This window comes from Coregonus lavaretus, assembly GCF_964263955.1.
Source record: "Coregonus lavaretus genome assembly, chromosome: 20".
NCBI lineage: Eukaryota > Metazoa > Chordata > Actinopteri > Salmoniformes > Salmonidae > Coregonus > Coregonus lavaretus.
Window position 1 is genome coordinate 1014810 of NC_140007.1, and position 72089 is coordinate 1086898.

Here is a 72089-nt window from a genome sequence, read left to right on the forward strand (position 1 = left end):
AACTGGTCGCATTGTGGATTTTGGTTAAAACATGATTTTGGACAATGTTCATGGGACTCAGCTTAAAACGTACTTGCAGACTTGAAAACCCTTGCCTATTGTAGAGCGCGCCTCCTACTTCCACTGCTGTACGAAAACCCATGATTTTGGACCCTGTTTTCAAAAGAAAATGCTAAAATAATTGTTTCACGTTTGTTACACTCAAACAGTGTCTCCTCTCATATGCTGAACTGGTCGCATTGTGGATTTTGGTTAAAACATGATTTTGGACAATGTTCATGGAACTCAGCTTAAAACGTACTTGCAGACTTGAAAACCCTTGCCTATTGTAGAGCGCGCCTCCTACTTCCAGTGCTGAACGAAAACCCATGATGTTGGACCCTGTTTTCATGCGAAAAGGCTAAAAGAAATGTTTCACGTTTGTTACACTCAAACAGTGTCTCCTCTCATATGCTGAACTGGTCGCATTGTGGATTTTGGTTAAAACATGATTTTGGACAATGTTCATGGAACTCAGCTTAAAACGTACTTGCAGACTTGAAAACCCTTGCCTATTGTAGAGCGCGCCTCCTACTTCCACTGCTGAACGAAAACCCATGATTTTGGACCCTGTTTTCATAAGAAAAGGCTAAAAGAATTGTTTCACGTTTGTTACACTCAAACAGTGTCTCCTCTCATATGCTGAACTGGTCGCATTGTGGATTTTGGTTAAAACATGATTTTGGACAATGTTCATGGAACTCAGCTTAAAACGTACTTGCAGACTTGAAAACCCTTGCCTATTGTAGAGCGCGCCTCCTACTTCCACTGCTGAACGAAAACCCATGATTTTGGACCCTGTTTTCATGCAAAAAGGCTAAAAGAAATGTTTCACGTTTGTTACACTCAAACAGTGGCTCCTCTCATATGCTGAACTGGTCGCATTGTGGATTTTGGTTAAAACATGATTTTGGACAATGTTCATGGAACTCAGCTTAAAACGTACTTGCAGACTTGAAAACCCTTGCCTATTGTAGAGCGCGCCTCCTACTTCCACTGCTGAATGAAAACCCATGATTTTGGACCCTGTTTTCATGCAAAATGGCTAAAAGAAATGTTTCACGTTTGTTACACTCAAACAGTGTCTCCTCTCATATGCTGAACTGGTCGCATTGTGGATTTTGGTTAAAACATGATTTTGGACAATGTTCATGGAACTCAGCTTAAAACGTACTTGCAGACTTGAAAACCCTTGCCTATTGTAGAGCGCGCCTCCTACTTCCACTGCTGAACGAAAACCCATGATTTTGGACCCTGTTTTCATGCGAAAAGGCTAAAAGAGATGTTTCACGTTTGTTACACTCAAACAGTGTCTCCTCTCATATGCTGAACTGGTAGCATTGTGGATTTTGGTTAAAACATGATTTTGGACAATGTTCATGGAACTCAGCTTAAAACGTACTTGCAGACTTGGAAACCCTTGCCTATTGTAGAGCGCGCCTCCTACTTCCACTGCTGAACGAAAACCCATGATTTTGGACCCTGTTTTCATGCGAAAAGGCTAAAATAATTGTTTCACGTTTGTTACACTCAAACAGTGTCTCCTGTCATATGCTGAACTGGTCGCAATGTGGATTTGGCCTAAAACATGATTTTGGACAATGTTCATGGAACTCAGCTTAAAACGTACTTGCAGACTTGAAAACCCTTGCCTATTGTAGAGCGCGCCTCCTACTTCCACTGCTGAACGAAAACCCATGATTTTGGACCCTGTTTTCATGCAAAAAGGCTAAAAGAAATGTTTCACGTTTGTTACACTCAAACAGTGGCTCCTCTCATATGCTGAACTGGTCGCATTGTGGATTTTGGTTAAAACATGATTTTGGACAATGTTCATGGAACTCAGCTTAAAACGTACTTGCAGACTTGAAAACCCTTGCCTATTGTAGAGCGCGCCTCCTACTTCCACTGCTGAATGAAAACCCATGATTTTGGACCCTGTTTTCATGCAAAATGGCTAAAAGAAATGTTTCACGTTTGTTACACTCAAACAGTGTCTCTTCTCATATGCTGAACTGGTCGCATTGTGGATTTTGGTTAAAACATGATTTTGGACAATGTTCATGGAACTCAGCTTAAAACGTACTTGCAGACTTGAAAACCCTTGCCTATTGTAGAGCGCGCCTCCTACTTCCACTGCTGAACGAAAACCCATGATTTTGGACCCTGTTTTCATGCGAAAAGGCTAAAAGAAATGTTTCACGTTTGTTACACTCAAACAGTGTCTCCTCTCATATGCTGAACTGGTCGCATTGTGGATTTTGGTTAAAACATGATTTTGGACAATGTTCATGGAACTCAGCTTAAAACGTACTTGCAGACTTGAAAACCCTTGCCTATTGTAGAGCGCGCCTCCTACTTCCACTGCTGAACGAAAACCCATGATTTTGGACCCTGTTTTCATGCGAAAAGGCTAAAAGAATTGTTTCACGTTTGTTACACTCAAACAGTGTCTCCTGTCATATGCTGATCTGGTCGCAATGTGGATTTGGCCTAAAACATGATTTTGGACAATGTTCATGGAACTCAGCTTAAAACGTACTTGCAGACTTGAAAACCCTTGCCTATTGTAGAGCGCACCTCCTACTTCCACTACTGAACGAAAACCCATGATTTTGGACCCTGTTTTCATGCAAAAAGGCTAAAAGAAATGTTTCACGTTTGTTACACTCAAATAGTGGCTCCTCTCATATGCTGAACTGGTCGCATTGTGGATTTGGCCTAAAACATGATTTTGGACAATGTTCATGGAACTCAGCTTAAAATGTACTTGCAGACTTGAAAACCCTTGCCTATTGTAGAGCGCGCCTCCTACTTCCACTACTGAACGAAAACCCATGATTTTGGACCCTGTTTTCATGTGAAAAGGCTAAAAGAATTGTTTCACGTTTGTTACACTCAAACAGTGTCTCCTGTCATATGCTGATCTGGTCGCAATGTGGATTTGGCCTAAAACATGATTTTGGACAATGTTCATGGAACTCAGCTTAAAACGTACTTGCAGACTTGAAAACCCTTGCCTATTGTAGAGCGCGCCTCCTACTTCCAGTGCTGAACGAAAACCCATGATTTTGGACCCTGTTTTCATGCGAAAAGGCTAAAAGAAATGTTTCACGTTTGTTACACTCAAACAGTGTCTCCTCTCATATGCTGAACTGGTCGCATTGTGGATTTGGCCTAAAACATGATTTTGGACAATGTTCATGGAACTCAGCTTAAAACGTACTTGCAGACTTGAAAACCCTTGCCTATTGTAGAGCGCACCTCCTACTTCCACTGCTGAACGAAAACCCATGATTTTGGACCCTGTTTTCATGCGAAAAGGCTAAAAGAATTGTTTCACGTTTGTTACACTCAAACAGTGTCTCCTGTCATATGCTGATCTGGTCGCAATGTGGATTTGGCCTAAAACATGATTTTGGACAATGTTCATGGAACTCAGCTTAAAACGTACTTGCAGACTTGAAAACCCTTGCCTATTGTAGAGCGCGCCTCCTACTTCCACTGCTGAACGAAAACCCATGATTTTGGACCCTGTTTTCATGCGAAAAGGCTAAAAGAAATGTTTCACGCTTGTTACACTCAAACAGTGTCTCCTCTCATATGCTGAACTGGTCGCATTGTGGATTTTGGTTAAAACATGATTTTGGACAATGTTCATGGAACTCAGCTTAAAACGTACTTGCAGACTTGAAAACCCTTGCCTATTGTAGAGCGCGCCTCCTACTTCCACTACTGAACGAAAACCCATGATTTTGGACCCTGTTTTCATGCGAAAAGGCTAAAAGAATTGTTTCACGTTTGTTACACTCAAACAGTGTCTCCTGTCATATGCTGATCTGGTCGCAATGTGGATTTGGCCTAAAACATGATTTTGGACAATGTTCATGGAACTCAGCTTAAAACGTACTTGCAGACTTGAAAACCCTTGCCTATTGTAGAGCGCACCTCCTACTTCCACTGCTGAACGAAAACCCATGATTTTGGACCCTGTTTTCATGCAAAAAGGCTAAAAGAAATGTTTCACGTTTGTTACACTCAAACCGTGGCTCCTCTCATATGCTGAACTGGTCGCATTGTGGATTTGGCCTAAAACATGATTTTGGACAATGTTCATGGAACTCAGCTTAAAACGTACTTGCAGACTTGAAAACCCTTGCCTATTGTAGAGCGCGCCTCCTACTTCCAGTGCTGAACGAAAACCCATGATTTTGGACCCTGTTTTCATGCGAAAAGGCTAAAAGAATTGTTTCACGTTTGTTACACTCAAACAGTGTCTCCTGTCATATGCTGATCTGGTCGCAATGTGGATTTGGCCTAAAACATGATTTTGGACAATGTTCATGGAACTCAGCTTAAAACGTACTTGCAGACTTGAAAACCCTTGCCTATTGTAGAGCGCGCCTCCTACTTCCACTGCTGAACGAAAACCCATGATTTTGGACCCTGTTTTCATAAGAAAAGGCTAAAAGAATTGTTTCACGTTTGTTACACTCAAACAGTGTCTCCTGTCATATGCTGAACTGGTCGCAATGTGGATTTGGCCTAAAACATGATTTTGGACAATGTTCATGGAACTCAGCTTAAAACGTACTTGCAGACTTGAAAACCCTTGCCTATTGTAGAGCGCGCCTCCTACTTCCACTGCTGAACGAAAACCCATGATTTTGGACCCTTTTTCATGCAAAAAGGCTAAAAGAAATGTTTCACGTTTGTTACACTCAAACAGTGGCTCCTCTCATATGCTGAACTGGTCGCATTGTGGATTTTGGTTAAAACATGATTTTGGACAATGTTCATGGAACTCAGCTTAAAACGTACTTGCAGACTTGAAAACCCTTGCCTATTGTAGAGCGCGCCTCCTACTTCCACTACTGAACGAAAACCCATGATTTTGGACCCTGTTTTCATGCGAAAAGGCTAAAAGAATTGTTTCACGTTTGTTACACTCAAACAGTGTCTCCTGTCATATGCTGATCTGGTCGCAATGTGGATTTGGCCTAAAACATGATTTTGGACAATGTTCATGGAACTCAGCTTAAAACGTACTTGCAGACTTGAAAACCCTTGCCTATTGTAGAGCGCACCTCCTACTTCCACTGCTGAACGAAAACCCATGATTTTGGACCCTGTTTTCATGCAAAAAGGCTAAAAGAAATGTTTCACGTTTGTTACACTCAAACAGTGTCTCCTCTCATATGCTGAACTGGTCGCATTGTGGATTTTGGTTAAAACATGATTTTGGACAATGTTCATGGAACTCAGCTTAAAACGTACTTGCAGACTTGAAAACCCTTGCCTATTGTAGAGCGCGCCTCCTACTTCCACTGCTGAACGAAAACCCATGATTTTGGACCCTGTTTTCATAAGAAAAGGCTAAAAGAATTGTTTCACGTTTGTTACACTCAAACAGTGTCTCCTGTCATATGCTGAACTGGTCGCAATGTGGATTTGGCCTAAAACATGATTTTGGACAATGTTCATGGAACTCAGCTTAAAACGTACTTGCAGACTTGAAAACCCTTGCCTATTGTAGAGCGCGCCTCCTACTTCCACTGCTGAACGAAAACCCATGATTTTGGACCCTGTTTTCATGCAAAAAGGCTAAAAGAAATGTTTCACGTTTGTTACACTCAAACAGTGGCTCCTCTCATATGCTGAACTGGTCGCATTGTGGATTTTGGTTAAAACATGATTTTGGACAATGTTCATGGAACTCAGCTTAAAACGTACTTGCAGACTTGAAAACCCTTGCCTATTGTAGAGCGCGCCTCCTACTTCCACTACTGAACGAAAACCCATGATTTTGGACCCTGTTTTCATGCGAAAAGGCTAAAAGAATTGTTTCACGTTTGTTACACTCAAACAGTGTCTCCTGTCATATGCTGATCTGGTCGCAATGTGGATTTGGCCTAAAACATGATTTTGGACAATGTTCATGGAACTCAGCTTAAAACGTACTTGCAGACTTGAAAACCCTTGCCTATTGTAGAGCGCACCTCCTACTTCCACTGCTGAACGAAAACCCATGATTTTGGACCCTGTTTTCATGCAAAAAGGCTAAAAGAAATGTTTCACGTTTGTTACACTCAAACAGTGTCTCCTCTCATATGCTGAACTGGTCGCATTGTGGATTTTGGTTAAAACATGATTTTGGACAATGTTCATGGAACTCAGCTTAAAACGTACTTGCAGACTTGAAAACCCTTGCCTATTGTAGAGCGCGCCTCCTACTTCCACTGCTGAACGAAAAGCCATGATTTTGGACCCTGTTTTCATAAGAAAAGGCTAAAAGAATTGTTTCACGTTTGTTACACTCAAACAGTGTCTCCTGTCATATGCTGAACTGGTCGCAATGTGGATTTGGCCTAAAACATGATTTTGGACAATGTTCATGGAACTCAGCTTAAAACGTACTTGCAGACTTGAAAACCCTTGCCTATTGTAGAGCGCGCCTCCTACTTCCACTGCTGAACGAAAACCCATGATTTTGGACCCTGTTTTCATGCAAAAAGGCTAAAAGAAATGTTTCACGTTTGTTACACTCAAACAGTGGCTCCTCTCATATGCTGAACTGGTCGCATTGTGGATTTTGGTTAAAACATGATTTTGGACAATGTTCATGGAACTCAGCTTAAAACGTACTTGCAGACTTGAAAACCCTTGCCTATTGTAGAGCGCGCCTCCTACTTCCACTACTGAACGAAAACCCATGATTTTGGACCCTGTTTTCATGCTAAAAGGCTAAAAGAATTGTTTCACGTTTGTTACACTCAAACAGTGTCTCCTGTCATATGCTGATCTGGTCGCAATGTGGATTTGGCCTAAAACATGATTTTGGACAATGTTCATGGAACTCAGCTTAAAACGTACTTGCAGACTTGAAAACCCTTGCCTATTGTAGAGCGCACCTCCTACTTCCACTGCTGAACGAAAACCAATGATTTTGGACCCTGTTTTCATGCAAAAAGGCTAAAAGAAATGTTTCACGTTTGTTACACTCAAACAGTGGCTCCTCTCATATGCTGAACTGGTCGCATTGTGGATTTGGCCTAAAACATGATTTTGGACAATGTTCATGGAACTCAGCTTAAAACGTACTTGCAGACTTGAAAACCCTTGCCTATTGTAGAGCGCGCCTCCTACTTCCACTGCTGAACGAAAAGCCATGATTTTGGACCCTGTTTTCATAAGAAAAGGCTAAAAGAATTGTTTCACGTTTGTTACACTCAAACAGTGTCTCCTGTCATATGCTGAACTGGTCGCAATGTGGATTTGGCCTAAAACATGATTTTGGACAATGTTCATGGAACTCAGCTTAAAACGTACTTGCAGACTTGAAAACCCTTGCCTATTGTAGAGCGCGCCTCCTACTTCCACTGCTGAACGAAAACCCATGATTTTGGACCCTGTTTTCATGCAAAAAGGCTAAAAGAAATGTTTCACGTTTGTTACACTCAAACAGTGGCTCCTCTCATATGCTGAACTGGTCGCATTGTGGATTTTGGTTAAAACATGATTTTGGACAATGTTCATGGAACTCAGCTTAAAACGTACTTGCAGACTTGAAAACCCTTGCCTATTGTAGAGCGCGCCTCCTACTTCCACTACTGAACGAAAACCCATGATTTTGGACCCTGTTTTCATGCGAAAAGGCTAAAAGAATTGTTTCACGTTTGTTACACTCAAACAGTGTCTCCTGTCATATGCTGATCTGGTCGCAATGTGGATTTGGCCTAAAACATGATTTTGGACAATGTTCATGGAACTCAGCTTAAAACGTACTTGCAGACTTGAAAACCCTTGCCTATTGTAGAGCGCACCTCCTACTTCCACTGCTGAACGAAAACCCATGATTTTGGACCCTGTTTTCATGCAAAAAGGCTAAAAGAAATGTTTCACGTTTGTTACACTCAAACAGTGTCTCCTCTCATATGCTGAACTGGTCGCATTGTGGATTTTGGTTAAAACATGATTTTGGACAATGTTCATGGAACTCAGCTTAAAACGTACTTGCAGACTTGAAAACCCTTGCCTATTGTAGAGCGCGCCTCCTACTTCCACTGCTGAACGAAAAGCCATGATTTTGGACCCTGTTTTCATAAGAAAAGGCTAAAAGAATTGTTTCACGTTTGTTACACTCAAACAGTGTCTCCTGTCATATGCTGAACTGGTCGCAATGTGGATTTGGCCTAAAACATGATTTTGGACAATGTTCATGGAACTCAGCTTAAAACGTACTTGCAGACTTGAAAACCCTTGCCTATTGTAGAGCGCGCCTCCTACTTCCACTGCTGAACGAAAACCCATGATTTTGGACCCTGTTTTCATGCAAAAAGGCTAAAAGAAATGTTTCACGTTTGTTACACTCAAACAGTGGCTCCTCTCATATGCTGAACTGGTCGCATTGTGGATTTTGGTTAAAACATGATTTTGGACAATGTTCATGGAACTCAGCTTAAAACGTACTTGCAGACTTGAAAACCCTTGCCTATTGTAGAGCGCGCCTCCTACTTCCACTACTGAACGAAAACCCATGATTTTGGACCCTGTTTTCATGCGAAAAGGCTAAAAGAATTGTTTCACGTTTGTTACACTCAAACAGTGTCTCCTGTCATATGCTGATCTGGTCGCAATGTGGATTTGGCCTAAAACATGATTTTGGACAATGTTCATGGAACTCAGCTTAAAACGTACTTGCAGACTTGAAAACCCTTGCCTATTGTAGAGCGCACCTCCTACTTCCACTGCTGAACGAAAACCCATGATTTTGGACCCTGTTTTCATGCAAAAAGGCTAAAAGAAATGTTTCACGTTTGTTACACTCAAACAGTGGCTCCTCTCATATGCTGAACTGGTCGCATTGTGGATTTGGCCTAAAACATGATTTTGGACAATGTTCATGGAACTCAGCTTAAAACGTACTTGCAGACTTGAAAACCCTTGCCTATTGTAGAGCGCGCCTCCTACTTCCAGTGCTGAACGAAAACCCATGATTTTGGACCCTGTTTTCATGCGAAAAGGCTAAAAGAAATGTTTCACGTTTGTTACACTCAAACAGTGTCTCCTCTCATATGCTGAACTGGTCGCATTGTGGATTTTGGTTAAAACATGATTTTGGACAATGTTCATGGAACTCAGCTTAAAACGTACTTGCAGACTTGAAAACCCTTGCCTATTGTAGTGCGCCCATCCTACTTCCACTGCTGAACGAAAACCCATGATTTTGGACCCTGTTTTCATAAGAAAAGGCTAAAAGAATTGTTTCACGTTTGTTACACTCAAACAGTGTCTCCTGTCATATGCTGAACTGGTCGCAATGTGGATTTGGCCTAAAACATGATTTTGGACAATGTTCATGGAACTCAGCTTAAAACGTACTTGCAGACTTGAAAACCCTTGCCTATTGTAGAGCGCGCCTCCTACTTCCACTGCTGAACGAAAACCCATGATTTTGGACCCTGTTTTCATGCAAAAAGGCTAAAAGAAATGTTTCACGTTTGTTACACTCAAACAGTGGCTCCTCTCATATGCTGAACTGGTCGCATTGTGGATTTTGGTTAAAACATGATTTTGGACAATGTTCATGGAACTCAGCTTAAAACGTACTTGCAGACTTGAAAACCCTTGCCTATTGTAGAGCGTGCCTCCTACTTCCACTGCTGAATGAAAACCCATGATTTTGGACCCTGTTTTCATGCGAAAAGGCTAAAAGAAATGTTTCACGTTTGTTACACTCAAACAGTGTCTCCTCTCATATGCTGAACTGGTCGCATTGTGGATTTGGCCTAAAACATGATTTTGGACAATGTTCATGGAACTCAGCTTAAAACGTACTTGCAGACTTGAAAACCCTTGCCTATTGTAGAGCGCGCCTCCTACTTCCACTGCTGAACGAAAACCCATGATTTTGGACCCTGTTTTCATGCGAAAAGGCTAAAAGAATTGTTTCACGTTTGTTACACTCAAACAGTGTCTCCTGTCATATGCTGATCTGGTCGCATTGTGGATTTGGCCTAAAACATGATTTTGGACAATGTTCATGGAACTCAGCTTAAAACGTACTTGCAGACTTGAAAACCCTTGCCTATTGTAGAGCGCGCCTCCTACTTCCACTGCTGAACGAAAACCCATGATTTTGGACCCTGTTTTCATGCGAAAAGGCTAAAAGAAATGTTTCACGCTTGTTACACTCAAACAGCGTCTCCTCTCATATGCTGAACTGGTCGCATTGTGGATTTTGGTTAAAACATGATTTTGGACAATGTTCATGGAACTCAGCTTAAAACGTACTTGCAGACTTGAAAACCCTTGCCTATTGTAGAGCGCACCTCCTACTTCCACTGCTGAACGAAAACCCATGATTTTGGACCCTGTTTTCATGCAAAAAGGCTAAAAGAAATGTTTCACGTTTGTTACACTCAAACAGTGTCTCCTGTCATATGCTGATCTGGTCGCAATGTGGATTTGGCCTAAAACATGATTTTGGACAATGTTCATGGAACTCAGCTTAAAACGTACTTGCAGACTTGAAAACCCTTGCCTATTGTAGAGCGCGCCTCCTACTTCCACTGCTGAACGAAAACCCATGATTTTGGACCCTGTTTTCATGCGAAAAGGCTAAAATAATTGTTTCACGCTTGTTACACTCAAACAGTGGCTCCTCTCATATGCTGAACTGGTCGCATTGTGGATTTGGCCTAAAACATGATTTTGGACAATGTTCATGGAACTCAGCTTAAAACGTACTTGCAGACTTGAAAACCCTTGCCTATTGTAGAGCGCGCCTCCTACTTCCAGTGCTGAACGAAAACCCATGATTTTGGACCCTGTTTTCATGCGAAAAGGCTAAAAGAAATGTTTCACGTTTGTTACACTCAAACAGTGTCTCCTCTCATATGCTGAACTGGTCGCATTGTGGATTTTGGTTAAAACATGATTTTGGACAATGTTCATGGAACTCAGCTTAAAACGTACTTGCAGACTTGAAAACCCTTGCCTATTGTAGAGCGCGCCTCCTACTTCCACTGCTGAACGAAAACCCATGATTTTGGACCCTGTTTTCATGCAAAAAGGCTAAAAGAATTGTTTCACGTTTGTTACACTCAAACAGTGTCTCCTGTCATATGCTGAACTGGTCGCAATGTGGATTTGGCCTAAAACATGATTTTGGACAATGTTCATGGAACTCAGCTTAAAACGTACTTGCAGACTTGAAAACCCTTGCCTATTGTAGAGCGCGCCTCCTACTTCCACTGCTGAACGAAAACCCATGATTTTGGACCCTGTTTTCATGCAAAAAGGCTAAAAGAAATGTTTCACGTTTGTTACACTCAAACAGTGGCTCCTCTCATATGCTGAACTGGTCGCATTGTGGATTTTGGTTAAAACATGATTTTGGACAATGTTCATGGAACTCAGCTTAAAACGTACTTGCAGACTTGAAAACCCTTGCCTATTGTAGAGCGTGCCTCCTACTTCCACTGCTGAATGAAAACCCATGATTTTGGACCCTGTTTTCATGCGAAAAGGCTAAAAGAAATGTTTCACGTTTGTTACACTCAAACAGTGTCTCCTCTCATATGCTGAACTGGTCGCATTGTGGATTTGGCCTAAAACATGATTTTGGACAATGTTCATGGAACTCAGCTTAAAACGTACTTGCAGACTTGAAAACCCTTGCCTATTGTAGAGCGCGCCTCCTACTTCCACTGCTGAACGAAAACCCATGATTTTGGACCCTGTTTTCATGCGAAAAGGCTAAAAGAATTGTTTCACGTTTGTTACACTCAAACAGTGTCTCCTGTCATATGCTGATCTGGTCGCATTGTGGATTTGGCCTAAAACATGATTTTGGACAATGTTCATGGAACTCAGCTTAAAACGTACTTGCAGACTTGAAAACCCTTGCCTATTGTAGAGCGCACCTCCTACTTCCACTGCTGAACGAAAACCCATGATTTTGGACCCTGTTTTCATGCGAAAAGGCTAAAAGAAATGTTTCACGCTTGTTACACTCAAACAGTGTCTCCTCTCATATGCTGAACTGGTCGCATTGTGGATTTTGGTTAAAACATGATTTTGGACAATGTTCATGGAACTCAGCTTAAAACGTACTTGCAGACTTGAAAACCCTTGCCTATTGTAGAGCGCACCTCCTACTTCCACTGCTGAACGAAAACCCATGATTTTGGACCCTGTTTTCATGCAAAAAGGCTAAAAGAAATGTTTCACGTTTGTTACACTCAAACAGTGGCTCCTCTCATATGCTGAACTGGTCGCATTGTGGATTTGGCCTAAAACATGATTTTGGACAATGTTCATGGAACTCAGCTTAAAACGTACTTGCAGACTTGAAAACCCTTGCCTATTGTAGAGCGCGCCTCCTACTTCCACTACTGAACGAAAACCCATGATTTTGGACCCTGTTTTCATGCGAAAAGGCTAAAAGAATTGTTTCACGTTTGTTACACTCAAACAGTGTCTCCTGTCATATGCTGATCTGGTCGCAATGTGGATTTGGCCTAAAACATGATTTTGGACAATGTTCATGGAACTCAGCTTAAAACGTACTTGCAGACTTGAAAACCCTTGCCTATTGTAGAGCGCGCCTCCTGCTTCCACTGCTGAACGAAAACCCATGATTTTGGACCCTGTTTTCATGCGAAAAGGCTAAAATAATTGTTTCACGCTTGTTACACTCAAACAGTGGCTCCTCTCATATGCTGAACTGGTCGCATTGTGGATTTGGCCTAAAACATGATTTTGGACAATGTTCATGGAACTCAGCTTAAAACGTACTTGCAGACTTGAAAACCCTTGCCTATTGTAGAGCGCGCCTCCTACTTCCAGTGCTGAACGAAAACCCATGATTTTGGACCCTGTTTTCATGCGAAAAGGCTAAAAGAAATGTTTCACGTTTGTTACACTCAAACAGTGTCTCCTCTCATATGCTGAACTGGTCGCATTGTGGATTTTGGTTAAAACATGATTTTGGACAATGTTCATGGAACTCAGCTTAAAACGTACTTGCAGACTTGAAAACCCTTGCCTATTGTAGAGCGCGCCTCCTACTTCCACTGCTGAACGAAAACCCATGATTTTGGACCCTGTTTTCATGCAAAAAGGCTAAAAGAATTGTTTCACGTTTGTTACACTCAAACAGTGTCTCCTGTCATATGCTGAACTGGTCGCAATGTGGATTTGGCCTAAAACATGATTTTGGACAATGTTCATGGAACTCAGCTTAAAACGTACTTGCAGACTTGAAAACCCTTGCCTATTGTAGAGCGCGCCTCCTACTTCCACTGCTGAACGAAAACCCATGATTTTGGACCCTGTTTTCATGCAAAAAGGCTAAAAGAAATGTTTCACGTTTGTTACACTCAAACAGTGGCTCCTCTCATATGCTGAACTGGTCGCATTGTGGATTTTGGTTAAAACATGATTTTGGACAATGTTCATGGAACTCAGCTTAAAACGTACTTGCAGACTTGAAAACCCTTGCCTATTGTAGAGCGCGCCTCCTACTTCCACTACTGAACGAAAACCCATGATTTTGGACCCTGTTTTCATGCGAAAAGGCTAAAAGAATTGTTTCACGTTTGTTACACTCAAACAGTGTCTCCTGTCATATGCTGATCTGGTCGCAATGTGGATTTGGCCTAAAACATGATTTTGGACAATGTTCATGGAACTCAGCTTAAAACGTACTTGCAGACTTGAAAACCCTTGCCTATTGTAGAGCGCACCTCCTACTTCCACTGCTGAACGAAAACCCATGATTTTGGACCCTGTTTTCATGCAAAAAGGCTAAAAGAAATGTTTCACGTTTGTTACACTCAAACAGTGGCTCCTCTCATATGCTGAACTGGTCGCATTGTGGATTTGGCCTAAAACATGATTTTGGACAATGTTCATGGAACTCAGCTTAAAACGTACTTGCAGACTTGAAAACCCTTGCCTATTGTAGAGCGCGCCTCCTACTTCCAGTGCTGAACGAAAACCCATGATTTTGGACCCTGTTTTCATGCGAAAAGGCTAAAAGAAATGTTTCACGTTTGTTACACTCAAACAGTGTCTCCTCTCATATGCTGAACTGGTCGCATTGTGGATTTTGGTTAAAACATGATTTTGGACAATGTTCATGGAACTCAGCTTAAAACGTACTTGCAGACTTGAAAACCCTTGCCTATTGTAGTGCGCCCATCCTACTTCCACTGCTGAACGAAAACCCATGATTTTGGACCCTGTTTTCATAAGAAAAGGCTAAAAGAATTGTTTCACGTTTGTTACACTCAAACAGTGTCTCCTGTCATATGCTGAACTGGTCGCAATGTGGATTTGGCCTAAAACATGATTTTGGACAATGTTCATGGAACTCAGCTTAAAACGTACTTGCAGACTTGAAAACCCTTGCCTATTGTAGAGCGCGCCTCCTACTTCCACTGCTGAACGAAAACCCATGATTTTGGACCCTGTTTTCATGCAAAAAGGCTAAAAGAAATGTTTCACGTTTGTTACACTCAAACAGTGGCTCCTCTCATATGCTGAACTGGTCGCATTGTGGATTTTGGTTAAAACATGATTTTGGACAATGTTCATGGAACTCAGCTTAAAACGTACTTGCAGACTTGAAAACCCTTGCCTATTGTAGAGCGCGCCTCCTACTTCCACTGCTGAATGAAAACCCATGATTTTGGACCCTGTTTTCATGCGAAAAGGCTAAAAGAAATGTTTCACCTTTGTTACACTCAAACAGTGTCTCCTCTCATATGCTGAACTGGTCGCATTGTGGATTTGGCCTAAAACATGATTTTGGACAATGTTCATGGAACTCAGCTTAAAACGTACTTGCAGACTTGAAAACCCTTGCCTATTGTAGAGCGCGCCTCCTACTTCCACTGCTGAACGAAAACCCATGATTTTGGACCCTGTTTTCATGCGAAAAGGCTAAAAGAATTGTTTCACGTTTGTTACACTCAAACAGTGTCTCCTGTCATATGCTGATCTGGTCGCATTGTGGATTTGGCCTAAAACATGATTTTGGACAATGTTCATGGAACTCAGCTTAAAACGTACTTGCAGACTTGAAAACCCTTGCCTATTGTAGAGCGCGCCTCCTACTTCCACTGCTGAACGAAAACCCATGATTTTGGACCCTGTTTTCATGCGAAAAGGCTAAAAGAAATGTTTCACGCTTGTTACACTCAAACAGTGTCTCCTCTCATATGCTGAACTGGTCGCATTGTGGATTTTGGTTAAAACATGATTTTGGACAATGTTCATGGAACTCAGCTTAAAACGTACTTGCAGACTTGAAAACCCTTGCCTATTGTAGAGCGCACCTCCTACTTCCACTGCTGAACGAAAACCCATGATTTTGGACCCTGTTTTCATGCAAAAAGGCTAAAAGAAATGTTTCACGTTTGTTACACTCAAACAGTGGCTCCTCTCATATGCTGAACTGGTCGCATTGTGGATTTGGCCTAAAACATGATTTTGGACAATGTTCATGGAACTCAGCTTAAAACGTACTTGCAGACTTGAAAACCCTTGCCTATTGTAGAGCGCGCCTCCTACTTCCACTACTGAACGAAAACCCATGATTTTGGACCCTGTTTTCATGCGAAAAGGCTAAAAGAATTGTTTCACGTTTGTTACACTCAAACAGTGTCTCCTGTCATATGCTGATCTGGTCGCAATGTGGATTTGGCCTAAAACATGATTTTGGACAATGTTCATGGAACTCAGCTTAAAACGTACTTGCAGACTTGAAAACCCTTGCCTATTGTAGAGCGCGCCTCCTACTTCCACTGCTGAACGAAAACCCATGATTTTGGACCCTGTTTTCATGCGAAAAGGCTAAAATAATTGTTTCACGCTTGTTACACTCAAACAGTGGCTCCTCTCATATGCTGAACTGGTCGCATTGTGGATTAGGCCTAAAACATGATTTTGGACAATGTTCATGGAACTCAGCTTAAAACGTACTTGCAGACTTGAAAACCCTTGCCTATTGTAGAGCGCGCCTCCTACTTCCAGTGCTGAACGAAAACCCATGATTTTGGACCCTGTTTTCATGCGAAAAGGCTAAAAGAAATGTTTCACGTTTGTTACACTCAAACAGTGTCTCCTCTCATATGCTGAACTGGTCGCATTGTGGATTTTGGTTAAAACATGATTTTGGACAATGTTCATGGAACTCAGCTTAAAACGTACTTGCAGACTTGAAAACCCTTGCCTATTGTAGTGCGCCCATCCTACTTCCACTGCTGAACGAAAACCCATGATTTTGGACCCTGTTTTCATAAGAAAAGGCTAAAAGAATTGTTTCACGTTTGTTACACTCAAACAGTGTCTCCTGTCATATGCTGAACTGGTCGCAATGTGGATTTGGCCTAAAACATGATTTTGGACAATGTTCATGGAACTCAGCTTAAAACGTACTTGCAGACTTGAAAACCCTTGCCTATTGTAGAGCGCGCCTCCTACTTCCACTGCTGAACGAAAACCCATGATTTTGGACCCTGTTTTCATGCAAAAAGGCTAAAAGAAATGTTTCACGTTTGTTACACTCAAACAGTGGCTCCTCTCATATGCTGAACTGGTCGCATTGTGGATTTTGGTTAAAACATGATTTTGGACAATGTTCATGGAACTCAGCTTAAAACGTACTTGCAGACTTGAAAACCCTTGCCTATTGTAGAGCGCGCCTCCTACTTCCACTGCTGAATGAAAACCCATGATTTTGGACCCTGTTTTCATGCGAAAAGGCTAAAAGAAATGTTTCACGTTTGTTACACTCAAACAGTGTCTCCTCTCATATGCTGAACTGGTCGCATTGTGGATTTGGCCTAAAACATGATTTTGGACAATGTTCATGGAACTCAGCTTAAAACGTACTTGCAGACTTGAAAACCCTTGCCTATTGTAGAGCGCGCCTCCTACTTCCACTGCTGAACGAAAACCCATGATTTTGGACCCTGTTTTCATGCGAAAAGGCTAAAAGAATTGTTTCACGTTTGTTACACTCAAACAGTGTCTCCTGTCATATGCTGATCTGGTCGCAATGTGGATTTGGCCTAAAACATGATTTTGGACAATGTTCATGGAACTCAGCTTAAAACGTACTTGCAGACTTGAAAACCCTTGCCTATTGTAGAGCGCGCCTCCTACTTCCACTGCTGAACGAAAACCCATGATTTTGGACCCTGTTTTCATGCGAAAAAGGCTAAAAGAAATGTTTCACGCTTGTTACTCTCAAACAGTGTCTCCTCTCATATGCTGAACTGGTCGCATTGTGGATTTTGGTTAAAACATGATTTTGGACAATGTTCATGGAACTCAGCTTAAAACGTACTTGCAGACTTGAAAACCCTTGCCTATTGTAGAGCGCACCTCCTACTTCCACTGCTGAACGAAAACCCATGATTTTGGACCCTGTTTTCATGCAAAAAGGCTAAAATAAATGTTTCACGTTTGTTACACTCAAACAGTGGCTCCTCTCATATGCTGAACTGGTCGCATTGTGGATTTGGCCTAAAACATGATTTTGGACAATGTTCATGGAACTCAGCTTAAAACGTACTTGCAGACTTGAAAACCCTTGCCTATTGTAGAGCGCGCCTCCTACTTCCACTACTGAACGAAAACCCATGATTTTGGACCCTGTTTTCATGCGAAAAGGCTAAAAGAATTGTTTCACGTTTGTTACACTCAAACAGTGTCTCCTGTCATATGCTGAACTGGTCGCAATGTGGATTTGGCCTAAAACATGATTTTGGACAATGTTCATGGAACTCAGCTTAAAACGTACTTGCAGACTTGAAAACCCTTGCCTATTGTAGAGCGCGCCTCCTACTTCCACTGCTGAACGAAAACCCATGATTTTGGACCCTGTTTTCATGCAAAAAGGCTAAAAGAATTGTTTCACGTTTGTTACACTCAAACAGTGGCTCCTCTCATATGCTGAACTGGTCGCATTGTGGATTTTGGTTAAAACATGATTTTGGACAATGTTCATGGAACTCAGCTTAAAACGTACTTGCAGACTTGAAAACCCTTGCCTATTGTAGAGCGCGCCTCCTAATTCCACTGCTGAATGAAAACCCATGATTTTGGACCCTGTTTTCATGCGAAAAGGCTAAAAGAAATGTTTCACGTTTGTTACACTCAAACAGTGTCTCCTCTCATATGCTGAACTGGTCGCATTGTGGATTTGGCCTAAAACATGATTTTGGACAATGTTCATGGAACTCAGCTTAAAACGTACTTGCAGACTTGAAAACCCTTGCCTATTGTAGAGCGCGCCTCCTACTTCCACTGCTGAACGAAAACCCATGATTTTGGACCCTGTTTTCATGCGAAAAGGCTAAAAGAATTGTTTCACGTTTGTTACACTCAAACAGTGTCTCCTGTCATATGCTGATCTGGTCGCAATGTGGATTTGGCCTAAAACATGATTTTGGACAATGTTCATGGAACTCAGCTTAAAACGTACTTGCAGACTTGAAAACCCTTGCCTATTGTAGAGCGCGCCTCCTACTTCCACTGCTGAACGAAAACCCATGATTTTGGACCCTGTTTTCATAAGAAAAGGCTAAAAGAATTGTTTCACGTTTGTTACACTCAAACAGTATCTCCTGTCATATGCTGAACTGGTCGCAATGTGGATTTGGCCTAAAACATGATTTTGGACAATGTTCATGGAACTCAGCTTAAAACGTACTTGCAGACTTGAAAACCCTTGCCTATTGTAGAGCGCGCCTCCTACTTCCACTGCTGAACGAAAACCCATGATTTTGGACCCTGTTTTCATGCAAAAAGGCTAAAAGAAATGTTTCACGTTTGTTACACTCAAACAGTGGCTCCTCTCATATGCTGAACTGGTCGCATTGTGGATTTTGGTTAAAACATGATTTTGGACAATGTTCATGGAACTCAGCTTAAAACGTACTTGCAGACTTGAAAACCCTTGCCTATTGTAGAGCGCGCCTCCTACTTCCACTGCTGAACGAAAACCCATGATTTTGGACCCTGTTTTCATGCAAAAAGGCTAAAAGAAATGTTTCACGTTTGTTACACTCAAACAGTGGCTCCTCTCATATGCTGAACTGGTCGCATTGTGGATTTTGGTTAAAACATGATTTTGGACAATGTTCATGGAACTCAGCTTAAAACGTACTTGCAGACTTGAAAACCCTTGCCTATTGTAGAGCGCGCCTCCTACTTCCACTGCTGAATGAAAACCCATGATTTTGGACCCTGTTTTCATGCAAAATGGCTAAAAGAAATGTTTCACGTTTGTTACACTCAAACAGTGTCTCTTCTCATATGCTGAACTGGTCGCATTGTGGATTTTGGTTAAAACATGATTTTGGACAATGTTCATGGAACTCAGCTTAAAACGTACTTGCAGACTTGAAAACCCTTGCCTATTGTAGAGCGCGCCTCCTACTTCCACTGCTGAACGAAAACCCATGATTTTGGACCCTGTTTTCATGCGAAAAGGCTAAAAGAAATGTTTCACGTTTGTTACACTCAAACAGTGTCTCCTGTCATATGCTGATCTGGTCGCAATGTGGATTTGGCCTAAAACATGATTTTGGACAATGTTCATGGAACTCAGCTTAAAACGTACTTGCAGACTTGAAAACCCTTGCCTATTGTAGAGCGCGCCTCCTACTTCCACTGCTGAACGAAAACCCATGATTTTGGACCCTGTTTTCATGCGAAAAGGCTAAAATAATTGTTTCACGCTTGTTACACTCAAACAGTGTCTCCTGTCATATGCTGAACTGGTCGCAATGTGGATTTGGCCTAAAACATGATTTTGGACAATGTTCATGGAACTCAGCTTAAAACGTACTTGCAGACTTGAAAACCCTTGCCTATTGTAGAGCGCGCCTCCTACTTCCACTGCTGAACGAAAACCCATGATTTTGGACCCTGTTTTCATGCAAAAAGGCTAAAAGAAATGTTTCACGTTTGTTACACTCAAACAGTGGCTCCTCTCATATGCTGAACTGGTCGCATTGTGGATTTTGGTTAAAACATGATTTTGGACAATGTTCATGGAACTCAGCTTAAAACGTACTTGCAGACTTGAAAACCCTTGCCTATTGTAGAGCGCGCCTCCTACTTACACTACTGAACGAAAACCCATGATTTTGGACCCTGTTTTCATGCGAAAAGGCTAAAAGAATTGTTTCACGTTTGTTACACTCAAACAGTGTCTCCTGTCATATGCTGATCTGGTCGCAATGTGGATTTGGCCTAAAACATGATTTTGGACAATGTTCATGGAACTCAGCTTAAAACGTACTTGCAGACTTGAAAACCCTTGCCTATTGTAGAGCGCACCTCCTACTTCCACTGCTGAACGAAAACCCATGATTTTGGACCCTGTTTTCATGCAAAAAGGCTAAAAGAAATGTTTCACGTTTGTTACACTCAAACAGTGGCTCCTCTCATATGCTGAACTGGTCGCATTGTGGATTTGGCCTAAAACATGATTTTGGACAATGTTCATGGAACTCAGCTTAAAACGTACTTGCAGACTTGAAAACCCTTGCCTATTGTAGAGCGCGCCTCCTACTTCCAGTGCTGAACGAAAACCCATGATTTTGGACCCTGTTTTCATGCGAAAAGGCTAAAAGAAATGTTTCACGTTTGTTACACTCAAACAGTGTCTCCTCTCATATGCTGAACTGGTCGCATTGTGGATTTTGGTTAAAACATGATTTTGGACAATGTTCATGGAACTCAGCTTAAAACGTACTTGCAGACTTGAAAACCCTTGCCTATTGTAGTGCGCCCATCCTACTTCCACTGCTGAACGAAAACCCATGATTTTGGACCCTGTTTTCATAAGAAAAGGCTAAAAGAATTGTTTCACGTTTGTTACACTCAAACAGTGTCTCCTGTCATATGCTGAACTGGTCGCAATGTGGATTTGGCCTAAAACATGATTTTGGACAATGTTCATGGAACTCAGCTTAAAACGTACTTGCAGACTTGAAAACCCTTGCCTATTGTAGAGCGCGCCTCCTACTTCCACTGCTGAACGAAAACCCATGATTTTGGACCCTGTTTTCATGCAAAAAGGCTAAAAGAAATGTTTCACGTTTGTTACACTCAAACAGTGGCTCCTCTCATATGCTGAACTGGTCGCATTGTGGATTTTGGTTAAAACATGATTTTGGACAATGTTCATGGAACTCAGCTTAAAACGTACTTGCAGACTTGAAAACCCTTGCCTATTGTAGAGCGCGCCTCCTACTTCCACTGCTGAATGAAAACCCATGATTTTGGACCCTGTTTTCATGCGAAAAGGCTAAAAGAAATGTTTCACGTTTGTTACACTCAAACAGTGTCTCCTCTCATATGCTGAACTGGTCGCATTGTGGATTTGGCCTAAAACATGATTTTGGACAATGTTCATGGAACTCAGCTTAAAACGTACTTGCAGACTTGAAAACCCTTGCCTATTGTAGAGCGCGCCTCCTACTTCCACTGCTGAACGAAAACCCATGATTTTGGACCCTGTTTTCATGCGAAAAGGCTAAAAGAATTGTTTCACGTTTGTTACACTCAAACAGTGTCTCCTGTCATATGCTGATCTGGTCGCAATGTGGATTTGGCCTAAAACATGATTTTGGACAATGTTCATGGAACTCAGCTTAAAACGTACTTGCAGACTTGAAAACCCTTGCCTATTGTAGAGCGCGCCTCCTACTTCCACTGCTGAACGAAAACCCATGATTTTGGACCCTGTTTTCATGCGAAAAGGCTAAAAGAAATGTTTCACGCTTGTTACACTCAAACAGTGTCTCCTCTCATATGCTGAACTGGTCGCATTGTGGATTTTGGTTAAAACATGATTTTGGACAATGTTCATGGAACTCAGCTTAAAACGTACTTGCAGACTTGAAAACCCTTGCCTATTGTAGAGCGCACCTCCTACTTCCACTGCTGAACGAAAACCCATGATTTTGGACCCTGTTTTCATGCAAAAAGGCTAAAAGAAATGTTTCACGTTTGTTACACTCAAACAGTGGCTCCTCTCATATGCTGAACTGGTCGCATTGTGGATTTTGGTTAAAACATGATTTTGGACAATGTTCATGGAACTCAGCTTAAAACGTACTTGCAGACTTGAAAACCCTTGCCTATTGTAGAGCGCGCCTCCTACTTCCACTGCTGAATGAAAACCCATGATTTTGGACCCTGTTTTCATGCGAAAAGGCTAAAAGAAATGTTTCACGTTTGTTACACTCAAACAGTGTCTCCTCTCATATGCTGAACTGGTCGCATTGTGGATTTGGCCTAAAACATGATTTTGGACAATGTTCATGGAACTCAGCTTAAAACGTACTTGCAGACTTGAAAACCCTTGCCTATTGTAGAGCGCGCCTCCTACTTCCACTGCTGAACGAAAACCCATGATTTTGGACCCTGTTTTCATGCGAAAAGGCTAAAAGAATTGTTTCACGTTTGTTACACTCAAACAGTGTCTCCTGTCATATGCTGATCTGGTCGCAATGTGGATTTGGCCTAAAACATGATTTTGGACAATGTTCATGGAACTCAGCTTAAAACGTACTTGCAGACTTGAAAACCCTTGCCTATTGTAGAGCGCGCCTCCTACTTCCACTGCTGAACGAAAACCCATGATTTTGGACCCTGTTTTCATGCGAAAAGGCTAAAAGAAATGTTTCACGCTTGTTACACTCAAACAGTGTCTCCTCTCATATGCTGAACTGGTCGCATTGTGGATTTTGGTTAAAACATGATTTTGGACAATGTTCATGGAACTCAGCTTAAAACGTACTTGCAGACTTGAAAACCCTTGCCTATTGTAGAGCGCACCTCCTACTTCCACTGCTGAACGAAAACCCATGATTTTGGACCCTGTTTTCATGCAAAAAGGCTAAAAGAAATGTTTCACGTTTGTTACACTCAAACAGTGGCTCCTCTCATATGCTGAACTGGTCGCATTGTGGATTTGGCCTAAAACATGATTTTGGACAATGTTCATGGAACTCAGCTTAAAACGTACTTGCAGACTTGAAAACCCTTGCCTATTGTAGAGCGCTCCTCCTACTTCCACTACTGAACGAAAACCCATGATTTTGGACCCTGTTTTCATGCGAAAAGGCTAAAAGAATTGTTTCACGTTTGTTACACTCAAACAGTGTCTCCTGTCATATGCTGATCTGGTCGCAATGTGGATTTGGCCTAAAACATGATTTTGGACAATGTTCATGGAACTCAGCTTAAAACGTACTTGCAGACTTGAAAACCCTTGCCTATTGTAGAGCGCGCCGCCTACTTCCACTGCTGAACGAAAACCCATGATTTTGGACCCTGTTTTCATGCGAAAAGGCTAAAATAATTGTTTCACGCTTGTTACACTCAAACAGTGGCTCCTGTCATATGCTGAACTGGTCGCAATGTGGATTTGGCCTAAAACATGATTTTGGACAATGTTCATGGAACTCAGCTTAAAACGTACTTGCAGACTTGAAAACCCTTGCCTATTGTAGAGCGCGCCTCCTACTTCCACTGCTGAACGAAAACCCATGATTTTGGACCCTGTTTTCATGCAAAAAGGCTAAAAGAAATGTTTCACGTTTGTTACACTCAAACAGTGGCTCCTCTCATATGCTGAACTGGTCGCATTGTGGATTTTGGTTAAAACATGATTTTGGACAATGTTCATGGAACTCAGCTTAAAACGTACTTGCAGACTTGAAAACCCTTGCCTATTGTAGAGCGCGCCTCCTACTTCCACTGCTGAATGAAAACCCATGATTTTGGACCCTGTTTTCATGCAAAATGGCTAAAAGAAATGTTTCACGTTTGTTACACTCAAACAGTGTCTCTTCTCATATGCTGAACTGGTCGCATTGTGGATTTTGGTTAAAACATGATTTTGGACAATGTTCATGGAACTCAGCTTAAAACGTACTTGCAGACTTGAAAACCCTTGCCTATTGTAGAGCGCGCCTCCTACTTCCACTGCTGAACGAAAACCCATGATTTTGGACCCTGTTTTCATGCGAAAAGGCTAAAATAATTGTTTCACGCTTGTTACACTCAAACAGTGTCTCCTGTCATATGCTGAACTGGTCGCAATGTGGATTTGGCCTAAAACATGATTTTGGACAATGTTCATGGAACTCAGCTTAAAACGTACTTGCAGACTTGAAAACCCTTGCCTATTGTAGAGCGCGCCTCCTACTTCCACTGCTGAACGAAAACCCATGATTTTGGACCCTGTTTTCATGCAAAAAGGCTAAAAGAAATGTTTCACGTTTGTTACACTCAAACAGTGGCTCCTCTCATATGCTGAACTGGTCGCATTGTGGATTTTGGTTAAAACATGATTTTGGACAATGTTCATGGAACTCAGCTTAAAACGTACTTGCAGACTTGAAAACCCTTGCCTATTGTAGAGCGCGCCTCCTACTTCCACTGCTGAATGAAAACCCATGATTTTGGACCCTGTTTTCATGCAAAATGGCTAAAAGAAATGTTTCACGTTTGTTACACTCAAACAGTGTCTCTTCTCATATGCTGAACTGGTCGCATTGTGGATTTTGGTTAAAACATGATTTTGGACAATGTTCATGGAACTCAGCTTAAAACGTACTTGCAGACTTGAAAACCCTTGCCTATTGTAGAGCGCGCCTCCTACTTCCACTGCTGAACGAAAACCCATGATTTTGGACCCTGTTTTCATGCGAAAAGGCTAAAAGAAATGTTTCACGTTTGTTACACTCAAACAGTGTCTCCTGTCATATGCTGATCTGGTCGCAATGTGGATTTGGCCTAAAACATGATTTTGGACAATGTTCATGGAACTCAGCTTAAAACGTACTTGCAGACTTGAAAACCCTTGCCTATTGTAGAGCGCGCCTCCTACTTCCACTGCTGAACGAAAACCCATGATTTTGGACCCTGTTTTCATGCGAAAAGGCTAAAATAATTGTTTCACGCTTGTTACACTCAAACAGTGTCTCCTGTCATATGCTGAACTGGTCGCAATGTGGATTTGGCCTAAAACATGATTTTGGACAATGTTCATGGAACTCAGCTTAAAACGTACTTGCAGACTTGAAAACCCTTGCCTATTGTAGAGCGCGCCTCCTACTTCCACTGCTGAACGAAAACCCATGATTTTGGACCCTGTTTTCATGCAAAAAGGCTAAAAGAAATGTTTCACGTTTGTTACACTCAAACAGTGGCTCCTCTCATATGCTGAACTGGTCGCATTGTGGATTTTGGTTAAAACATGATTTTGGACAATGTTCATGGAACTCAGCTTAAAACGTACTTGCAGACTTGAAAACCCTTGCCTATTGTAGAGCGCGCCTCCTACTTCCACTGCTGAATGAAAACCCATGATTTTGGACCCTGTTTTCATGCAAAATGGCTAAAAGAAATGTTTCACGTTTGTTACACTCAAACAGTGTCTCTTCTCATATGCTGAACTGGTCGCATTGTGGATTTTGGTTAAAACATGATTTTGGACAATGTTCATGGAACTCAGCTTAAAACGTACTTGCAGACTTGAAAACCCTTGCCTATTGTAGAGCGCGCCTCCTACTTCCACTGCTGAACGAAAACCCATGATTTTGGACCCTGTTTTCATGCGAAAAGGCTAAAAGAATTGTTTCACGTTTGTTACACTCAAACAGTGTCTCCTGTCATATGCTGATCTGGTCGCAATGTGGATTTGGCCTAAAACATGATTTTGGACAATGTTCATGGAACTCAGCTTAAAACGTACTTGCAGACTTGAAAACCCTTGCCTATTGTAGAGCGCACCTCCTACTTCCACTACTGAACGAAAACCCATGATTTTGGACCCTGTTTTCATGCAAAAAGGCTAAAAGAAATGTTTCACGTTTGTTACACTCAAATAGTGGCTCCTCTCATATGCTGAACTGGTCGCATTGTGGATTTTGGTTAAAACATGATTTTGGACAATGTTCATGGAACTCAGCTTAAAACGTACTTGCAGACTTGAAAACCCTTGCCTATTGTAGAGCGCGCCTCCTACTTCCACTGCTGAATGAAAACCCATGATTTTGGACCCTGTTTTCATGCAAAATGGCTAAAAGAAATGTTTCACGTTTGTTACACTCAAACAGTGTCTCTTCTCATATGCTGAACTGGTCGCATTGTGGATTTTGGTTAAAACATGATTTTGGACAATGTTCATGGAACTCAGCTTAAAACGTACTTGCAGACTTGAAAACCCTTGCCTATTGTAGAGCGCGCCTCCTACTTCCACTGCTGAACGAAAACCCATGATTTTGGACCCTGTTTTCATGCGAAAAGGCTAAAAGAAATGTTTCACGTTTGTTACACTCAAACAGTGTCTCCTCTCATATGCTGAACTGGTCGCATTGTGGATTTTGGTTAAAACATGATTTTGGACAATGTTCATGGAACTCAGCTTAAAACGTACTTGCAGACTTGAAAACCCTTGCCTATTGTAGAGCGCGCCTCCTACTTCCACTGCTGAACGAAAACCCATGATTTTGGACCCTGTTTTCATGCGAAAAGGCTAAAAGAATTGTTTCACGTTTGTTACACTCAAACAGTGTCTCCTGTCATATGCTGATCTGGTCGCAATGTGGATTTGGCCTAAAACATGATTTTGGACAATGTTCATGGAACTCAGCTTAAAACGTACTTGCAGACTTGAAAACCCTTGCCTATTGTAGAGCGCGCCTCCTACTTCCACTGCTGAACGAAAACCCATGATTTTGGACCCTGTTTTCATGCGAAAAGGCTAAAAGAAATGTTTCACGCTTGTTACACTCAAACAGTGTCTCCTCTCATATGCTGAACTGGTCGCATTGTGGATTTTGGTTAAAACATGATTTTGGACAATGTTCATGGAACTCAGCTTAAAACGTACTTGCAGACTTGAAAACCCTTGCCTATTGTAGAGCGCACCTCCTACTTCCACTGCTGAACGAAAACCCATGATTTTGGACCCTGTTTTCATGCAAAAAGGCTAAAAGAAATGTTTCACGTTTGTTACACTCAAACAGTGGCTCCTCTCATATGCTGAACTGGTCGCATTGTGGATTTGGCCTAAAACATGATTTTGGACAATGTTCATGGAACTCAGCTTAAAACGTACTTGCAGACTTGAAAACCCTTGCCTATTGTAGAGCGCGCCTCCTACTTCCACTACTGAACGAAAACCCATGATTTTGGACCCTGTTTTCATGCGAAAAGGCTAAAAGAATTGTTTCACGTTTGTTACACTCAAACAGTGTCTCCTGTCATATGCTGATCTGGTCGCAATGTGGATTTGGCCTAAAACATGATTTTGGACAATGTTCATGGAACTCAGCTTAAAACGTACTTGCAGACTTGAAAACCCTTGCCTATTGTAGAGCGCGCCTCCTACTTCCACTGCTGAACGAAAACCCATGATTTTGGACCCTGTTTTCATGCGAAAAGGCTAAAATAATTGTTTCACGCTTGTTACACTCAAACAGTGTCTCCTGTCATATGCTGAACTGGTCGCAATGTGGATTTGGCCTAAAACATGATTTTGGACAATGTTCATGGAACTCAGCTTAAAACGTACTTGCAGACTTGAAAACCCTTGCCTATTGTAGAGCGCGCCTCCTACTTCCACTGCTGAACGAAAACCCATGATTTTGGACCCTGTTTTCATGCAAAAAGGCTAAAAGAATTGTTTCACGTTTGTTACACTCAAACAGTGGCTCCTCTCATATGCTGAACTGGTCGCATTGTGGATTTTGGTTAAAACATGATTTTGGACAATGTTCATGGAACTCAGCTTAAAACGTACTTGCAGACTTGAAAACCCTTGCCTATTGTAGAGCGCGCCTCCTACTTCCACTGCTGAATGAAAACCCATGATTTTGGACCCTGTTTTCATGCAAAATGGCTAAAAGAAATGTTTCACGTTTGTTACACTCAAACAGTGTCTCTTCTCATATGCTGAACTGGTCGCATTGTGGATTTTGGTTAAAACATGATTTTGGACAATGTTCATGGAACTCAGCTTAAAACGTACTTGCAGACTTGAAAACCCTTGCCTATTGTAGAGCGCGCCTCCTACTTCCACTGCTGAACGAAAACCCATGATTTTGGACCCTGTTTTCATGCGAAAAGGCTAAAAGAAATGTTTCACGTTTGTTACACTCAAACAGTGTCTCCTCTCATATGCTGAACTGGTCGCATTGTGGATTTTGGTTAAAACATGATTTTGGACAATGTTCATGGAACTCAGCTTAAAACGTACTTGCAGACTTGAAAACCCTTGCCTATTGTAGAGCGCGCCTCCTACTTCCACTGCTGAACGAAAACCCATGATTTTGGACCCTGTTTTCATGCGAAAAGGCTAAAAGAATTGTTTCACGTTTGTTACACTCAAACAGTGTCTCTTCTCATATGCTGAACTGGTCGCATTGTGGATTTTGGTTAAAACATGATTTTGGACAATGTTCATGGAACTCAGCTTAAAACGTACTTGCAGACTTGAAAACCCTTGCCTATTGTAGAGCGCGCCTCCTACTTCCACTGCTGAACGAAAACCCATGATTTTGGACCCTGTTTTCATGCGAAAAGGCTAAAAGAAATGTTTCACGTTTGTTACACTCAAACAGTGTCTCCTCTCATATGCTGAACTGGTCGCATTGTGGATTTTGGTTAAAACATGATTTTGGACAATGTTCATGGAACTCAGCTTAAAACGTACTTGCAGACTTGAAAACCCTTGCCTATTGTAGAGCGCGCCTCCTACTTCCACTGCTGAACGAAAACCCATGATTTTGGACCCTGTTTTCATGCGAAAAGGCTAAAAGAATTGTTTCACGTTTGTTACACTCAAACAGTGTCTCCTGTCATATGCTGATCTGGTCGCAATGTGGATTTGGCCTAAAACATGATTTTGGACAATGTTCATGGAACTCAGCTTAAAACGTACTTGCAGACTTGAAAACCCTTGCCTATTGTAGAGCGCGCCTCCTACTTCCACTGCTGAACGAAAACCCATGATTTTGGACCCTGTTTTCATGCGAAAAGGCTAAAAGAAATGTTTCACGCTTGTTACACTCAAACAGTGTCTCCTCTCATATGCTGAACTGGTCGCATTGTGGATTTTGGTTAAAACATGATTTTGGACAATGTTCATGGAACTCAGCTTAAAACGTACTTGCAGACTTGAAAACCCTTGCCTATTGTAGAGCGCACCTCCTACTTCCACTGCTGAACGAAAACCCATGATTTTGGACCCTGTTTTCATGCAAAAAGGCTAAAAGAAATGTTTCACGTTTGTTACACTCAAACAGTGGCTCCTCTCATATGCTGAACTGGTCGCATTGTGGATTTGGCCTAAAACATGATTTTGGACAATGTTCATGGAACTCAGCTTAAAACGTACTTGCAGACTTGAAAACCCTTGCCTATTGTAGAGCGCGCCTCCTACTTCCACTACTGAACGAAAACCCATGATTTTGGACCCTGTTTTCATGCGAAAAGGCTAAAAGAATTGTTTCACGTTTGTTACACTCAAACAGTGTCTCCTGTCATATGCTGATCTGGTCGCAATGTGGATTTGGCCTAAAACATGATTTTGGACAATGTTCATGGAACTCAGCTTAAAACGTACTTGCAGACTTGAAAACCCTTGCCTATTGTAGAGCGCGCCTCCTACTTCCACTGCTGAACGAAAACCCATGATTTTGGACCCTGTTTTCATGCGAAAAGGCTAAAATAATTGTTTCACGCTTGTTACACTCAAACAGTGTCTCCTGTCATATGCTGAACTGGTCGCAATGTGGATTTGGCCTAAAACATGATTTTGGACAATGTTCATGGAACTCAGCTTAAAACATACTTGCAGACTTGAAAACCCTTGCCTATTGTAGAGCGCGCCTCCTACTTCCACTGCTGAACGAAAACCCATGATTTTGGACCCTGTTTTCATGCAAAAAGGCTAAAAGAAATGTTTCACGTTTGTTACACTCAAACAGTGGCTCCTCTCATATGCTGAACTGGTCGCATTGTGGATTTTGGTTAAAACATGATTTTGGACAATGTTCATGGAACTCAGCTTAAAACGTACTTGCAGACTTGAAAACCCTTGCCTATTGTAGAGCGCGCCTCCTACTTCCACTGCTGAACGAAAACCCATGATTTTGGACCCTGTTTTCATGCGAAAAGGCTAAAAGAAATGTTTCACGCTTGTTACACTCAAACAGTGTCTCCTCTCATATGCTGAACTGGTCGCATTGTGGATTTTGGTTAAAACATGATTTTGGACAATGTTCATGGAACTCAGCTTAAAACGTACTTGCAGACTTGAAAACCCTTGCCTATTGTAGAGCGCACCTCCTACTTCCACTGCTGAACGAAAACCCATGATTTTGGACCCTGTTTTCATGCAAAAAGGCTAAAAGAAATGTTTCACGTTTGTTACACTCAAACAGTGGCTCCTCTCATATGCTGAACTGGTCGCATTGTGGATTTTGGTTAAAACATGATTTTGGACAATGTTCATGGAACTCAGCTTAAAACGTACTTGCAGACTTGAAAACCCTTGCCTATTGTAGAGCGCGCCTCCTACTTCCACTGCTGAATGAAAACCCATGATTTTGGACCCTGTTTTCATGCGAAAAGGCTAAAAGAAATGTTTCACGTTTGTTACACTCAAACAGTGTCTCCTCTCATATGCTGAACTGGTCGTATTGTGGATTTGGCCTAAAACATGATTTTGGACAATGTTCATGGAACTCAGCTTAAAACGTACTTGCAGACTTGAAAACCCTTGCCTATTGTAGAGCGCGCCTCCTACTTCCACTGCTGAACGAAAACCCATGATTTTGGACCCTGTTTTCATGCGAAAAGGCTAAAAGAAATGTTTCACGTTTGTTACACTCAAACAGTGTCTCCTGTCATATGCTGATCTGGTCGCAATGTGGATTTGGCCTAAAACATGATTTTGGACAATGTTCATGGAACTCAGCTTAAAACGTACTTGCAGACTTGAAAACCCTTGCCTATTGTAGAGCGCGCCTCCTACTTCCACTGCTGAACGAAAACCCATGATTTTGGACCCTGTTTTCATGAGAAAAGGCTAAAAGAAATGTTTCACGCTTGTTACACTCAAACAGTGTCTCCTCTCATATGCTGAACTGGTCGCATTGTGGATTTTGGTTAAAACATGATTTTGGACAATGTTCATGGAACTCAGCTTAAAACGTACTTGCAGACTTGAAAACCCTTGCCTATTGTAGAGCGCACCTCCTACTTCCACTGCTGAACGAAAACCCATGATTTTGGACCCTGTTTTCATGCAAAAAGGCTAAAATAAATGTTTCACGTTTGTTACACTCAAACAGTGGCTCCTCTCATATGCTGAACTGGTCGCATTGTGGATTTGGCCTAAAACATGATTTTGGACAATGTTCATGGAACTCAGCTTAAAACGTACTTGCAGACTTGAAAACCCTTGCCTATTGTAGAGCGCGCCTCCTACTTCCACTACTGAACGAAAACCCATGATTTTGGACCCTGTTTTCATGCGAAAAGGCTAAAAGAATTGTTTCACGTTTGTTACACTCAAACAGTGTCTCCTGTCATATGCTGAACTGGTCGCAATGTGGATTTGGCCTAAAACATGATTTTGGACAATGTTCATGGAACTCAGCTTAAAACGTACTTGCAGACTTGAAAACCCTTGCCTATTGTAGAGCGCGCCTCCTACTTCCACTGCTGAACGAAAACCCATGATTTTGGACCCTGTTTTCATGCAAAAAGGCTAAAAGAAATGTTTCACGTTTGTTACACTCAAACAGTGGCTCCTCTCATATGCTGAACTGGTCGCATTGTTGATTTTGGTTAAAACATGATTTTGGACAATGTTCATGGAACTCAGCTTAAAACGTACTTGCAGACTTGAAAACCCTTGCCTATTGTAGAGCGCGCCTCCTACTTCCACTGCTGAATGAAAACCCATGATTTTGGACCCTGTTTTCATGCGAAAAGGCTAAAAGAAATGTTTCACGTTTGTTACACTCAAACAGTGTCTCCTCTCATATGCTGAACTGGTCGCATTGTGGATTTGGCCTAAAACATGATTTTGGACAATGTTCATGGAACTCAGCTTAAAACGTACTTGCAGACTTGAAAACCCTTGCCTATTGTAGAGCGCGCCTCCTACTTCCACTGCTGAACGAAAACCCATGATTTTGGACCCTGTTTTCATGCGAAAAGGCTAAAAGAATTGTTTCACGTTTGTTACACTCAAACAGTGTCTCCTGTCATATGCTGATCTGGTCGCAATGTGGATTTGGCCTAAAACATGATTTTGGACAATGTTCATGGAACTCAGCTTAAAACGTACTTGCAGACTTGAAAACCCTTGCCTATTGTAGAGCGCGCCTCCTACTTCCACTGCTGAACGAAAACCCATGATTTTGGACCCTGTTTTCATGCGAAAAGGCTAAAAGAAATGTTTCACGCTTGTTACACTCAAACAGTGTCTCCTCTCATATGCTGAACTGGTCGCATTGTGGATTTTGGTTAAAACATGATTTTGGACAATGTTCATGGAACTCAGCTTAAAACGTACTTGCAGACTTGAAAACCCTTGCCTATTGTAGAGCGCACCTCCTACTTCCACTGCTGAACGAAAACCCATGATTTTGGACCCTGTTTTCATGCAAAAAGGCTAAAATAAATGTTTCACGTTTGTTACACTCAAACAGTGGCTCCTCTCATATGCTGAACTGGTCGCATTGTGGATTTGGCCTAAAACATGATTTTGGACAATGTTCATGGAACTCAGCTTAAAACGTACTTGCAGACTTGAAAACCCTTGCCTATTGTAGAGCGCGCCTCCTACTTCCACTACTGAACGAAAACCCATGATTTTGGACCCTGTTTTCATGCGAAAAGGCTAAAAGAATTGTTTCACGTTTGTTACACTCAAACAGTGTCTCCTGTCATATGCTGATCTGGTCGCAATGTGGATTTGGCCTAAAACATGATTTTGGACAATGTTCATGGAACTCAGCTTAAAACGTACTTGCAGACTTGAAAACCCTTGCCTATTGTAGAGCGCGCCTCCTACTTCCACTGCTGAACGAAAACCCATGATTTTGGACCCTGTTTTCATAAGAAAAGGCTAAAAGAATTGTTTCACGTTTGTTACACTCAAACAGTATCTCCTGTCATATGCTGAACTGGTCGCAATGTGGATTTGGCCTAAAACATGATTTTGGACAATGTTCATGGAACTCAGCTTAAAACGTACTTGCAGACTTGAAAACCCTTGCCTATTGTAGAGCGCGCCTCCTACTTCCACTGCTGAACGAAAACCCATGATTTTGGACCCTGTTTTCATGCAAAAAGGCTAAAAGAAATGTTTCACGTTTGTTACACTCAAACAGTGGCTCCTCTCATATGCTGAACTGGTCGCATTGTGGATTTTGGTTAAAACATGATTTTGGACAATGTTCATGGAACTCAGCTTAAAACGTACTTGCAGACTTGAAAACCCTTGCCTATTGTAGAGCGCGCCTCCTACTTCCACTGCTGAATGAAAACCCATGATTTTGGACCCTGTTTTCATGCAAAATGGCTAAAAGAAATGTTTCACGTTTGTTACACTCAAACAGTGTCTCTTCTCATATGCTGAACTGGTCGCATTGTGGATTTTGGTTAAAACATGATTTTGGACAATGTTCATGGAACTCAGCTTAAAACGTACTTGCAGACTTGAAAACCCTTGCCTATTGTAGAGCGCGCCTCCTACTTCCACTGCTGAACGAAAACCCATGATTTTGGACCCTGTTTTCATGCGAAAAGGCTAAAAGAAATGTTTCACGTTTGTTACACTCAAACAGTGTCTCCTGTCATATGCTGATCTGGTCGCAATGTGGATTTGGCCTAAAACATGATTTTGGACAATGTTCATGGAACTCAGCTTAAAACGTACTTGCAGACTTGAAAACCCTTGCCTATTGTAGAGCGCGCCTCCTACTTCCACTGCTGAACGAAAACCCATGATTTTGGACCCTGTTTTCATGCGAAAAGGCTAAAATAATTGTTTCACGCTTGTTACACTCAAACAGTGTCTCCTGTCATATGCTGAACTGGTCGCAATGTGGATTTGGCCTAAAACATGATTTTGGACAATGTTCATGGAACTCAGCTTAAAACGTACTTGCAGACTTGAAAACCCTTGCCTATTGTAGAGCGCGCCTCCTACTTCCACTGCTGAACGAAAACCCATGATTTTGGACCCTGATTTCATGCAAAAAGGCTAAAAGAAATGTTTCACGTTTGTTACACTCAAACAGTGGCTCCTCTCATATGCTGAACTGGTCGCATTGTGGATTTTGGTTAAAACATGATTTTGGACAATGTTCATGGAACTCAGCTTAAAACGTACTTGCAGACTTGAAAACCCTTGCCTATTGTAGAGCGCGCCTCCTACTTACACTACTGAACGAAAACCCATGATTTTGGACCCTGTTTTCATGCGAAAAGGCTAAAAGAATTGTTTCACGTTTGTTACACTCAAACAGTGTCTCCTGTCATATGCTGATCTGGTCGCAATGTGGATTTGGCCTAAAACATGATTTTGGACAATGTTCATGGAACTCAGCTTAAAACGTACTTGCAGACTTGAAAACCCTTGCCTATTGTAGAGCGCACCTCCTACTTCCACTGCTGAACGAAAACCCATGATTTTGGACCCTGTTTTCATGCAAAAAGGCTAAAAGAAATGTTTCACGTTTGTTACACTCAAACAGTGGCTCCTCTCATATGCTGAACTGGTCGCATTGTGGATTTGGCCTAAAACATGATTTTGGACAATGTTCATGGAACTCAGCTTAAAACGTACTTGCAGACTTGAAAACCCTTGCCTATTGTAGAGCGCGCCTCCTACTTCCAGTGCTGAACGAAAACCCATGATTTTGGACCCTGTTTTCATGCGAAAAGGCTAAAAGAAATGTTTCACGTTTGTTACACTCAAACAGTGTCTCCTCTCATATGCTGAACTGGTCGCATTGTGGATTTTGGTTAAAACATGATTTTGGACAATGTTCATGGAACTCAGCTTAAAACGTACTTGCAGACTTGAAAACCCTTGCCTATTGTAGTGCGCCCATCCTACTTCCACTGCTGAACGAAAACCCATGATTTTGGACCCTGTTTTCATAAGAAAAGGCTAAAAGAATTGTTTCACGTTTGTTACACTCAAACAGTGTCTCCTGTCATATGCTGAACTGGTCGCAATGTGGATTTGGCCTAAAACATGATTTTGGACAATGTTCATGGAACTCAGCTTAAAACGTACTTGCAGACTTGAAAACCCTTGCCTATTGTAGAGCGCGCCTCCTACTTCCACTGCTGAACGAAAACCCATGATTTTGGACCCTGTTTTCATGCAAAAAGGCTAAAAGAAATGTTTCACGTTTGTTACACTCAAACAGTGGCTCCTCTCATATGCTGAACTGGTCGCATTGTGGATTTTGGTTAAAACATGATTTTGGACAATGTTCATGGAACTCAGCTTAAAACGTACTTGCAGACTTGAAAACCCTTGCCTATTGTAGAGCGCACCTCCTACTTCCACTGCTGAACGAAAACCCATGATTTTGGACCCTGTTTTCATGCAAAAAGGCTAAAAGAAATGTTTCACGTTTGTTACACTCAAACAGTGGCTCCTCTCATATGCTGAACTGGTCGCATTGTGGATTTGGCCTAAAACATGATTTTGGACAATGTTCATGGAACTCAGCTTAAAACGTACTTGCAGACTTGAAAACCCTTGCCTATTGTAGAGCGCGCCTCCTACTTCCACTACTGAACGAAAACCCATGATTTTGGACCCTGTTTTCATGCGAAAAGGCTAAAAGAATTGTTTCACGTTTGTTACACTCAAACAGTGTCTCCTGTCATATGCTGATCTGGTCGCAATGTGGATTTGGCCTAAAACATGATTTTGGACAATGTTCATGGAACTCAGCTTAAAACGTACTTGCAGACTTGAAAACCCTTGCCTATTGTAGAGCGCGCCTCCTACTTCCACTGCTGAACGAAAACCCATGATTTTGGACCCTGTTTTCATGCGAAAAGGCTAAAATAATTGTTTCACGCTTGTTACACTCAAACAGTGTCTCCTGTCATATGCTGAACTGGTCGCAATGTGGATTTGGCCTAAAACATGATTTTGGACAATGTTCATGGAACTCAGCTTAAAACGTACTTGCAGACTTGAAAACCCTTGCCTATTGTAGAGCGCGCCTCCTACTTCCACTGCTGAACGAAAACCCATGATTTTGGACCCTGTTTTCATGCAAAAACGCTAAAAGAAATGTTTCACGTTTGTTACACTCAAACAGTGGCTCCTCTCATATGCTGAACTGGTCGCATTGTGGATTTTGGTTAAAACATGATTTTGGACAATGTTCATGGAACTCAGCTTAAAACGTACTTGCAGACTTGAAAACCCTTGCCTATTGTAGAGCGCGCCTCCTACTTCCACTGCTGAATGAAAACCCATGATTTTGGACCCTGTTTTCATGCAAAATGGCTAAAAGAAATGTTTCACGTTTGTTACACTCAAACAGTGTCTCTTCTCATATGCTGAACTGGTCGCATTGTGGATTTTGGTTAAAACATGATTTTGGACAATGTTCATGGAACTCAGCTTAAAACGTACTTGCAGACTTGAAAACCCTTGCCTATTGTAGAGCGCGCCTCCTACTTCCACTGCTGAACGAAAACCCATGATTTTGGACCCTGTTTTCATGCGAAAAGGCTAAAAGAAATGTTTCACGTTTGTTACACTCAAACAGTGTCTCCTGTCATATGCTGATCTGGTCGCAATGTGGATTTGGCCTAAAACATGATTTTGGACAATGTTCATGGAACTCAGCTTAAAACGTACTTGCAGACTTGAAAACCCTTGCCTATTGTAGAGCGCGCCTCCTACTTCCACTTCTGAACGAAAACCCATGATTTTGGACCCTGTTTTCATGCGAAAAGGCTAAAATAATTGTTTCACGCTTGTTACACTCAAACAGTGTCTCCTGTCATATGCTGAACTGGTCGCAATGTGGATTTGGCCTAAAACATGATTTTGGACAATGTTCATGGAACTCAGCTTAAAACGTACTTGCAGACTTGAAAACCCTTGCCTATTGTAGAGCGCGCCTCCTACTTCCACTGCTGAATGAAAACCCATGATTTTGGACCCTGTTTTCATGCGAAAAGGCTAAAAGAAATGTTTCACGTTTGTTACACTCAAACAGTGTCTCCTGTCATATGCTGATCTGGTCGCAATGTGGATTTGGCCTAAAACATGATTTTGGACAATGTTCATGGAACTCAGCTTAAAACGTACTTGCAGACTTGAAAACCCTTGCCTATTGTAGAGCGCGCCTCCTACTTCCACTGCTGAACGAAAACCCATGATTTTGGACCCTGTTTTCATGCGAAAAGGCTAAAAGAAATGTTTCACGTTTGTTACACTCAAACAGTGTCTCCTGTCATATGCTGATCTGGTCGCAATGTGGATTTGGCCTAAAACATGATTTTGGACAATGTTCATGGAACTCAGCTTAAAACGTACTTGCAGACTTGAAAACCCTTGCCTATTGTAGAGCGCGCCTCCTACTTCCACTGCTGAATGAAAACCCATGATTTTGGACCCTGTTTTCATGCAAAATGGCTAAAAGAAATGTTTCACGTTTGTTACACTCAAACAGTGTCTCTTCTCATATGCTGAACTGGTCGCATTGTGGATTTTGGTTAAAACATGATTTTGGACAATGTTCATGGAACTCAGCTTAAAACGTACTTGCAGACTTGAAAACCCTTGCCTATTGTAGAGCGCGCCTCCTACTTCCACTGCTGAACGAAAACCCATGATTTTGGACCCTGTTTTCATGCGAAAAGGCTAAAAGAAATGTTTCACGTTTGTTACACTCAAACAGTGTCTCCTCTCATATGCTGAACTGGTCGCATTGTGGATTTTGGATAAAACATGATTTTGGACAATGTTCATGGAACTCAGCTTAAAACGTACTTGCAGACTTGAAAACCCTTGCCTATTGTAGAGCGCGCCTCCTACTTCCACTGCTGAACGAAAACCCATGATTTTGGACCCTGTTTTCATGCGAAAAGGCTAAAAGAATTGTTTCACGTTTGTTACACTCAAACAGTGTCTCCTGTCATATGCTGATCTGGTCGCAATGTGGATTTGGCCTAAAACATGATTTTGGACAATGTTCATGGAACTCAGCTTAAAACGTACTTGCAGACTTGAAAACCCTTGCCTATTGTAGAGCGCACCTCCTACTTCCACTACTGAACGAAAACCCATGATTTTGGACCCTGTTTTCATGCAAAAAGGCTAAAAGAAATGTTTCACGTTTGTTACACTCAAATAGTGGCTCCTCTCATATGCTGAACTGGTCGCATTGTGGATTTTGGTTAAAACATGATTTTGGACAATGTTCATGGAACTCAGCTTAAAACGTACTTGCAGACTTGAAAACCCTTGCCTATTGTAGAGCGCGCCTCCTACTTCCACTGCTGAATGAAAACCCATGATTTTGGACCCTGTTTTCATGCAAAATGGCTAAAAGAAATGTTTCACGTTTGTTACACTCAAACAGTGTCTCTTCTCATATGCTGAACTGGTCGCATTGTGGATTTTGGTTAAAACATGATTTTGGACAATGTTCATGGAACTCAGCTTAAAACGTACTTGCAGACTTGAAAACCCTTGCCTATTGTAGAGCGCGCCTCCTACTTCCACTGCTGAACGAAAACCCATGATTTTGGACCCTGTTTTCATGCGAAAAGGCTAAAAGAAATGTTTCACGTTTGTTACACTCAAACAGTGTCTCCTCTCATATGCTGAACTGGTCGCATTGTGGATTTTGGTTAAAACATGATTTTGGACAATGTTCATGGAACTCAGCTTAAAACGTACTTGCAGACTTGAAAACCCTTGCCTATTGTAGAGCGTGCCTCCTACTTCCACTGCTGAACGAAAACCCATGATTTTGGACCCTGTTTTCATGCGAAAAGGCTAAAAGAATTGTTTCACGTTTGTTACACTCAAACAGTGTCTCCTGTCATATGCTGATCTGGTCGCAATGTGGATTTGGCCTAAAACATGATTTTGGACAATGTTCATGGAACTCAGCTTAAAACGTACTTGCAGACTTGAAAACCCTTGCCTATTGTAGAGCGCGCCTCCTACTTCCACTGCTGAACGAAAACCCATGATTTTGGACCCTGTTTTCATGCGAAAAGGCTAAAAGAAATGTTTCACGCTTGTTACACTCAAACAGTGTCTCCTCTCATATGCTGAACTGGTCGCATTGTGGATTTTGGTTAAAACATGATTTTGGACAATGTTCATGGAACTCAGCTTAAAACGTACTTGCAGACTTGAAAACCCTTGCCTATTGTAGAGCGCGCCTCCTACTTCCACTGCTGAACGAAAACCCATGATTTTGGACCCTGTTTTCATGCGAAAAGGCTAAAAGAAATGTTTCACGTTTGTTACACTCAAACAGTGTCTCCTGTCATATGCTGATCTGGTCGCAATGTGGATTTGGCCTAAAACATGATTTTGGACAATGTTCATGGAACTCAGCTTAAAACGTACTTGCAGACTTGAAAACCCTTGCCTATTGTAGAGCGCGCCTCCTACTTCCACTGCTGAACGAAAACCCATGATTTTGGACCCTGTTTTCATGCGAAAAGGCTAAAATAATTGTTTCACGCTTGTTACACTCAAACAGTGTCTCCTGTCATATGCTGAACTGGTCGCAATGTGGATTTGGCCTAAAACATGATTTTGGACAATGTTCATGGAACTCAGCTTAAAACGTACTTGCAGACTTGAAAACCCTTGCCTATTGTAGAGCGCGCCTCCTACTTCCACTGCTGAACGAAAACCCATGATTTTGGACCCTGATTTCATGCAAAAAGGCTAAAAGAAATGTTTCACGTTTGTTACACTCAAACAGTGGCTCCTCTCATATGCTGAACTGGTCGCATTGTGGATTTTGGTTAAAACATGATTTTGGACAATGTTCATGGAACTCAGCTTAAAACGTACTTGCAGACTTGAAAACCCTTGCCTATTGTAGAGCGCGCCTCCTACTTACACTACTGAACGAAAACCCATGATTTTGGACCCTGTTTTCATGCGAAAAGGCTAAAAGAATTGTTTCACGTTTGTTACACTCAAACAGTGTCTCCTGTCATATGCTGATCTGGTCGCAATGTGGATTTGGCCTAAAACATGATTTTGGACAATGTTCATGGAACTCAGCTTAAAACGTACTTGCAGACTTGAAAACCCTTGCCTATTGTAGAGCGCACCTCCTACTTCCACTGCTGAACGAAAACCCATGATTTTGGACCCTGTTTTCATGCAAAAAGGCTAAAAGAAATGTTTCACGTTTGTTACACTCAAACAGTGGCTCCTCTCATATGCTGAACTGGTCGCATTGTGGATTTGGCCTAAAACATGATTTTGGACAATGTTCATGGAACTCAGCTTAAAACGTACTTGCAGACTTGAAAACCCTTGCCTATTGTAGAGCGCGCCTCCTACTTCCAGTGCTGAACGAAAACCCATGATTTTGGACCCTGTTTTCATGCGAAAAGGCTAAAAGAAATGTTTCACGTTTGTTACACTCAAACAGTGTCTCCTCTCATATGCTGAACTGGTCGCATTGTGGATTTTGGTTAAAACATGATTTTGGACAATGTTCATGGAACTCAGCTTAAAACGTACTTGCAGACTTGAAAACCCTTGCCTATTGTAGTGCGCCCATCCTACTTCCACTGCTGAACGAAAACCCATGATTTTGGACCCTGTTTTCATAAGAAAAGGCTAAAAGAATTGTTTCACGTTTGTTACACTCAAACAGTGTCTCCTGTCATATGCTGAACTGGTCGCAATGTGGATTTGGCCTAAAACATGATTTTGGACAATGTTCATGGAACTCAGCTTAAAACGTACTTGCAGACTTGAAAACCCTTGCCTATTGTAGAGCGCACCTCCTACTTCCACTGCTGAACGAAAACCCATGATTTTGGACCCTGTTTTCATGCAAAAAGGCTAAAAGAAATGTTTCACGTTTGTTACACTCAAACAGTGGCTCCTCTCATATGCTGAACTGGTCGCATTGTGGATTTGGCCTAAAACATGATTTTGGACAATGTTCATGGAACTCAGCTTAAAACGTACTTGCAGACTTGAAAACCCTTGCCTATTGTAGAGCGCGCCTCCTACTTCCACTACTGAACGAAAACCCATGATTTTGGACCCTGTTTTCATGCGAAAAGGCTAAAAGAATTGTTTCACGTTTGTTACACTCAAACAGTGTCTCCTGTCATATGCTGATCTGGTCGCAATGTGGATTTGGCCTAAAACATGATTTTGGACAATGTTCATGGAACTCAGCTTAAAACGTACTTGCAGACTTGAAAACCCTTGCCTATTGTAGAGCGCGCCTCCTACTTCCACTGCTGAACGAAAACCCATGATTTTGGACCCTGTTTTCATGCGAAAAGGCTAAAATAATTGTTTCACGCTTGTTACACTCAAACAGTGTCTCCTGTCATATGCTGAACTGGTCGCAATGTGGATTTGGCCTAAAACATGATTTTGGACAATGTTCATGGAACTCAGCTTAAAACGTACTTGCAGACTTGAAAACCCTTGCCTATTGTAGAGCGCGCCTCCTACTTCCACTGCTGAACGAAAACCCATGATTTTGGACCCTGTTTTCATGCAAAAACGCTAAAAGAAATGTTTCACGTTTGTTACACTCAAACAGTGGCTCCTCTCATATGCTGAACTGGTCGCATTGTGGATTTTGGTTAAAACATGATTTTGGACAATGTTCATGGAACTCAGCTTAAAACGTACTTGCAGACTTGAAAACCCTTGCCTATTGTAGAGCGCGCCTCCTACTTCCACTGCTGAATGAAAACCCATGATTTTGGACCCTGTTTTCATGCAAAATGGCTAAAAGAAATGTTTCACGTTTGTTACACTCAAACAGTGTCTCTTCTCATATGCTGAACTGGTCGCATTGTGGATTTTGGTTAAAACATGATTTTGGACAATGTTCATGGAACTCAGCTTAAAACGTACTTGCAGACTTGAAAACCCTTGCCTATTGTAGAGCGCGCCTCCTACTTCCACTGCTGAACGAAAACCCATGATTTTGGACCCTGTTTTCATGCGAAAAGGCTAAAAGAAATGTTTCACGTTTGTTACACTCAAACAGTGTCTCCTGTCATATGCTGATCTGGTCGCAATGTGGATTTGGCCTAAAACATGATTTTGGACAATGTTCATGGAACTCAGCTTAAAACGTACTTGCAGACTTGAAAACCCTTGCCTATTGTAGAGCGCGCCTCCTACTTCCACTTCTGAACGAAAACCCATGATTTTGGACCCTGTTTTCATGCGAAAAGGCTAAAATAATTGTTTCACGCTTGTTACACTCAAACAGTGTCTCCTGTCATATGCTGAACTGGTCGCAATGTGGATTTGGCCTAAAACATGATTTTGGACAATGTTCATGGAACTCAGCTTAAAACGTACTTGCAGACTTGAAAACCCTTGCCTATTGTAGAGCGCGCCTCCTACTTCCACTGCTGAATGAAAACCCATGATTTTGGACCCTGTTTTCATGCGAAAAGGCTAAAAGAAATGTTTCACGTTTGTTACACTCAAACAGTGTCTCCTGTCATATGCTGATCTGGTCGCAATGTGGATTTGGCCTAAAACATGATTTTGGACAATGTTCATGGAACTCAGCTTAAAACGTACTTGCAGACTTGAAAACCCTTGCCTATTGTAGAGCGCGCCTCCTACTTCCACTGCTGAACGAAAACCCATGATTTTGGACCCTGTTTTCATGCGAAAAGGCTAAAAGAAATGTTTCACGTTTGTTACACTCAAACAGTGTCTCCTGTCATATGCTGATCTGGTCGCAATGTGGATTTGGCCTAAAACATGATTTTGGACAATGTTCATGGAACTCAGCTTAAAACGTACTTGCAGACTTGAAAACCCTTGCCTATTGTAGAGCGCGCCTCCTACTTCCACTGCTGAATGAAAACCCATGATTTTGGACCCTGTTTTCATGCAAAATGGCTAAAAGAAATGTTTCACGTTTGTTACACTCAAACAGTGTCTCTTCTCATATGCTGAACTGGTCGCATTGTGGATTTTGGTTAAAACATGATTTTGGACAATGTTCATGGAACTCAGCTTAAAACGTACTTGCAGACTTGAAAACCCTTGCCTATTGTAGAGCGCGCCTCCTACTTCCACTGCTGAACGAAAACCCATGATTTTGGACCCTGTTTTCATGCGAAAAGGCTAAAAGAAATGTTTCACGTTTGTTACACTCAAACAGTGTCTCCTCTCATATGCTGAACTGGTCGCATTGTGGATTTTGGATAAAACATGATTTTGGACAATGTTCATGGAACTCAGCTTAAAACGTACTTGCAGACTTGAAAACCCTTGCCTATTGTAGAGCGCGCCTCCTACTTCCACTGCTGAACGAAAACCCATGATTTTGGACCCTGTTTTCATGCGAAAAGGCTAAAAGAATTGTTTCACGTTTGTTACACTCAAACAGTGTCTCCTGTCATATGCTGATCTGGTCGCAATGTGGATTTGGCCTAAAACATGATTTTGGACAATGTTCATGGAACTCAGCTTAAAACGTACTTGCAGACTTGAAAACCCTTGCCTATTGTAGAGCGCACCTCCTACTTCCACTACTGAACGAAAACCCATGATTTTGGACCCTGTTTTCATGCAAAAAGGCTAAAAGAAATGTTTCACGTTTGTTACACTCAAATAGTGGCTCCTCTCATATGCTGAACTGGTCGCATTGTGGATTTTGGTTAAAACATGATTTTGGACAATGTTCATGGAACTCAGCTTAAAACGTACTTGCAGACTTGAAAACCCTTGCCTATTGTAGAGCGCGCCTCCTACTTCCACTGCTGAATGAAAACCCATGATTTTGGACCCTGTTTTCATGCAAAATGGCTAAAAGAAATGTTTCACGTTTGTTACACTCAAACAGTGTCTCTTCTCATATGCTGAACTGGTCGCATTGTGGATTTTGGTTAAAACATGATTTTGGACAATGTTCATGGAACTCAGCTTAAAACGTACTTGCAGACTTGAAAACCCTTGCCTATTGTAGAGCGCGCCTCCTACTTCCACTGCTGAACGAAAACCCATGATTTTGGACCCTGTTTTCATGCGAAAAGGCTAAAAGAAATGTTTCACGTTTGTTACACTCAAACAGTGTCTCCTCTCATATGCTGAACTGGTCGCATTGTGGATTTTGGTTAAAACATGATTTTGGACAATGTTCATGGAACTCAGCTTAAAACGTACTTGCAGACTTGAAAACCCTTGCCTATTGTAGAGCGTGCCTCCTACTTCCACTGCTGAACGAAAACCCATGATTTTGGACCCTGTTTTCATGCGAAAAGGCTAAAAGAATTGTTTCACGTTTGTTACACTCAAACAGTGTCTCCTGTCATATGCTGATCTGGTCGCAATGTGGATTTGGCCTAAAACATGATTTTGGACAATGTTCATGGAACTCAGCTTAAAACGTACTTGCAGACTTGAAAACCCTTGCCTATTGTAGAGCGCGCCTCCTACTTCCACTGCTGAACGAAAACCCATGATTTTGGACCCTGTTTTCATGCGAAAAGGCTAAAAGAAATGTTTCACGCTTGTTACACTCAAACAGTGTCTCCTCTCATATGCTGAACTGGTCGCATTGTGGATTTTGGTTAAAACATGATTTTGGACAATGTTCATGGAACTCAGCTTAAAACGTACTTGCAGACTTGAAAACCCTTGCCTATTGTAGAGCGCACCTCCTACTTCCACTGCTGAACGAAAACCCATGATTTTGGACCCTGTTTTCATGCAAAAAGGCTAAAATAAATGTTTCACGTTTGTTACACTCAAACAGTGGCTCCTCTCATATGCTGAACTGGTCGCATTGTGGATTTGGCCTAAAACATGATTTTGGACAATGTTCATGGAACTCAGCTTAAAACGTACTTGCAGACTTGAAAACCCTTGCCTATTGTAGAGCGCGCCTCCTACTTCCACTACTGAACGAAAACCCATGATTTTGGACCCTGTTTTCATGCGAAAAGGCTAAAAGAATTGTTTCACGTTTGTTACACTCAAACAGTGTCTCCTGTCATATGCTGATCTGGTCGCAATGTGGATTTGGCCTAAAACATGATTTTGGACAATGTTCATGGAACTCAGCTTAAAACGTACTTGCAGACTTGAAAACCCTTGCCTATTGTAGAGCGCGCCTCCTACTTCCACTGCTGAACGAAAACCCATGATTTTGGACCCTGTTTTCATGCGAAAAGGCTAAAATAATTGTTTCACGCTTGTTACACTCAAACAGTGTCTCCTGTCATATGCTGAACTGGTCGCAATGTGGATTTGGCCTAAAACATGATTTTGGACAATGTTCATGGAACTCAGCTTAAAACGTACTTGCAGACTTGAAAACCCTTGCCTATTGTAGAGCGCGCCTCCTACTTCCACTGCTGAACGAAAACCCATGATTTTGGACCCTGTTTTCATGCAAAAAGGCTAAAAGAAATGTTTCACGTTTGTTACACTCAAACAGTGGCTCCTCTCATATGCTGAACTGGTCGCATTGTGGATTTTGGTTAAAACATGATTTTGGACAATGTTCATGGAACTCAGCTTAAAACGTACTTGCAGACTTGAAAACCCTTGCCTATTGTAGAGCGCGCCTCCTACTTCCACTGCTGAATGAAAACCCATGATTTTGGACCCTGTTTTCATGCAAAATGGCTAAAAGAAATGTTTCACGTTTGTTACACTCAAACAGTGTCTCTTCTCATATGCTGAACTGGTCGCATTGTGGATTTTGGTTAAAACATGATTTTGGACAATGTTCATGGAACTCAGCTTAAAACGTACTTGCAGACTTGAAAACCCTTGCCTATTGTAGAGCGCGCCTCCTACTTCCACTGCTGAACGAAAACCCATGATTTTGGACCCTGTTTTCATGCGAAAAGGCTAAAAGAAATGTTTCACGTTTGTTACACTCAAACAGTGTCTCCTCTCATATGCTGAACTGGTCGCATTGTGGATTTTGGTTAAAACATGATTTTGGACAATGTTCATGGAACTCAGCTTAAAACGTACTTGCAGACTTGAAAACCCTTGCGTATTGTAGAGCGCGCCTCCTACTTCCACTGCTGAACGAAAACCCATGATTTTGGACCCTGTTTTCATGCGAAAAGGCTAAAAGAATTGTTTCACGTTTGTTACACTCAAACAGTGTCTCTTCTCATATGCTGAACTGGTCGCATTGTGGATTTTGGTTAAAACATGATTTTGGACAATGTTCATGGAACTCAGCTTAAAACGTACTTGCAGACTTGAAAACCCTTGCCTATTGTAGAGCGCGCCTCCTACTTCCACTGCTGAACGAAAACCCATGATTTTGGACCCTGTTTTCATGCGAAAAGGCTAAAAGAAATGTTTCACGTTTGTTACACTCAAACAGTGTCTCCTCTCATATGCTGAACTGGTCGCATTGTGGATTTTGGTTAAAACATGATTTTGGACAATGTTCATGGAACTCAGCTTAAAACGTACTTGCAGACTTGAAAACCCTTGCCTATTGTAGAGCGCGCCTCCTACTTCCACTGCTGAACGAAAACCCATGATTTTGGACCCTGTTTTCATGCGAAAAGGCTAAAAGAAATGTTTCACGTTTGTTACACTCAAACAGTGTCTCCTGTCATATGCTGATCTGGTCGCAATGTGGATTTGGCCTAAAACATGATTTTGGACAATGTTCATGGAACTCAGCTTAAAACGTACTTGCAGACTTGAAAACCCTTGCCTATTGTAGAGCGCGCCTCCTACTTCCACTTCTGAACGAAAACCCATGATTTTGGACCCTGTTTTCATGCGAAAAGGCTAAAATAATTGTTTCACGCTTGTTACACTCAAACAGTGTCTCCTGTCATATGCTGATCTGGTCGCAATGTGGATTTGGCCTAAAACATGATTTTGGACAATGTTCATGGAACTCAGCTTAAAACGTACTTGCAGACTTGAAAACCCTTGCCTATTGTAGAGCGCGCCTCCTACTTCCACTGCTGAACGAAAACCCATGATTTTGGACCCTGTTTTCATGCGAAAAGGCTAAAAGAAATGTTTCACGTTTGTTACACTCAAACAGTGTCTCCTGTCATATGCTGATCTGGTCGCAATGTGGATTTGGCCTAAAACATGATTTTGGACAATGTTCATGGAACTCAGCTTAAAACGTACTTGCAGACTTGAAAACCCTTGCCTATTGTAGAGCGCGCCTCCTACTTCCACTGCTGAACGAAAACCCATGATTTTGGACCCTGTTTTCATGCGAAAAGGCTAAAATAATTGTTTCACGTTTGTTACACTCAAACAGTGTCTCCTCTCATATGCTGAACTGGTCGCATTGTGGATTTTGGTTAAAACATGATTTTGGACAATGTTCATGGAACTCAGCTTAAAACGTACTTGCAGACTTGAAAACCCTTGCCTATTGTAGAGCGCGCCTCCTACTTCCACTGCTGAACGAAAACCCATGATTTTGGACCCTGTTTTCATGCGAAAAGGCTAAAAGAAATGTTTCACGTTTGTTACACTCAAACAGTGTCTCCTCTCATATGCTGAACTGGTCGCATTGTGGATTTTGGATAAAACATGATTTTGGACAATGTTCATGGAACTCAGCTTAAAACGTACTTGCAGACTTGAAAACCCTTGCCTATTGTAGAGCGCGCCTCCTACTTCCACTGCTGAACGAAAACCCATGATTTTGGACCCTGTTTTCATGCGAAAAGGCTAAAAGAATTGTTTCACGTTTGTTACACTCAAACAGTGTCTCCTGTCATATGCTGATCTGGTCGCAATGTGGATTTGGCCTAAAACATGATTTTGGACAATGTTCATGGAACTCAGCTTAAAACGTACTTGCAGACTTGAAAACCCTTGCCTATTGTAGAGCGCACCTCCTACTTCCACTACTGAACGAAAACCCATGATTTTGGACCCTGTTTTCATGCAAAAAGGCTAAAAGAAATGTTTCACGTTTGTTACACTCAAATAGTGGCTCCTCTCATATGCTGAACTGGTCGCATTGTGGATTTTGGTTAAAACATGATTTTGGACAATGTTCATGGAACTCAGCTTAAAACGTACTTGCAGACTTGAAAACCCTTGCCTATTGTAGAGCGCGCCTCCTACTTCCACTGCTGAATGAAAACCCATGATTTTGGACCCTGTTTTCATGCAAAATGGCTAAAAGAAATGTTTCACGTTTGTTACACTCAAACAGTGTCTCTTCTCATATGCTGAACTGGTCGCATTGTGGATTTTGGTTAAAACATGATTTTGGACAATGTTCATGGAACTCAGCTTAAAACGTACTTGCAGACTTGAAAACCCTTGCCTATTGTAGAGCGCGCCTCCTACTTCCACTGCTGAACGAAAACCCATGATTTTGGACCCTGTTTTCATGCGAAAAGGCTAAAAGAAATGTTTCACGTTTGTTACACTCAAACAGTGTCTCCTCTCATATGCTGAACTGGTCGCATTGTGGATTTTGGTTAAAACATGATTTTGGACAATGTTCATGGAACTCAGCTTAAAACGTACTTGCAGACTTGAAAACCCTTGCCTATTGTAGAGCGCGCCTCCTACTTCCACTGCTGAACGAAAACCCATGATTTTGGACCCTGTTTTCATGCGAAAAGGCTAAAATAATTGTTTCACGTTTGTTACACTCAAACAGTGTCTCCTGTCATATGCTGATCTGGTCGCAATGTGGATTTGGCCTAAAACATGATTTTGGACAATGTTCATGGAACTCAGCTTAAAACGTACTTGCAGACTTGAAAACCCTTGCCTATTGTAGAGCGCGCCTCCTACTTCCACTGCTGAACGAAAACCCATGATTTTGGACCCTGTTTTCATGCGAAAAGGCTAAAAGAAATGTTTCACGCTTGTTACACTCAAACAGTGTCTCCTCTCATATGCTGAACTGGTCGCATTGTGGATTTTGGTTAAAACATGATTTTGGACAATGTTCATGGAACTCAGCTTAAAACGTACTTGCAGACTTGAAAACCCTTGCCTATTGTAGAGCGCACCTCCTACTTCCACTGCTGAACGAAAACCCATGATTTTGGACCCTGTTTTCATGCAAAAAGGCTAAAATAAATGTTTCACGTTTGTTACACTCAAACAGTGGCTCCTCTCATATGCTGAACTGGTCGCATTGTGGATTTGGCCTAAAACATGATTTTGGACAATGATCATGGAACTCAGCTTAAAACGTACTTGCAGACTTGAAAACCCTTGCCTATTGTAGAGCGCGCCTCCTACTTCCACTACTGAACGAAAACCCATGATTTTGGACCCTGTTTTCATGCGAAAAGGCTAAAAGAATTGTTTCACGTTTGTTACACTCAAACAGTGTCTCCTGTCATATGCTGATCTGGTCGCAATGTGGATTTGGCCTAAAACATGATTTTGGACAATGTTCATGGAACTCAGCTTAAAACGTACTTGCAGACTTGAAAACCCTTGCCTATTGTAGAGCGCGCCTCCTACTTCCACTGCTGAACGAAAACCCATGATTTTGGACCCTGTTTTCATGCGAAAAGGCTAAAATAATTGTTTCACGCTTGTTACACTCAAACAGTGTCTCCTGTCATATGCTGAACTGGTCGCAATGTGGATTTGGCCTAAAACATGATTTTGGACAATGTTCATGGAACTCAGCTTAAAACGTACTTGCAGACTTGAAAACCCTTGCCTATTGTAGAGCGCGCCTCCTACTTCCACTGCTGAACGAAAACCCATGATTTTGGACCCTGTTTTCATGCAAAAAGGCTAAAAGAAATGTTTCACGTTTGTTACACTCAAACAGTGGCTCCTCTCATATGCTGAACTGGTCGCATTGTGGATTTTGGTTAAAACATGATTTTGGACAATGTTCATGGAACTCAGCTTAAAACGTACTTGCAGACTTGAAAACCCTTGCCTATTGTAGAGCGCGCCTCCTACTTCCACTGCTGAATGAAAACCCATGATTTTGGACCCTGTTTTCATGCAAAATGGCTAAAAGAAATGTTTCACGTTTGTTACACTCAAACAGTGTCTCTTCTCATATGCTGAACTGGTCGCATTGTGGATTTTGGTTAAAACATGATTTTGGACAATGTTCATGGAACTCAGCTTAAAACGTACTTGCAGACTTGAAAACCCTTGCCTATTGTAGAGCGCGCCTCCTACTTCCACTGCTGAACGAAAACCCATGATTTTGGACCCTGTTTTCATGCGAAAAGGCTAAAAGAAATGTTTCACGTTTGTTACACTCAAACAGTGTCTCCTCTCATATGCTGAACTGGTCGCATTGTGGATTTTGGTTAAAACATGATTTTGGACAATGTTCATGGAACTCAGCTTAAAACGTACTTGCAGACTTGAAAACCCTTGCCTATTGTAGAGCGCGCCTCCTACTTCCACTGCTGAACGAAAACCCATGATTTTGGACCCTGTTTTCATGCGAAAAGGCTAAAAGAATTGTTTCACGTTTGTTACACTCAAACAGTGTCTCTTCTCATATGCTGAACTGGTCGCATTGTGGATTTTGGTTAAAACATGATTTTGGACAATGTTCATGGAACTCAGCTTAAAACGTACTTGCAGACTTGAAAACCCTTGCCTATTGTAGAGCGCGCCTCCTACTTCCACTGCTGAACGAAAACCCATGATTTTGGACCCTGTTTTCATGCGAAAAGGCTAAAAGAAATGTTTCACGTTTGTTACACTCAAACAGTGTCTCCTCTCATATGCTGAACTGGTCGCATTGTGGATTTTGGTTAAAACATGATTTTGGACAATGTTCATGGAACTCAGCTTAAAACGTACTTGCAGACTTGAAAACCCTTGCCTATTGTAGAGCGCGCCTCCTACTTCCACTGCTGAACGAAAACCCATGATTTTGGACCCTGTTTTCATGCGAAAAGGCTAAAAGAAATGTTTCACGTTTGTTACACTCAAACAGTGTCTCCTCTCATATGCTGAACTGGTCGCATTGTGGATTTTGGTTAAAACATGATTTTGGACAATGTTCATGGAACTCAGCTTAAAACGTACTTGCAGACTTGAAAACCCTTGCCTATTGTAGAGCGCGCCTCCTACTTCCACTGCTGAACGAAAACCCATGATTTTGGACCCTGTTTTCATGCGAAAAGGCTAAAAGAATTGTTTCACGTTTGTTACACTCAAACAGTGTCTCTTCTCATATGCTGAACTGGTCGCATTGTGGATTTTGGTTAAAACATGATTTTGGACAATGTTCATGGAACTCAGCTTAAAACGTACTTGCAGACTTGAAAACCCTTGCCTATTGTAGAGCGCGCCTCCTACTTCCACTGCTGAACGAAAACCCATGATTTTGGACCCTGTTTTCATGCGAAAAGGCTAAAAGAAATGTTTCACGTTTGTTACACTCAAACAGTGTCTCCTCTCATATGCTGAACTGGTCGCATTGTGGATTTTGGTTAAAACATGATTTTGGACAATGTTCATGGAACTCAGCTTAAAACGTACTTGCAGACTTGAAAACCCTTGCCTATTGTAGAGCGCGCCTCCTACTTCCACTGCTGAACGAAAACCCATGATTTTGGACCCTGTTTTCATGCGAAAAGGCTAAAAGAATTGTTTCACGTTTGTTACACTCAAACAGTGTCTCCTGTCATATGCTGATCTGGTCGCAATGTGGATTTGGCCTAAAACATGATTTTGGACAATGTTCATGGAACTCAGCTTAAAACGTACTTGCAGACTTGAAAACCCTTGCCTATTGTAGAGCGCGCCTCATACTTCCACTGCTGAACGAAAACCCATGATTTTGGACCCTGTTTTCATGCGAAAAGGCTAAAAGAAATGTTTCACGCTTGTTACACTCAAACAGTGTCTCCTCTCATATGCTGAACTGGTCGCATTGTGGATTTTGGTTAAAACATGATTTTGGACAATGTTCATGGAACTCAGCTTAAAACGTACTTGCAGACTTGAAAACCCTTGCCTATTGTAGAGCGCACCTCCTACTTCCACTGCTGAACGAAAACCCATGATTTTGGACCCTGTTTTCATGCAAAAAGGCTAAAATAAATGTTTCACGTTTGTTACACTCAAACAGTGGCTCCTCTCATATGCTGAACTGGTCGCATTGTGGATTTGGCCTAAAACATGATTTTGGACAATGATCATGGAACTCAGCTTAAAACGTACTTGCAGACTTGAAAACCCTTGCCTATTGTAGAGCGCGCCTCCTACTTCCACTACTGAACGAAAACCCATGATTTTGGACCCTGTTTTCATGCGAAAAGGCTAAAAGAATTGTTTCACGTTTGTTACACTCAAACAGTGTCTCCTGTCATATGCTGATCTGGTCGCAATGTGGATTTGGCCTAAAACATGATTTTGGACAATGTTCATGGAACTCAGCTTAAAACGTACTTGCAGACTTGAAAACCCTTGCCTATTGTAGAGCGCGCCTCCTACTTCCACTGCTGAACGAAAACCCATGATTTTGGACCCTGTTTTCATGCGAAAAGGCTAAAATAATTGTTTCACGCTTGTTACACTCAAACAGTGTCTCCTGTCATATGCTGAACTGGTCGCAATGTGGATTTGGCCTAAAACATGATTTTGGACAATGTTCATGGAACTCAGCTTAAAACGTACTTGCAGACTTGAAAACCCTTGCCTATTGTAGAGCGCGCCTCCTACTTCCACTGCTGAACGAAAACCCATGATTTTGGACCCTGTTTTCATGCAAAAAGGCTAAAAGAAATGTTTCACGTTTGTTACACTCAAACAGTGGCTCCTCTCATATGCTGAACTGGTCGCATTGTGGATTTTGGTTAAAACATGATTTTGGACAATGTTCATGGAACTCAGCTTAAAACGTACTTGCAGACTTGAAAACCCTTGCCTATTGTAGAGCGCGCCTCCTACTTCCACTGCTGAATGAAAACCCATGATTTTGGACCCTGTTTTCATGCAAAATGGCTAAAAGAAATGTTTCACGTTTGTTACACTCAAACAGTGTCTCTTCTCATATGCTGAACTGGTCGCATTGTGGATTTTGGTTAAAACATGATTTTGGACAATGTTCATGGAACTCAGCTTAAAACGTACTTGCAGACTTGAAAACCCTTGCCTATTGTAGAGCGCGCCTCCTACTTCCACTGCTGAACGAAAACCCATGATTTTGGACCCTGTTTTCATGCGAAAAGGCTAAAAGAAATGTTTCACGTTTGTTACACTCAAACAGTGTCTCCTCTCATATGCTGAACTGGTCGCATTGTGGATTTTGGTTAAAACATGATTTTGGACAATGTTCATGGAACTCAGCTTAAAACGTACTTGCAGACTTGAAAACCCTTGCCTATTGTAGAGCGCGCCTCCTACTTCCACTGCTGAACGAAAACCCATGATTTTGGACCCTGTTTTCATGCGAAAAGGCTAAAAGAATTGTTTCACGTTTGTTACACTCAAACAGTGTCTCTTCTCATATGCTGAACTGGTCGCATTGTGGATTTTGGTTAAAACATGATTTTGGACAATGTTCATGGAACTCAGCTTAAAACGTACTTGCAGACTTGAAAACCCTTGCCTATTGTAGAGCGCGCCTCCTACTTCCACTGCTGAACGAAAACCCATGATTTTGGACCCTGTTTTCATGCGAAAAGGCTAAAAGAAATGTTTCACGTTTGTTACACTCAAACAGTGTCTCCTCTCATATGCTGAACTGGTCGCATTGTGGATTTTGGTTAAAACATGATTTTGGACAATGTTCATGGAACTCAGCTTAAAACGTACTTGCAGACTTGAAAACCCTTGCCTATTGTAGAGCGCGCCTCCTACTTCCACTGCTGAACGAAAACCCATGATTTTGGACCCTGTTTTCATGCGAAAAGGCTAAAAGAAATGTTTCACGTTTGTTACACTCAAACAGTGTCTCCTCTCATATGCTGAACTGGTCGCATTGTGGATTTTGGTTAAAACATGATTTTGGACAATGTTCATGGAACTCAGCTTAAAACGTACTTGCAGACTTGAAAACCCTTGCCTATTGTAGAGCGCGCCTCCTACTTCCACTGCTGAACGAAAACCCATGATTTTGGACCCTGTTTTCATGCGAAAAGGCTAAAAGAATTGTTTCACGTTTGTTACACTCAAACAGTGTCTCTTCTCATATGCTGAACTGGTCGCATTGTGGATTTTGGTTAAAACATGATTTTGGACAATGTTCATGGAACTCAGCTTAAAACGTACTTGCAGACTTGAAAACCCTTGCCTATTGTAGAGCGCGCCTCCTACTTCCACTGCTGAACGAAAACCCATGATTTTGGACCCTGTTTTCATGCGAAAAGGCTAAAAGAAATGTTTCACGTTTGTTACACTCAAACAGTGTCTCCTCTCATATGCTGAACTGGTCGCATTGTGGATTTTGGTTAAAACATGATTTTGGACAATGTTCATGGAACTCAGCTTAAAACGTACTTGCAGACTTGAAAACCCTTGCCTATTGTAGAGCGCGCCTCCTACTTCCACTGCTGAACGAAAACCCATGATTTTGGACCCTGTTTTCATGCGAAAAGGCTAAAAGAATTGTTTCACGTTTGTTACACTCAAACAGTGTCTCCTGTCATATGCTGATCTGGTCGCAATGTGGATTTGGCCTAAAACATGATTTTGGACAATGTTCATGGAACTCAGCTTAAAACGTACTTGCAGACTTGAAAACCCTTGCCTATTGTAGAGCGCGCCTCCTACTTCCACTGCTGAACGAAAACCCATGATTTTGGACCCTGTTTTCATGCGAAAAGGCTAAAAGAAATGTTTCACGCTTGTTACACTCAAACAGTGTCTCCTCTCATATGCTGAACTGGTCGCATTGTGGATTTTGGTTAAAACATGATTTTGGACAATGTTCATGGAACTCAGCTTAAAACGTACTTGCAGACTTGAAAACCCTTGCCTATTGTAGAGCGCACCTCCTACTTCCACTGCTGAACGAAAACCCATGATTTTGGACCCTGTTTTCATGCAAAAAGGCTAAAAGAAATGTTTCACGTTTGTTACACTCAAACAGTGGCTCCTCTCATATGCTGAACTGGTCGCATTGTGGATTTGGCCTAAAACATGATTTTGGACAATGTTCATGGAACTCAGCTTAAAACGTACTTGCAGACTTGAAAACCCTTGCCTATTGTAGAGCGCGCCTCCTACTTCCACTACTGAACGAAAACCCATGATTTTGGACCCTGTTTTCATGCGAAAAGGCTAAAAGAATTGTTTCACGTTTGTTACACTCAAACAGTGTCTCCTGTCATATGCTGATCTGGTCGCAATGTGGATTTGGCCTAAAACATGATTTTGGACAATGTTCATGGAACTCAGCTTAAAACGTACTTGCAGACTTGAAAACCCTTGCCTATTGTAGAGCGCGCCTCCTACTTCCACTGCTGAACGAAAACCCATGATTTTGGACCCTGTTTTCATGCGAAAAGGCTAAAAGAATTGTTTCACGTTTGTTACACTCAAACAGTGTCTCTTCTCATATGCTGAACTGGTCGCATTGTGGATTTTGGTTAAAACATGATTTTGGACAATGTTCATGGAACTCAGCTTAAAACGTACTTGCAGACTTGAAAACCCTTGCCTATTGTAGAGCGCGCCTCCTACTTCCACTGCTGAACGAAAACCCATGATTTTGGACCCTGTTTTCATGCGAAAAGGCTAAAAGAAATGTTTCACGTTTGTTACACTCAAACAGTGTCTCCTCTCATATGCTGAACTGGTCGCATTGTGGATTTTGGTTAAAACATGATTTTGGACAATGTTCATGGAACTCAGCTTAAAACGTACTTGCAGACTTGAAAACCCTTGCCTATTGTAGAGCGCGCCTCCTACTTCCACTGCTGAACGAAAACCCATGATTTTGGACCCTGTTTTCATGCGAAAAGGCTAAAAGAATTGTTTCACGTTTGTTACACTCAAACAGTGTCTCCTGTCATATGCTGATCTGGTCGCAATGTGGATTTGGCCTAAAACATGATTTTGGACAATGTTCATGGAACTCAGCTTAAAACGTACTTGCAGACTTGAAAACCCTTGCCTATTGTAGAGCGCGCCTCCTACTTCCACTGCTGAACGAAAACCCATGATTTTGGACCCTGTTTTCATGCGAAAAGGCTAAAAGAAATGTTTCACGCTTGTTACACTCAAACAGTGTCTCCTCTCATATGCTGAACTGGTCGCATTGTGGATTTTGGTTAAAACATGATTTTGGACAATGTTCATGGAACTCAGCTTAAAACGTACTTGCAGACTTGAAAACCCTTGCCTATTGTAGAGCGCACCTCCTACTTCCACTGCTGAACGAAAACCCATGATTTTGGACCCTGTTTTCATGCAAAAAGGCTAAAAGAAATGTTTCACGTTTGTTACACTCAAACAGTGGCTCCTCTCATATGCTGAACTGGTCGCATTGTGGATTTGGCCTAAAACATGATTTTGGACAATGTTCATGGAACTCAGCTTAAAACGTACTTGCAGACTTGAAAACCCTTGCCTATTGTAGAGCGCGCCTCCTACTTCCACTGCTGAATGAAAACCCATGATTTTGGACCCTGTTTTCATGCAAAATGGCTAAAAGAAATGTTTCACGTTTGTTACACACAAACAGTGTCTCCTCTCATATGCTGAACTGGTCGCATTGTGGATTTTGGTTAAAACATGATTTTGGACAATGTTCATGGAACTCAGCTTAAAACGTACTTGCAGACTTGAAAACCCTTGCCTATTGTAGAGCGCGCCTCCTACTTCCACTGCTGAACGAAAACCCATGATTTTGGACCCTGTTTTCATGCGAAAAGGCTAAAAGAAATGTTTCACGTTTGTTACACTCAAACAGTGTCTCCTCTCATATGCTGAACTGGTCGCATTGTGGATTTTGGTTAAAACATGATTTTGGACAATGTTCATGGAACTCAGCTTAAAACGTACTTGCAGACTTGAAAACCCTTGCCTATTGTAGAGCGCGCCTCCTACTTCCACTGCTGAACGAAAACCCATGATTTTGGACCCTGTTTTCATGCGAAAAGGCTAAAAGAAATGTTTCACGTTTGTTACACACAAACAGTGTCTCCTCTCATATGCTGAACTGGTCGCATTGTGGATTTTGGTTAAAACATGATTTTGGACAATGTTCATGGAACTCAGCTTAAAACGTACTTGCAGACTTGAAAACCCTTGCCTATTGTGGAGCGCGCCTCCTACTTCCACTGCTGAACGAAAACCCATGATTTTGGACCCTGTTTTCATGCGAAAAGGCTAAAAGAAATGTTTCACGTTTGTTACACTCAAACAGTGTCTCCTCTAGTATGCTGAACTGGTCGCATTGTGGATTTTGGTTAAAACATGATTTTGGACAATGTTCATGGAACTCAGCTTAAAACGTACTTGCAGACTTGAAAACCCTTGCCTATTGTAGAGCGCGCCTCCTACTTCCACTGCTGAATGAAAACCCATGATTTTGGACCCTGTTTTCATGCAAAATGGCTAAAAGAAATGTTTCACGTTTGTTACACACAAACAGTGTCTCCTCTCATATGCTGAACTGGTCGCATTGTGGATTTTGGTTAAAACATGATTTTGGACAATGTTCATGGAACTCAGCTTAAAACGTACTTGCAGACTTGAAAACCCTTGCCTATTGTAGAGCGCGCCTCCTACTTCCACTGCTGAACGAAAACCCATGATTTTGGACCCTGTTTTCATGCGAAAAGGCTAAAAGAAATGTTTCACGTTTGTTACACACAAACAGTGTCTCCTCTCATATGCTGAACTGGTCGCATTGTGGATTTTGGTTAAAACATGATTTTGGACAATGTTCATGGAACTCAGCTTAAAACGTACTTGCAGACTTGAAAACCCTTGCCTATTGTGGAGCGCGCCTCCTACTTCCACTGCTGAACGAAAACCCATGATTTTGGACCCTGTTTTCATGCGAAAAGGCTAAAAGAAATGTTTCACGTTTGTTACACTCAAACAGTGTCTCCTCTAGTATGCTGAACTGGTCGCATTGTGGATTTTGGTTAAAACATGATTTTGGACAATGTTCATGGAACTCAGCTTAAAACGTACTTGCAGACTTGAAAACCCTTGCCTATTGTAGAGCGCGCCTCCTACTTCCACTGCTGAATGAAAACCCATGATTTTGGACCCTGTTTTCATGCAAAATGGCTAAAAGAAATGTTTCACGTTTGTTACACACAAACAGTGTCTCCTCTCATATGCTGAACTGGTCGCATTGTGGATTTTGGTTAAAACATGATTTTGGACAATGTTCATGGAACTCAGCTTAAAACGTACTTGCAGACTTGAAAACCCTTGCCTATTGTAGAGCGCGCCTCCTACTTCCACTGCTGAACGAAAACCCATGATTTTGGACCCTGTTTTCATGCGAAAAGGCTAAAAGAAATGTTTCACGTTTGTTACACTCAAACAGTGTCTCCTCTCATATGCTGAACTGGTCGCATTGTGGATTTTGGTTAAAACATGATTTTGGACAATGTTCATGGAACTCAGCTTAAAACGTACTTGCAGACTTGAAAACCCTTGCCTATTGTAGAGCGCGCCTCCTACTTCCACTGCTGAACGAAAACCCATGATTTTGGACCCTGTTTTCATGCGAAAAGGCTAAAAGAATTGTTTCACGTTTGTTACACTCAAACAGTGTCTCCTGTCATATGCTGATCTGGTCGCAATGTGGATTTGGCCTAAAACATGATTTTGGACAATGTTCATGGAACTCAGCTTAAAACGTACTTGCAGACTTGAAAACCCTTGCCTATTGTAGAGCGCGCCTCCTACTTCCACTGCTGAACGAAAACCCATGATTTTGGACCCTGTTTTCATGCGAAAAGGCTAAAAGAATTGTTTCACGTTTGTTACACTCAAACAGTGTCTCCTGTCATATGCTGATCTGGTCGCAATGTGGATTTGGCCTAAAACATGATTTTGGACAATGTTCATGGAACTCAGCTTAAAACGTACTTGCAGACTTGAAAACCCTTGCCTATTGTAGAGCGCGCCTCCTACTTCCACTGCTGAACGAAAACCCATGAATTTGGACCCTGTTTTCATGCGAAAAGGCTAAAAGAATTGTTTCACGTTTGTTACACTCAAACAGTGTCTCCTGTCATATGCTGATCTGGTCGCAATGTGGATTTGGCCTAAAACATGATTTTGGACAATGTTCATGGAACTCAGCTTAAAACGTACTTGCAGACTTGAAAACCCTTGCCTATTGTAGAGCGCGCCTCCTACTTCCACTGCTGAACGAAAACCCATGATTTTGGACCCTGTTTTCATGCGAAAAGGCTAAAAGAAATGTTTCACGCTTGTTACACTCAAACAGTGTCTCCTCTCATATGCTGAACTGGTCGCATTGTGGATTTTGGTTAAAACATGATTTTGGACAATGTTCATGGAACTCAGCTTAAAACGTACTTGCAGACTTGAAAAACCTTGCCTATTGTAGAGCGCGCCTCCTACTTCCACTGCTGAACGAAAACCCATGATTTTGGACCCTGTTTTCATAAGAAAAGGCTAAAAGAATTGTTTCACGTTTGTTACACTCAAACAGTGTCTCCTCTCATATGCTGAACTGGTCGCAATGTGGATTTGGCCTAAAACATGATTTTGGACAATGTTCATGGAACTCAGCTTAAAACGTACTTGCAGACTTGAAAACCCTTGCCTATTGTAGAGCGCGCCTCCTACTTCCACTGCTGAACGAAAACCCATGATTTTGGACCCTGTTTTCATGCAAAAAGGCTAAAAGAAATGTTTCACGTTTGTTACACTCAAACAGTGGCTCCTCTCATATGCTGAACTGGTCGCATTGTGGATTTTGGTTAAAACATGATTTTGGACAATGTTCATGGAACTCAGCTTAAAACGTACTTGCAGACTTGAAAACCCTTGCCTATTGTAGAGAGCGCCTCCTACTTCCACTGCTGAACGAAAACCCATGATTTTGGACCCTGTTTTCATAAGAAAAGGCTAAAAGAATTGTTTCACGTTTGTTACACTCAAACAGTGTCTCCTGTCATATGCTGAACTGGTCGCAATGTGGATTTGGCCTAAAACATGATTTTGGACAATGTTCATGGAACTCAGCTTAAAACGTACTTGCAGACTTGAAAACCCTTGCCTATTGTAGAGCGCGCCTCCTACTTCCACTGCTGAACGAAAACCCATGATTTTGGACCCTGTTTTCATGCAAAAAGGCTAAAAGAAATGTTTCACGTTTGTTACACTCAAACAGTGGCTCCTCTCATATGCTGAACTGGTCGCATTGTGGATTTTGGTTAAAACATGATTTTGGACAATGTTCATGGAACTCAGCTTAAAACGTACTTGCAGACTTGAAAACCCTTGCCTATTGTAGAGCGCGCCTCCTACTTCCACTGCTGAACGAAAACCCATGATTTTGGACCCTGTTTTCATGCGAAAAGGCTAAAAGAATTGTTTCACGTTTGTTACACTCAAACAGTGTCTCCTGTCATATGCTGATCTGGTCGCAATGTGGATTTGGCCTAAAACATGATTTTGGACAATGTTCATGGAACTCAGCTTAAAACGTACTTGCAGACTTGAAAACCCTTGCCTATTGTAGAGCGCGCCTCCTACTTCCACTGCTGAACGAAAACCCATGATTTTGGACCCTGTTTTCATGCGAAAAGGCTAAAAGAATTGTTTCACGTTTGTTACACTCAAACAGTGTCTCCTGTCATATGCTGATCTGGTCGCAATGTGGATTTGGCCTAAAACATGATTTTGGACAATGTTCATGGAACTCAGCTTAAAACGTACTTGCAGACTTGAAAACCCTTGCCTATTGTAGAGCGCGCCTCCTACTTCCACTGCTGAACGAAAACCCATGATTTTGGACCCTGTTTTCATGCGAAAAGGCTAAAAGAATTGTTTCACGTTTGTTACACTCAAACAGTGTCTCCTGTCATATGCTGATCTGGTCGCAATGTGGATTTGGCCTAAAACATGATTTTGGACAATGTTCATGGAACTCAGCTTAAAACGTACTTGCAGACTTGAAAACCCTTGCCTATTGTAGAGCGCGCCTCCTACTTCCACTGCTGAACGAAAACCCATGAATTTGGACCCTGTTTTCATGCGAAAAGGCTAAAAGAATTGTTTCACGTTTGTTACACTCAAACAGTGTCTCCTGTCATATGCTGATCTGGTCGCAATGTGGATTTGGCCTAAAACATGATTTTGGACAATGTTCATGGAACTCAGCTTAAAACGTACTTGCAGACTTGAAAACCCTTGCCTATTGTAGAGCGCGCCTCCTACTTCCACTGCTGAACGAAAACCCATGATTTTGGACCCTGTTTTCATGCGAAAAGGCTAAAAGAAATGTTTCACGCTTGTTACACTCAAACAGTGTCTCCTCTCATATGCTGAACTGGTCGCATTGTGGATTTTGGTTAAAACATGATTTTGGACAATGTTCATGGAACTCAGCTTAAAACGTACTTGCAGACTTGAAAACCCTTGCCTATTGTAGAGCGCGCCTCCTACTTCCACTGCTGAACGAAAACCCATGATTTTGGACCCTGTTTTCATAAGAAAAGGCTAAAAGAATTGTTTCACGTTTGTTACACTCAAACAGTGTCTCCTCTCATATGCTGAACTGGTCGCAATGTGGATTTGGCCTAAAACATGATTTTGGACAATGTTCATGGAACTCAGCTTAAAACGTACTTGCAGACTTGAAAACCCTTGCCTATTGTAGAGCGCGCCTCCTACTTCCACTGCTGAACGAAAACCCATGATTTTGGACCCTGTTTTCATGCAAAAAGGCTAAAAGAAATGTTTCACGTTTGTTACACTCAAACAGTGGCTCCTCTCATATGCTGAACTGGTCGCATTGTGGATTTTGGTTAAAACATGATTTTGGACAATGTTCATGGAACTCAGCTTAAAACGTACTTGCAGACTTGAAAAGCCTTGCCTATTGTAGAGCGCGCCTCCTACTTCCACTGCTGAATGAAAACCCATGATTTTGGACCCTGTTTTCATGCAAAATGGCTAAAAGAAATGTTTCACGTTTGTTACACACAAACAGTGTCTCCTCTCATATGCTGAACTGGTCGCATTGTGGATTTTGGTTAAAACATGATTTTGGACAATGTTCATGGAACTCAGCTTAAAACGTACTTGCAGACTTGAAAACCCTTGCCTATTGTGGAGCGCGCCTCCTACTTCCACTGCTGAACGAAAACCCATGATTTTGGACCCTGTTTTCATGCGAAAAGGCTAAAAGAAATGTTTCACGTTTGTTACACTCAAACAGTGTCTCCTCTAGTATGCTGAACTGGTCGCATTGTGGATTTTGGTTAAAACATGATTTTGGACAATGTTCATGGAACTCAGCTTAAAACGTACTTGCAGACTTGAAAACCCTTGCCTATTGTAGAGCGCGCCTCCTACTTCCACTGCTGAATGAAAACCCATGATTTTGGACCCTGTTTTCATGCAAAATGGCTAAAAGAAATGTTTCACGTTTGTTACACACAAACAGTGTCTCCTCTCATATGCTGAACTGGTCGCATTGTGGATTTTGGTTAAAACATGATTTTGGACAATGTTCATGGAACTCAGCTTAAAACGTACTTGCAGACTTGAAAACCCTTGCCTATTGTAGAGCGCGCCTCCTACTTCCACTGCTGAACGAAAACCCATGATTTTGGACCCTGTTTTCATGCGAAAAGGCTAAAAGAAATGTTTCACGTTTGTTACACTCAAACAGTGTCTCCTCTCATATGCTGAACTGGTCGCATTGTGGATTTTGGTTAAAACATGATTTTGGACAATGTTCATGGAACTCAGCTTAAAACGTACTTGCAGACTTGAAAACCCTTGCCTATTGTAGAGCGCGCCTCCTACTTCCACTGCTGAACGAAAACCCATGATTTTGGACCCTGTTTTCATAAGAAAAGGCTAAAAGAATTGTTTCACGTTTGTTACACTCAAACAGTGTCTCCTCTCATATGCTGAACTGGTCGCAATGTGGATTTGGCCTAAAACATGATTTTGGACAATGTTCATGGAACTCAGCTTAAAACGTACTTGCAGACTTGAAAACCCTTGCCTATTGTAGAGCGCGCCTCCTACTTCCACTGCTGAACGAAAACCCATGATTTTGGACCCTGTTTTCATGCAAAAAGGCTAAAAGAAATGTTTCACGTTTGTTACACTCAAACAGTGGCTCCTCTCATATGCTGAACTGGTCGCATTGTGGATTTTGGTTAAAACATGATTTTGGACAATGTTCATGGAACTCAGCTTAAAACGTACTTGCAGACTTGAAAAGCCTTGCCTATTGTAGAGCGCGCCTCCTACTTCCACTGCTGAATGAAAACCCATGATTTTGGACCCTGTTTTCATGCAAAATGGCTAAAAGAAATGTTTCACGTTTGTTACACACAAACAGTGTCTCCTCTCATATGCTGAACTGGTCGCATTGTGGATTTTGGTTAAAACATGATTTTGGACAATGTTCATGGAACTCAGCTTAAAACGTACTTGCAGACTTGAAAACCCTTGCCTATTGTGGAGCGCGCCTCCTACTTCCACTGCTGAACGAAAACCCATGATTTTGGACCCTGTTTTCATGCGAAAAGGCTAAAAGAAATGTTTCACGTTTGTTACACTCAAACAGTGTCTCCTCTAGTATGCTGAACTGGTCGCATTGTGGATTTTGGTTAAAACATGATTTTGGACAATGTTCATGGAACTCAGCTTAAAACGTACTTGCAGACTTGAAAACCCTTGCCTATTGTAGAGCGCGCCTCCTACTTCCACTGCTGAATGAAAACCCATGATTTTGGACCCTGTTTTCATGCAAAATGGCTAAAAGAAATGTTTCACGTTTGTTACACACAAACAGTGTCTCCTCTCATATGCTGAACTGGTCGCATTGTGGATTTTGGTTAAAACATGATTTTGGACAATGTTCATGGAACTCAGCTTAAAACGTACTTGCAGACTTGAAAACCCTTGCCTATTGTAGAGCGCGCCTCCTACTTCCACTGCTGAACGAAAACCCATGATTTTGGACCCTGTTTTCATGCGAAAAGGCTAAAAGAAATGTTTCACGTTTGTTACACTCAAACAGTGTCTCCTCTCATATGCTGAACTGGTCGCATTGTGGATTTTGGTTAAAACATGATTTTGGACAATGTTCATGGAACTCAGCTTAAAAGGTACTTGCAGACTTGAAAACCCTTGCCTATTGTAGAGCGCGCCTCCTACTTCCACTGCTGAACGAAAACCCATGATTTTGGACCCTGTTTTCATGCGAAAAGGCTAAAAGAAATGTTTCACGTTTGTTACACACAAACAGTGTCTCCTCTCATATGCTGAACTGGTCGCATTGTGGATTTTGGTTAAAACATGATTTTGGACAATGTTCATGGAACTCAGCTTAAAACGTACTTGCAGACTTGAAAACCCTTGCCTATTGTGGAGCGCGCCTCCTACTTCCACTGCTGAACGAAAACCCATGATTTTGGACCCTGTTTTCATGCGAAAAGGCTAAAAGAAATGTTTCACGTTTGTTACACTCAAACAGTGTCTCCTCTAGTATGCTGAACTGGTCGCATTGTGGATTTTGGTTAAAACATGATTTTGGACAATGTTCATGGAACTCAGCTTAAAACGTACTTGCAGACTTGAAAACCCTTGCCTATTGTAGAGCGCGCCTCCTACTTCCACTGCTGAACGAAAACCCATGATTTTGGACCCTGTTTTCATGCGAAAAGGCTAAAAGAAATGTTTCACGTTTGTTACACTCAAACAGTGTCTCCTCTCATATGCTGAACTGGTCGCATTGTGGATTTTGGTTAAAACATGATTTTGGACAATGTTCATGGAACTCAGCTTAAAACGTACTTGCAGACTTGAAAACCCTTGCCTATTGTAGAGCGCGCCTCCTACTTCCACTGCTGAACGAAAACCCATGATTTTGGACCCTGTTTTCATGCGAAAAGGCTAAAAGAAATGTTTCACGTTTGTTACACACAAACAGTGTCTCCTCTCATATGCTGAACTGGTCGCATTGTGGATTTTGGTTAAAACATGATTTTGGACAATGTTCATGGAACTCAGCTTAAAACGTACTTGCAGACTTGAAAACCCTTGCCTATTGTGGAGCGCGCCTCCTACTTCCACTGCTGAACGAAAACCCATGATTTTGGACCCTGTTTTCATGCGAAAAGGCTAAAAGAAATGTTTCACGTTTGTTACACTCAAACAGTGTCTCCTCTAGTATGCTGAACTGGTCGCATTGTGGATTTTGGTTAAAACATGATTTTGGACAATGTTCATGGAACTCAGCTTAAAACGTACTTGCAGACTTGAAAACCCTTGCCTATTGTAGAGCGCGCCTCCTACTTCCACTGCTGAACGAAAACCCATGATTTTGGACCCTGTTTTCATGCGAAAAGGCTAAAAGAAATGTTTCACGTTTGTTACACTCAAACAGTGTCTCCTCTAGTATGCTGAACTGGTCGCATTGTGGATTTTGGTTAAAACATGATTTTGGACAATGTTCATGGAACTCAGCTTAAAACGTACTTGCAGACTTGAAAACCCTTGCCTATTGTAGAGCGCGCCTCCTACTTCCACTGCTGAACGAAAACCCATGATTTTGGACCCTGTTTTCATGCGAAAAGGCTAAAAGAAATGTTTCACGTTTGTTACACTCAAACAGTGTCTCCTCTCATATGCTGAACTGGTCGCATTGTGGATTTTGGTTAAAACATGATTTTGGACAATGTTCATGGAACTCAGCTTAAAACGTACTTGCAGACTTGAAAACCCTTGCCTATTGTAGAGCGCGCCTCCTACTTCCACTGCTGAACGAAAACCCATGATTTTGGACCCTGTTTTCATGCGAAAAGGCTAAAAGAAATGTTTCACGTTTGTTACACACAAACAGTGTCTCCTCTCATATGCTGAACTGGTCGCATTGTGGATTTTGGTTAAAACATGATTTTGGACAATGTTCATGGAACTCAGCTTAAAACGTACTTGCAGACTTGAAAACCCTTGCCTATTGTGGAGCGCGCCTCCTACTTCCACTGCTGAACGAAAACCCATGATTTTGGACCCTGTTTTCATGCGAAAAGGCTAAAAGAAATGTTTCACGTTTGTTACACTCAAACAGTGTCTCCTCTAGTATGCTGAACTGGTCGCATTGTGGATTTTGGTTAAAACATGATTTTGGACAATGTTCATGGAACTCAGCTTAAAACGTACTTGCAGACTTGAAAACCCTTGCCTATTGTAGAGCGCGCCTCCTACTTCCACTGCTGAACGAAAACCCATGATTTTGGACCCTGTTTTCATGCGAAAAGGCTAAAAGAAATGTTTCACGTTTGTTACACTCAAACAGTGTCTCCTCTCATATGCTGAACTGGTCGCATTGTGGATTTTGGTTAAAACATGATTTTGGACAATGTTCATGGAACTCAGCTTAAAACGTACTTGCAGACTTGAAAACCCTTGCCTATTGTAGAGCGCGCCTCCTACTTCCACTGCTGAACGAAAACCCATGATTTTGGACCCTGTTTTCATGCGAAAAGGCTAAAAGAATTGTTTCACGTTTGTTACACTCAAACAGTGTCTCCTGTCATATGCTGATCTGGTCGCAATGTGGATTTGGCCTAAAACATGATTTTGGACAATGTTCATGGAACTCAGCTTAAAACGTACTTGCAGACTTGAAAACCCTTGCCTATTGTAGAGCGCGCCTCCTACTTCCACTGCTGAACGAAAACCCATGATTTTGGACCCTGTTTTCATGCGAAAAGGCTAAAAGAATTGTTTCACGTTTGTTACACTCAAACAGTGTCTCCTGTCATATGCTGATCTGGTCGCAATGTGGATTTGGCCTAAAACATGATTTTGGACAATGTTCATGGAACTCAGCTTAAAACGTACTTGCAGACTTGAAAACCCTTGCCTATTGTAGAGCGCGCCTCCTACTTCCACTGCTGAACGAAAACCCATGAATTTGGACCCTGTTTTCATGCGAAAAGGCTAAAAGAATTGTTTCACGTTTGTTACACTCAAACAGTGTCTCCTGTCATATGCTGATCTGGTCGCAATGTGGATTTGGCCTAAAACATGATTTTGGACAATGTTCATGGAACTCAGCTTAAAACGTACTTGCAGACTTGAAAACCCTTGCCTATTGTAGAGCGCGCCTCCTACTTCCACTGCTGAACGAAAACCCATGATTTTGGACCCTGTTTTCATGCGAAAAGGCTAAAAGAAATGTTTCACGCTTGTTACACTCAAACAGTGTCTCCTCTCATATGCTGAACTGGTCGCATTGTGGATTTTGGTTAAAACATGATTTTGGACAATGTTCATGGAACTCAGCTTAAAACGTACTTGCAGACTTGAAAACCCTTGCCTATTGTAGAGCGCGCCTCCTACTTCCACTGCTGAACGAAAACCCATGATTTTGGACCCTGTTTTCATAAGAAAAGGCTAAAAGAATTGTTTCACGTTTGTTACACTCAAACAGTGTCTCCTCTCATATGCTGAACTGGTCGCAATGTGGATTTGGCCTAAAACATGATTTTGGACAATGTTCATGGAACTCAGCTTAAAACGTACTTGCAGACTTGAAAACCCTTGCCTATTGTAGAGCGCGCCTCCTACTTCCACTGCTGAACGAAAACCCATGATTTTGGACCCTGTTTTCATGCAAAAAGGCTAAAAGAAATGTTTCACGTTTGTTACACTCAAACAGTGGCTCCTCTCATATGCTGAACTGGTCGCATTGTGGATTTTGGTTAAAACATGATTTTGGACAATGTTCATGGAACTCAGCTTAAAACGTACTTGCAGACTTGAAAACCCTTGCCTATTGTAGAGCGCGCCTCCTACTTCCACTGCTGAACGAAAACCCATGATTTTGGACCCTGTTTTCATGCGAAAAGGCTAAAAGAATTGTTTCACGTTTGTTACACTCAAACAGTGTCTCCTGTCATATGCTGATCTGGTCGCAATGTGGATTTGGCCTAAAACATGATTTTGGACAATGTTCATGGAACTCAGCTTAAAACGTACTTGCAGACTTGAAAACCCTTGCCTATTGTAGAGCGCGCCTCCTACTTCCACTGCTGAACGAAAACCCATGATTTTGGACCCTGTTTTCATGCGAAAAGGCTAAAAGAATTGTTTCACGTTTGTTACACTCAAACAGTGTCTCCTGTCATATGCTGATCTGGTCGCAATGTGGATTTGGCCTAAAACATGATTTTGGACAATGTTCATGGAACTCAGCTTAAAACGTACTTGCAGACTTGAAAACCCTTGCCTATTGTAGAGCGCGCCTCCTACTTCCACTGCTGAACGAAAACCCATGATTTTGGACCCTGTTTTCATGCGAAAAGGCTAAAAGAATTGTTTCACGTTTGTTACACTCAAACAGTGTCTCCTGTCATATGCTGATCTGGTCGCAATGTGGATTTGGCCTAAAACATGATTTTGGACAATGTTCATGGAACTCAGCTTAAAACGTACTTGCAGACTTGAAAACCCTTGCCTATTGTAGAGCGCGCCTCCTACTTCCACTGCTGAACGAAAACCCATGAATTTGGACCCTGTTTTCATGCGAAAAGGCTAAAAGAATTGTTTCACGTTTGTTACACTCAAACAGTGTCTCCTGTCATATGCTGATCTGGTCGCAATGTGGATTTGGCCTAAAACATGATTTTGGACAATGTTCATGGAACTCAGCTTAAAACGTACTTGCAGACTTGAAAACCCTTGCCTATTGTAGAGCGCGCCTCCTACTTCCACTGCTGAACGAAAACCCATGATTTTGGACCCTGTTTTCATGCGAAAAGGCTAAAAGAAATGTTTCACGCTTGTTACACTCAAACAGTGTCTCCTCTCATATGCTGAACTGGTCGCATTGTGGATTTTGGTTAAAACATGATTTTGGACAATGTTCATGGAACTCAGCTTAAAACGTACTTGCAGACTTGAAAACCCTTGCCTATTGTAGAGCGCGCCTCCTACTTCCACTGCTGAACGAAAACCCATGATTTTGGACCCTGTTTTCATAAGAAAAGGCTAAAAGAATTGTTTCACGTTTGTTACACTCAAACAGTGTCTCCTCTCATATGCTGAACTGGTCGCAATGTGGATTTGGCCTAAAACATGATTTTGGACAATGTTCATGGAACTCAGCTTAAAACGTACTTGCAGACTTGAAAACCCTTGCCTATTGTAGAGCGCGCCTCCTACTTCCACTGCTGAACGAAAACCCATGATTTTGGACCCTGTTTTCATGCAAAAAGGCTAAAAGAAATGTTTCACGTTTGTTACACTCAAACAGTGGCTCCTCTCATATGCTGAACTGGTCGCATTGTGGATTTTGGTTAAAACATGATTTTGGACAATGTTCATGGAACTCAGCTTAAAACGTACTTGCAGACTTGAAAACCCTTGCCTATTGTAGAGCGCGCCTCCTACTTCCACTGCTGAATGAAAACCCATGATTTTGGACCCTGTTTTCATGCAAAATGGCTAAAAGAAATGTTTCACGTTTGTTACACACAAACAGTGTCTCCTCTCATATGCTGAACTGGTCGCATTGTGGATTTTGGTTAAAACATGATTTTGGACAATGTTCATGGAACTCAGCTTAAAACGTACTTGCAGACTTGAAAACCCTTGCCTATTGTGGAGCGCGCCTCCTACTTCCACTGCTGAACGAAAACCCATGATTTTGGACCCTGTTTTCATGCGAAAAGGCTAAAAGAAATGTTTCACGCTTGTTACACTCAAACAGTGTCTCCTCTCATATGCTGAACTGGTCGCATTGTGGATTTTGGTTAAAACATGATTTTGGACAATGTTCATGGAACTCAGCTTAAAACGTACTTGCAGACTTGAAAACCCTTGCCTATTGTAGAGCGCGCCTCCTACTTCCACTGCTGAACGAAAACCCATGATTTTGGACCCTGTTTTCATAAGAAAAGGCTAAAAGAATTGTTTCACGTTTGTTACACTCAAACAGTGTCTCCTCTCATATGCTGAACTGGTCGCAATGTGGATTTGGCCTAAAACATGATTTTGGACAATGTTCATGGAACTCAGCTTAAAACGTACTTGCAGACTTGAAAACCCTTGCCTATTGTAGAGCGCGCCTCCTACTTCCACTGCTGAACGAAAACCCATGATTTTGGACCCTGTTTTCATGCAAAAAGGCTAAAAGAAATGTTTCACGTTTGTTACACTCAAACAGTGGCTCCTCTCATATGCTGAACTGGTCGCATTGTGGATTTTGGTTAAAACATGATTTTGGACAATGTTCATGGAACTCAGCTTAAAACGTACTTGCAGACTTGAAAAGCCTTGCCTATTGTAGAACGCGCCTCCTACTTCCACTGCTGAATGAAAACCCATGATTTTGGACCCTGTTTTCATGCAAAATGGCTAAAAGAAATGTTTCACGTTTGTTACACACAAACAGTGTCTCCTCTCATATGCTGAACTGGTCGCATTGTGGATTTTGGTTAAAACATGATTTTGGACAATGTTCATGGAACTCAGCTTAAAACGTACTTGCAGACTTGAAAACCCTTGCCTATTGTGGAGCGCGCCTCCTACTTCCACTGCTGAACGAAAACCCATGATTTTGGACCCTGTTTTCATGCGAAAAGGCTAAAAGAAATGTTTCACGTTTGTTACACTCAAACAGTGTCTCCTCTAGTATGCTGAACTGGTCGCATTGTGGATTTTGGTTAAAACATGATTTTGGACAATGTTCATGGAACTCAGCTTAAAACGTACTTGCAGACTTGAAAACCCTTGCCTATTGTAGAGCGCGCCTCCTACTTCCACTGCTGAACGAAAACCCATGATTTTGGACCCTGTTTTCATGCGAAAAGGCTAAAAGAAATGTTTCACGTTTGTTACACTCAAACAGTGTCTCCTCTCATATGCTGAACTGGTCGCATTGTGGATTTTGGTTAAAACATGATTTTGGACAATGTTCATGGAACTCAGCTTAAAACGTACTTGCAGACTTGAAAACCCTTGCCTATTGTAGAGCGCGCCTCCTACTTCCACTGCTGAACGAAAACCCATGATTTTGGACCCTGTTTTCATGCGAAAAGGCTAAAAGAAATGTTTCACGTTTGTTACACACAAACAGTGTCTCCTCTCATATGCTGAACTGGTCGCATTGTGGATTTTGGTTAAAACATGATTTTGGACAATGTTCATGGAACTCAGCTTAAAACGTACTTGCAGACTTGAAAACCCTTGCCTATTGTGGAGCGCGCCTCCTACTTCCACTGCTGAACGAAAACCCATGATTTTGGACCCTGTTTTCATGCGAAAAGGCTAAAAGAAATGTTTCACGTTTGTTACACTCAAACAGTGTCTCCTCTAGTATGCTGAACTGGTCGCATTGTGGATTTTGGTTAAAACATGATTTTGGACAATGTTCATGGAACTCAGCTTAAAACGTACTTGCAGACTTGAAAACCCTTGCCTATTGTAGAGCGCGCCTCCTACTTCCACTGCTGAATGAAAACCCATGATTTTGGACCCTGTTTTCATGCAAAATGGCTAAAAGAAATGTTTCACGTTTGTTACACACAAACAGTGTCTCCTCTCATATGCTGAACTGGTCGCATTGTGGATTTTGGTTAAAACATGATTTTGG